Genomic DNA, 70,826 nt, shown 5'->3' on the forward strand with positions numbered 1-70,826 from the left:
TCTTTACCAGAAATAGCTGTAATTAGCCATAGGTCCCACTGCCATGCTCCCTTCAACTTTCCTGCTCTGTTTATTTTTAAACTGGTCTTCTCCCAAACCTCTTCTTATTTTACACTTTTATTTAGTTTACTTTTTAATCATTATATGAATTATTATTAATTTATTGCATTTTATTAATGCAAATCTTTAATATATATTAATATATTCCATTATTTATATTTACTGCTTATTTATCTTTTTTAATAGATATTTTGAGGCCATTTCACAAAAGAAAAAGACTGCCACGGATATTAATTGAAAATCCCATTGTTGAAAGTAGTGTTGATGCTATTTTCCTTTAGGGCTGATTTCTCAGTACAAGCAAGAAAACAGGAGGAAGAACTAGAGCCAGCTAGCTCCCTGCTGAGCATATGGTCCAGTGTCAGCCAGCAGGCGTTAGACTCTCTTCTCAAGGTCCATCTAAGGGTACTGTCCTGAAAAGAGGCAACAAGCTGGCTGGAAACTCTCTCTACACGTCTCTTCATCTGAGACTTCACACAGCATCAAGGCCACTAACCCCTATAGACAGACAAATTCTAGCTCACCCACTCACTGTAACATCTCTCTCAACTTCAGCATCTCTTATCCTTCCTCCCAAGCTATTAGTGTGGAAATTTCACTTGGGTTGGACACACAGGGAAAGATATGAAAATGGGGTCCCCTAGGCCAAGTGCCATCCTGCCTGGTCTAGACCCCTTCAGAGATGGAGGATGGAAATAAAATCAAACCACTGCTGAGATTTGGTAGTACATGCTGAGTTAGTCCATGAATGTTCATGGACATGTCCTTATGCTTTAATCTTATTTGTAGCATCAAAATATGTGTACAGCTATGTATTCACAGATTACAGATCTGCTGTAGTTCTTTTTATCCTGAGAGGAGTAAGGATGCTGTGAGGCCTTTGACCCTGTGGAGGTACATTCATCTCCTCATGTTTTTTTCATACCAGAGATTACAGCTCTTCAGGAGGGGTCAGACTGGCATTCTTTTGTTTTTTTAGAAACCAAAGTCTTAGTGTTATAGAAGAAATCCAGCAGACCTAGGAGAAAAATTGGCATGGGCTTAATTTTTCTAGTTTAAACTATGAAATTAAGTAACAAAAAAAGAGGAAAAGCCACCCTTAATCCTTTTTTCTTTTTCACTCGTTTAAATCTGCCCCTTCACAATGAAAAAATCCTGCTGATTAAAAGCACCTGTATTTCATAGAAAACCTCATTCTAATGTTGTTCACTGGAGGGTGGACCAATCCTTGCTCCTGGGCGCTGCTCTGGGAAAACTAAAATCCAGGAATAAGCTCTTATGGAAAACCTAAGTGGGATTATGTGTTTTATTTCAATGTTGTGAAACCAAGGAGGAAACACTCCGATGAGAAGCACTGTAAAAGGTGGGCAGAGGAGAGGAAACAGCAAGAAGAAGAGCCGAGGCTGGTGTTTGATTCTGCTAGAACGACCTAGGAGAGAACTGTGGATTACACTTCAAGCATGTGAAATAGCTGTTAAAGGTGCTGGTGAATTTTCAATAAGGAAAGTAAGTGGTACTCTCATGTCAAGTTTGTAGGTTTAGGTGGTTGAGGGAGTTCAGTCCTTGATTGTTTTCACTGTGAAACACTGTCAGAAGATAAAACTGTCTTTTTGGTTACAGCTGTGAAATTTCTATTTGAGAGTGATACTAGCCACAGACAGGGACCTGATTCTTATGGCTGCTTAAATTGGCACAGTCATTGAAATAAATGGAGCGATGATGTAGCTAAGACCTGACCCTTTGCATGCATATAGCACTTTACACCCAGGGATCAAAACATATCGAGTGAACATGTGTTTCTCAGGCCTCGCAGACTGATCAGATGCAAGGCAAATCCACCCTTTTACTTAATTTATTCAAAACAATTCCCGGCCGTCATGAGTCTTTCCCGTCTCCAGGTAATCCTGGTTGTGACAAACACAGTGAGTGTATTTGCGCTCTCATTTTAGGCTCTATATTTAGCTATGTGGAACCAGGAAAGCTTTCTGTGATTAAGCTATGTTGACTGATACCGAAAGTAATTACAGCCACAATGTGCAGACCATGAGGTGGGTCACCGGGACTAGGTATCACTATGTCTAAAAAGGGTCTGTGAGTGAGAGTGAATTATGAAGCTGAATGTGAATCAACAATACTGTTCCTTTGGGAACGAAAAAAAAGAAAAGAAAAAAGAGTAATATGATAATGAGGTGTTTAAATGGGAAGACTTTTTGTGAGACACATGGGGTCATCTTTTCTCTGTTTGATGTCTACTTTTCACGAACAATATGGATTAGTTAGAGTTCAAAAAAGGAAGTATGAAAACAGAGGTCGAGAAAACACGGCCTGCCAGGAAGGATTGAATGGGGGCAAAACTATCTTCAGGCAAGTAAAAGCTGCTGCAGAGGGGTAGAGAAAAGCCTCGTCCTCCGCAGCATCTTGTTCACCCTGATCATGGAGAACAAAGACACAAGTTCAATTTTAGGTAAAAAAAAATTGTAAAAATTTATTCATGAAACTGGGATAAATTGTCCCAAGCAAGGGTGGAATCTCTGTCACTGACATTCTCCAAAGGCAGGTTAGAGTTTAATGAGACTTTAATGTTACTTTGGATGGAGGAATGGACTGAATGACTTTCCAAGGTCCCACACAGAAACAAACCCACTAGGACCCAACCAATATGTTCAAACAGTAGGTTGGATCTTTTTCAAAGCGGTTGGCTTTGTAGAGAAGCCACACAACGCACAAGATCAAGCTTCTGGGAGAGACCTGATGGCCATGGATTGAGCAAGGGTGAATTTAGGCAGATGAAGCTAGTGGCCACTTTTTCGTGCTTCTTGATTACCTTCCACAACCCAAACTTCACCCCACTGGGCTTTACTTTTTCTGAAGGCCCCTGCCTAGACCCTCCATGTGCACTGTGTGAGTCTGAAACAGTGCTCATCCTCTCTTCCTTTTCATGGAAAGCAGTTCTCCAACAACACCCTTCTTTACTCTCCAACTGCAGACAGGTCAGCACCCATGGAAAGTTGAGCTAGGAAGGAAGCACTGAGGGATGCAGCAGAACAATCAAGAAAGATATTCCACAAAGTGATGTTCTGGGACAAGATCAGGTCTCTTAGGTGTTCTTGTCTCACGGTAGTGTGTAGTAACATATCTGCCTTATCCTCCACTGTCGTTGTCCTCCTAAATCAAGTCTAAATTCATATTTGGACAAGAGAAAAAAAGCGAATAAGGATAGACCTTTGCACCTACTTTTTTTCACTTGGGCTGTCTGCCAGACTTGATCAGAGAGTAAAATAAATCCCCCAGGTTCCATTCACAGCAACTTGCTGAGTCACATTGCTCATTTGTGGGTTCCCAGCATGAACTCACCAAGTAGCAATGTCCACCTGCACGTTTGCCCCCGCAGTGCATGATCCTTTGTTATGTACTATCCTTTGTTATATGCTATCCTTCGCTTAAAGGTTTCAGTCAAGCAGGGTGGGAGAGGCAGCAAGAGTGAGTAATTTGGACCACGACTGCCCAGGGTAATGCAACGCAGAGCACAGGTCCCCAAGGAAGGCCAGGCTGGGCTGGGAGTGTGCCTAATTTGTCTGACGAAGTGCCACTCTTTTCTGGCCACGCTGAGCTTGGTCCTGGATTCAGTGCAATTGCTTGTAGCTCCAAAGAGGGCGGTTTGTAAAATGCTTTGTCCTACATATTTGTAAATGTCCTCCAGATAGAGGCATGCTAATAAATGCTTTCCCAGTTGGCTCAAAAGCATCATCTCTGCCGAAAAAGGATTAGACTCCTTGCAATATTTGTCTGTTACATCCGTTTTAAGCTTCTCTGATCTGGGCCTTCTGAAGCATGCAGTCTCTTCTGCAGAAACTCTCCCCCAGCTGCTTCGGAGGAATCCATCGGTCTCCCTCTGCCCCTGTGCCTGCTGCAGCTGCCTGCACCTCTGCGTCGAGGGAGAAGGTAAACAGAAAGCAAGGCGTTCACACCATGTGTAACAAACGGCTCTTGGTACCGAGCAAGAAAAATTATCTCACCGAAACAGATAAAGGGAACAGAGTAGATTTGCATGGCGCAGGCCAGACCTCTCCTGACTCCCGTCCATGACGTAGGTGGCACCTCCATCTAAAAGTCCTTTCTGCCCTGGCCACATGCCTCAGACCTGATTTGTGGAGTGGTTTGTGCGTGCCTACGATCTGCCCAGAGAGCAACCCACGGCCATGTCTGTGACGATATGCCAGTCCATGGGCTTCGTGGTGTCAGCTTTAGGAATAGGAGGCATCATAGCATCAACGTGCATGGACCAGTGGAGCACCCAAGATCTGTACAATAACCCAGTGACGGCTGTTTTTAACTACCAGGGCCTGTGGCGCACATGCGTCCGAGAGAGCTCCGGCTTCACCGAGTGCCGCGGTTACTTCACCATCCTTGGGCTGCCAGGTAGGGCTTGCTCACTGTCGGATGCAGCGAGGGCAGAGGGGTGGGAGGACAGTCCGCTGAATGCCCAGGCCCACCATCTCCCGATCGCTGGCCAGAAGAAACCATGCGTGAGCGGTGGCAATGGGTGATTTTTGGTGCTGAGCTGGGGACCTGAGTTCTGACCAAGGGGACTTGTTGCTCAGGAGCGGTCACTCAGCCTGTCTGAAGGACAAGCTCCTTGAAGGTGTCTCAGCCTGACCCCCCTCATGTGGCAAAGCCCTTCTGCTGGGATTCAGTAAAACTCATTACAGCTGCTTAGGCATTCAGTGTCTGAGCTATTGTCTAGGCCCTCCTTACACCCAGGGGAGAGTGACTGCTCCCTAAGATGATTCATCCACCTGGCTGTAGCAGAACAGCGGTCTTGGGTATGCGCTGTCAACCCAGCTGCATGAGTGTACGTGGCTTTTCGGCAGAAACCACTAGTATTCTTGGCATCAGAGAGGATCCTTTTCAAAGAGGATATGTCACAGTTCAGTTCACTGTATTTCTGTATGGGCTAACAACACCAGACTGGATTTCTCCCTAATTCTCCTTTGGTTCCAGTTTCTTTCCCAAAGAAATCATTCCAGTCCTGGTTGTGCCCAGAGTATCTAGACAAACAATTAGTTTATAACAGGATTATCTGGACTCCTTTCTTGCCTTAATACACTGAGAAAAAGAGCTCATAGACTATCGTATCCATCTATTCTCTATGTTTTGACACAGCAAGAATGGAGGGAAGAAGCCAATTTTATCAGCAAATCATTGCATAACTTCTGAAAAATAGCATTTCCAGAACACACAGAAATAAGCATTGTGCACAAAAATTGCTTCTCTCATAAGTAGTTTATCTCTGTGCAAATCAGACCAGTATAACCCAAAGCAGGTGTGGCCTGAGACACCAGTACAGGGACTGTTTTGTACCCTGGGCAGTATTATCATGTCACTCATCTTTATATGATCGTTCCCATCCGGCCTCTGGTGTTCGCTCTGCTGCAGTCTCCCTGGGCAGGTGCCCTGCAGGGTTTGTCCCCGAGCATCTTCCACTCATTTGCTGGAGCTGTGGCTTTGAATGTTCCCGGTTTGTTCGCACAAAGCCCCGGGACCAGGCATGCACTTCCCCTGTCTCCTAGAAGGACATGGGCCTGATCCTGCCTGACGACCCGTTTGTGCCATCCTTAGCAAAAGCTGTGAGTTGTAACAGGTACAAGTGGATGCAGGACACCATCTGAAGAGGAATAGGATTTTGCGTTCACACACAGCTACGGCAATTAGCAAAACTGACCAATTTCACAGAGGGAAAATGCATAAGATGGTGGGTAGGATAGATTAGCAAAACTTGACTCTAGCAGGCTAATTGCTTAGTGATAAAGAGATTAAAGTTGCCATATGAGTAAAGAATGGAGGTGTAAAAGGTAAACCTCCCCGCTGCCACATACACTCTCCCATCATGTATTGAAGAGCTTCCCGAGTTTTTGAGCTCTGAAAGCTTAAAATTAAGGAAAATTTAACTGTACAGAAGGAGCAATTGTAGCTTTTCAACTGCTCACCTCTGGAAACTACTTCAGCCTTTGAAGAAACCAGGAGAACGCTTGAGGGGTTTGTTTGCTTGTTTGTTTCAAAATATCTCTGTCACTGATTTCGGCATTATAGTGAAAAGACAGGGCATTTTTTGCAGTTGCCAGTCCCCCTGACTACCCACCCCCAGAATGGTGTCTGTATGGTGAGTTTTAATTTCCAAGAATGAGAATACACAGCAGTTGTGTGTGGAAGGATCTCACTCATTTATCAGACCTGCTGAAGGAGGTAGGTCTGTCCCGCCTAGGCATGGAAAAGCTGCACGTTGAAATCCAGCACGTTCTGCGGCTTCCTTCTAGCCAGAGACAGAAACAGGCATCCTAAACTGGATGTCAGGATTTCTAATAACCTTGTCATCTTAGAGGGTCAAAAGATTTAATGGGTGAATTACCCCGTGTGATTTGCTGGGCTTAACGGGGTCGCCAACAAAAAGGGATTAAAAAGCCCAAAGAATAAAGAACAACTCTTTAAAATAATGGTGGATGGGATCCTGGACCCCCTGAAGTTGCTGTCAAAATCACAGTAGTGTTGGAGGGTCAGTGCCTTCCCCACTGGTGTGTCTGTATATGAATATTTACATGCTTTTGTCCTGACCGGCTCAACACTGTGGCCAGTGAGATCAGCACTGCCCTATAAAGTGAGGTGGATTTTCTTTTCTTTTTAATGAACAGGACTTGTTTTTTTTAAGTCACTCTGTTGCTACCCCCCCCCCCCCCCCCTTTTTTCCCTCCTGTTATATATTGTCTGACACTTCCAGTCTCTGGAGAAACTGGTACAAAAATAAGCTCCCCACTGCTGTGCTGTATAGATTGGCTCAGTCTCCTGAATTCTTCTGCTCCTACAGGCATTTCTTCCCCCTGCCCCCCTTAGTGAAGGGCAATTGTATCCCAACCAAAAGGGAAAAAAAGGTGCTAAAAATTAAATTATTAATTTGAAAAGACATTATTTAAGCAGATCATCCCAGTGTTTATTTTAACTGTGCTGCACCTTGATCTCCATTAAAACCCCCTTGCTAACCACACCATAGTTAATGGTTTGTCAGCGTTTCCATTATAAACTCCTATTTATTATTCTGACAATGGCAATTTATATTGGGAACAAAAGTGCCAGAGTGAATAAAAATAATAGGACTCTAGCAAAGCATCTAGGTGACCTGAGTACATCAATGAAGTTTTGGGTTCGGGGTTTGTTTGTTTTTTTGCAGTCCCTCGTTCCCATAGCGAAGATTAAACTTTCCTTGCCTATCATCTATCTTCAAGTTAATTGGGAATTTTAATTTCAGATAGATTGAGGAAAAATCAAGATAATAGATGAAAATGAGAAATAACACAGGTAGTTTATGGCTCTCACCTTAGCTGTTCAGCTATAAACAGTCAGTTGGTGGTGAAATATGTCACTTGAGAACTAAGCCCGCTTGTTCTGATTTTGCTTTCTCTTATTAATTTTTGTTGCTTGCTTTGGTGTGTAGGCAGACCTCACTGTGATTGTCTGGAGGACACGATCTGAATTTGAACATCCAAATAATAAAGAAATAGCAGTAGCTAAGCACTGACAAAGCTGATAGTTTTATTTATTACTGAAGTTGCAAGACACTTTTTGCTAAAAGGAACATTTTTCAGTTGCTTATAACTTTGCTAAACTACAATAACATGGGCAGTAATTTTCCTGTCGTCTGTCTTGGTCTCTTCTTTTTTCAGACCTCTTCAGCTAGACCAGTTCATCCACTTTTGAAAGGTCATTTTGTTCACAAACCAAAACCTCTTACAACCCTTTCAGGGAGGCTGAGACATCTCCCAGTTCTAGGGCAAAAGGCTGGGGACTTAAAATATTAGAATATTTTAGCTATCATAACAGCAAACTTCTGAAAATCTGAGAGCGCCACGTTAAACTTCCATAACCGGTAACTCTCGGTGACCATGCAAGCTTTCATGCTTTAAGAGTTCAGTGGGGCTTGTGATAAACCCTATTTACACTATGGCAGGTGCTTTGCAATCAGTCTTGGAAGGGTGGAAGAGGTATCGTGTCTCAGTGACATGGCGGTGTGTGTAAAAGGGGTGTTGGGAGGTACGTGTTGCTAAAGGGGTCAGTGTTAAATAGGCCATGGAAATGCAGTCGTGAATATCCAGACTTTTGCAGAGGACAACTGTTTTCACTTATGCTGGTGTAAGGTAGCGGAGCTGAGTACATCTTCTCAGAGGAGAATTCATGTCTTGGAAGCATCAATGTAGAATTCCCTGGATTTTCTTTCTCCTCTATCAATGATATTCTGATGAAGTTTTTTCTTTGATGCAACATGCACATTTTGTGGCATAGCCCAAGTAAAACTCTCGGTGTGGGGATTTTGGAGATGGGTCAGCCCACTGGCCAAGGAAACGCATCATCTCTACTGGAACTGTTTTTTGCTAGAATATGTAAGGACAGAGACTACTAATTGCCATGTCGTGATCCTCARCTGGCCATGGTGGCGGCAAAGTTTCTTCAAAGCTCTATTTGCTTGCTGCTTAAAATCCTTTAACCCAGTCAGTTCAGCTCCTAATTTTGAAATGTCTGCAGGCAACTGCTGTAACCTGCTTAAAATCTTTCAAGACCAGCCTTGTGCATAGGCAGGTTTAGGCAGCCCAGGCAGGCTGGGGACCTGACACAACCTACCAAGGGAGGCTGGGAGGCCACGCGGGGTTTGCACTTACAGCAGGAGCTGAAGGAGATGTGGGAACAGGGCAAGAGACCCTTAGAGGGGCTTTTTGGCGTGCTAATTCCCAGTGGCCACAGAAAGCCGGCGCTCGGGATGCAGAGAGGTGGCAGAGAGCCCAGAGGGGGATGTTGGGAAGTTAGATGTGTCACTGAGTTCCTTGCCACTGTCTCACACATTTACACTATGAAAGGACTAGAGACATGAAAAAATAATCCTAAAGGACCTGGGCCAAGGACCAGAAGAGGAGCAAGGCAGAGGAATAGCAACAGGCTGTGGAGATATGGGGCTGGGCTACAGCTCAAGGGTATGTGGGGAAGGAAGCAGCTCTACACATCCCACCTCTGCTGAGGGAAGCCCCTCTGGACCACCAGACAACTAGCTAATGCCAAATTTGAAAGGGGACTTAAAATCAGCAAAATCTTCTGGACCTATTATGTGAATCTGAGCTGGCATACCTTTGGGCCCAGCACGCAATACCTGTACTCTATTTATGAGCCCCCTACAAAGGGCCACCTTCGGTCTATAAAACCGCAACCCCTAAAGTAACGCTCTCTGGAGGTGTATAGGGCAGAGTAGGGCTGAGCTGGGATCAGGTGCTGCCATGATCCCCCTTTCCTGCAGAGTTTCAGAAAGCCCAGCCAGCCCTGTGGATACTATGGACCAGTGGCTCTCCACACTTTCCTGGAGGCTGTGGTCATCATAGCTATGGCAGGACAGAAGGAGAGGAGGGTGGGTGTGCTTTGTTTCAGCCTGGACAAGCTGGAAATGACTCGCAGGGTGTGAGCTATATTTGCAATTTTGAAAGTAAATATGAGCTGTAGGTGATTTTTATGGGAGAGGCGGTGATAACATTCAGGAGTTGCAATGGGCCCCATGAACAGTTTTGAGATAATATAGAGTTGACGCCTGGGTAGATAAAGCAGGTATGAGCTGAAATAAAGGTTGCAGAGGAGAGCAGTCACAAAATACCCTTCCTTTCCCCAATCTGGGCAAATCCCCTACAGATGTTGCCACACTCAGAGTGGAACCAGCCCTGTTCTCTGCTCCTTAATGGGAAAGCTTGGCCTTTGGAAGAGATGTCTTCTCATCATGTCCCTTCCTCAGACATTGCTCACCATTATCATGTGGCCTGGCGAGCCCTCTGCCCCAAGCATCTGCCCGCCCTCCTGGAGACAGAGCTTCAGGTACATACTTGGAGAGAGGTCTACTAGTTTCTAACCACTCCAAGCCATAGACATCTCCAAGGGTTGCTGAAGATGAGTATCAGACAGTCCAAACTGCCTTTGGCAAAGATGCTTAGATATGCTATATAGCTATCTTACCATCCAAATATTTTTTCAAGTTGTGCTCTGAGTCTGTGGCTTAGATAAATCTCCCGGGTGATCTTACGTTATTGGACTGGATGCTGGGGAGATAGGGTGACGAGTTTTTGCAACAGGAAATGTTTTTTCCTTATCATGAATGACTCAGAAACAACCATTTACAGTAAGCACATTGCATTTTGGCTTAAAATAAGAATGTTTCAGAAAGGCAGAGAAAATGGGGCGGGGGAGATTTGGGATGGAAGCAGGTTTGTTGGTTTTCTCCAGAACTTTGCTACAAACAACCAAGGATGGTGTCTGTGGAAGCTTTGAGTCCCCAGTATTTACAAGCATGATGCTAATCAGAGCATAGGAAATGGCAAGCAGCATTATGCTGGGCTAGCTGGATCACAGAATCACAGAATCACAGAATCACTGAGGTTGGAAGGGACCTCTGGAGATCATCTAGTCCAACCCTCCTGCTCAAGCAGGGTCACCTAGAGCACRTTGCACAGGATYGCATCCAGGYGBRTTTTGAATATCTCCAGAGAAGGAGACTCCACCACCTCTCGGGGCAACCTGTTCCAGTGCTCTGTCACCCTCACAGTGAAAAAGTTTTTCCTCATGTTAAGATGGAAGTGTCTGTGTTTCAGTTTGTGCCCATTGCCTCGCGTCCTGTCGCTGGGCACCACTGAAAAGAGTCTGGTCCCATCCTCTCGACACCCTCCCTTCAGATACTTGTACACGTTGATAAGATCCCCTCTCAGCCTTCTCTTCTCCAAGCTAAACAGGCCCAGCTCTCTCAGCCTTTCCTCATAAGAGAGATGCTCCAGTCCCCTAATCATCTTTGTGGCCCTTCGCTGGACTTGCTCCAGTAGTGCCACATCCCTCTTGTACTGGGGAGCCCAGAATTGGACGCAGTACTCCAGATGTGATAGCACCTTTGGCAATATGCTTAGGGATGAGCAAATACAAACTCCTCCAAAATGCAATAATCCTTCAAAGACAGCAGTGCCTGGAGTGCTGAACGCTTTTGGGTGTTCGTTTGCTGCTTAGCTAAAGATCTGTGGCATGACCCTCGTTACTGAAGTTGCTTGCTCAGCTCCACTTTCTAAGGAAGCAAGTAAGAACAGCCATGTGGTGGGGGTGAAAGAGGATAAATTAACCACCTTGGGCTGGTTAATCATGTTCAGAGGGATGGTTAAATTTACCCCCCAAAATCAAAGACAGATTGGTTCATCTGTGCTTTCTCACAAACCTGGAGACTGTTGGTGGTATTTTTTGATTCCTCTACTGTGCTCTGGGATTTTGATGCCCCTCAATAAGAGGGGCAGTAGGAAGCGGTAAGCTCCATCAGCAGGAGGAAACTATATCCCTGAGGAAAGCAAGGCAGTGCTGCCCAGATGGCAGACCACTGGCTCAGGACATGATTAGAGGCAGGAGTGTTTCACACCCATACCTTGTGTTGCTGGACATGACATATTTACATTGCTGGGAAGTGTGGGAAGCTGGATGAATCTTTCATTCAAAATACTATTCATTGTCCATTTTTGAGCCATTATGCTTGTTTTGGGAAGTCACTGCTGATAGGGACCAGCGTGTGTGCGGAGGCAGGGAAGAGAGACTGCAGAAAGGTCAACAGACTGAGCCTGCGAAGAGCTGTGGCCTGAGAAGGGAAGAAACACGTCGCTTTGCAAAGGGAAAAAGAGGAGGAAGTTTAAAGACAAGGAAGGAAAGTACCAGGGAAGGAAATAGGACACAGCAGTCGGACAGAGTGGGGAGGAGGCTTGCTGGGGGGCCAGGTTGATGAGCAGGGTGAGAAAGGGGGATGTGCAGAGGATGGCACCCAGTCAGATATGCAGATTTTTCGTAACTCAGACAAAATATGTCGTCTGGGGGGTTGTCCTCCTTCCAACAGGCCTGCATCAGGGAGCTTGGGAGTGTGAAAGCCGGCAGATCCTGGTGAAATGATGGTGGGGGGAAGAGAAGGAGAGGCAGATCTCCCTGTTGACTTGAAGAGCTGCTCCAGCTACACACAGCTGATCTCAGCAGAAAGGTTCAGAGAAAGGAGAGGTTATTCCCCTCCTGGCAAAGCAAACACTTGGGCATGGTGCACAGGAAGGCCACCTCAGCAGGGAACTGGGGCCAGGGCCTGTACTTCAGGGACTTCTTGCATGAGTTACTGCCAGATCATGGGTCTCAGGGAGAAAGCACCACTCTCCAGAAACATGCTGCTTCCCTGGGCCAAGACAATCAGTCACCTCAACCTTCCTTTCCTTTCCTACTTCCTCTCAGTCCAGTTATTATAATGGTTTGGTTTGGTTTGGTTTGGTTTGGTTTGGTCACACCTGAGGCAATGCAGTTGTGGAGCAGGTTTTCATGCAATTTTTGAACTGTTTGATTTAGGGGAAAAATAGTAGACATTTAAAAAGTGCCCTTACCCTTGAGGGATAAGGATTTTTTTGGAAAAAAATGGAAAAAATGTTCGTTCTTTTTGTTCCCCTGCCCCCTTTTTTTCTCAGGGGTTATTCTTCACTGTAACCAGTCCCTGGGCCCATTTTTCTGTGCAGCCCTCCGAGCAGTGGTATACAGATGCTGCGGGGTGAGACTAGCCCTGGAAGCAGGGGTTACCTCCTGGAGGAATACCCCTGGGACAAGGTTTGAAGAGGTCTAGCCTGGAAACAGAGCAATGTGGTCTCTTGCCACTAGAGGGCAAGAAGAAGAAAAGCCCTGAGGCATGGCTGAAGAAGGAGAGGAGTCCTTCAGAGCTGTTGGGGAGTTTTGTGGCTTGAGTGCAAGCAGCCTTTCTGAATTGGAGGCTCTCCTTCCTCCTGGTACCAGAGTCCCCATCTGCTACAGGCTGTTGGGCAGTAAAGTATGGGATGGAGACTTGTCCATACTACCTATTTTAGGACTTGCTGTTCTCCAGGCTTCTCAGTCCTCCCCAGCCCTGCTTTTTCAAAATGAGTCATCTGAGACATAGTGCATTTATAAGCATGCCCTCTCCCTAGCCTAGCATGTGCTTTAACAGAGCAGCTGCTATCACCTCTTGTTTTTGAGGGCTCACTTCTATGCTTTTGTCCACACTATTATTTTTGCTGGCAACTTCTGACCTTTAGGTATGTTGGAGCCAGTCCTTCCCCTGGTGTAAACTTGCAAAAGTCAGTGGAATTGGGTCAATCTGATAAAATTGCTGGATGCAAAGACATTTTGTGCCTGACCCAGGAAGGTTTCTGTGGCTGTGATTTGTGGCCCTGCGCTACACACCTGAATTGTCTTGACTGCTACAGCAGGAGATTCCAGAGCCCAGCATGAAGGGATTTCTGTTCGCTGCCCACCCGCTCACTGCACAGCCTGAAAAGCAGAAGTTGCCAAGTGTTGGGGCTTGGACCAGTGAAGCAAGCTGCTCTCATGTTATAAATTTGGGCCTTGATGGGGGCCGGTTTTCTCCAGCTTTGCCCTTCCATATATCTGAGCTTTGTCAAGCCCAGAATATATTATGCTGCAGTGCTGTAGGACCCAGTAAGTCTTAAAGAGATGTCCTGGGTGGTCATTCTCCAGAGAACAGACACAACAGTCAATACATAATAACCCTGCTGTAACTCATCCATCCACAGAAATCAGCCTCACCTCCCTTCCTGGTAGCTTTCACACTGCTTCATAACAAGGTGATCGTATTGACTGTGTCTGTGGCACAGAAAGGTATCAGGATTGGATAAAGCAGGAATTTGTTTCTAGGTCAGGGTTGAAGTAAATCAGTTGGAACAGCGTATTAGATTAGAATTGATGAGCGTGAAGTATGGAAGGTCCTTGTAACTCACTGTGCTGCATTGGCAGAGCAGCATGGCAAATTTATATTGCTCCCATGAGCCCGGCACTTCTCCACTGTGGAAGGAGATAATTAATTTCCTAATTCTTACAGCCCCCATCCCGTTTCACAGACCACCACCACCACCCCCAGACACTGTAAGCAAACACCTGTAAAAAGGCATTTTCTGACCTGTCTCTGCKTCTTCCCTTCCCTGCTCCCCCCTGCTGTGCACCCCACACACGTCTGTGGGTGCCTCTCCTTGTGTCGCTGTGTGGGTTTCACTGGGGCTGCGTGATGGGTGACGGGGATGCGAGTGGGAGGAGACCAGGCCATCCCACATAGCTGTGTGGGTGAGTAGGTAGAGGAGCAATTCCTTATCAGGAGGAGTCGCCACAGGGTCTAACTTGGACCTTCAACCTGATGTCTTCTGGCTATTGCTTTATCTCAGGTTGCGAGAGGTTTGCTGGGTCATTTTGGGACTCTTGGACCGGAGCCTGGGGGTGTGCGTCAAGGCAGCCTTGGCTGTGCTTTCCTGGCGATGCTGGGAGCAGGGACAAGAGGAAGGGAGGAATGGTCCCTGCTTGTTCCCCTGGGTGCTGTGAGGACTGAGCTGGTGACCCCACGATGCGAGCACTGGGGAGGTCCTCCCTGTCCTGGGGCTAGAAGTGTCCCCTGTCTTGGCCTCATGGCAGATTTGCTCCCACTTTGTGGAAGTGGCCGGAAAAGAGCCAGGGCCAAGGAAGCGGTGAGCTGGGTTAGTGCATGGTGCCCTGGGGAAAGGAAGATGCTGTGGCAAAAAGTTATGGCTGTGAGACTGGTGATGAGTTCACCTGTGAACAAAATCCTTCCCTCTCCTTCCACTCAGGAGCATTCGTAGCATGCCAAGCATGCAGGACAAGCCTAGCAGATATCTAAGGATTTGGATAGGGGGGAAGGCGCATGTTCCAAGTGGGTTGCCCAACACTTGACCAAGCATGGCTGTTTAGCTGGGGAAGGACAAGCTCTTCTAAAGGACAAAGGCTCATATCTCTGGCCCTGCCAGCACGAACCTACCCAGCGAGAGTGAAACTGGACTATCTTGCAAAAACACTTTGAGCAAACAAACTACTCAATGGAAACGATCTGATAAGAGCCACTGCACTTCTGGTGGCTCAGTCAAGAGGACTTCAGCGTTCCCATTAGGTCTACGGCTTCATCAGGGCTGTCACCTCCTCTCTTTGGGGGAGACACCATGTCCACAACAGTCTGTCAGGTGATGGGGTTCATCGTGTCATCGCTAGGCGTTGCGGGGTGCATCGTGTCCACGGCCATGGATATGTGGAGCACGCAGGACTTGTATGACAACCCAGTCACAGCCGTCTTCCAATATCAGGGACTGTGGAGGAGCTGCGTGAAGCAGAGCTCTGGCTTTACAGAGTGCCGGCCTTATTTCACCATTCTTGGGCTGCCAGGTAGGGGCGAAAGATGCCTCGGGTCTAACCCGGGAGCTCTCCTGTAACTCTGTACAGCTTTCATCAAAAAGCAGGAGCAGATATCTTAAAGCACTTTGCAAGGAATAAAATTTCTAGGGTACTCAGTTTAGGAGCACAAAAATATGTGCATATTTGTTACCAAAATAATACCTTTACGCGGTAGAGATTATGACTTAGAGCATGTGTATGTGATCTCTGGATGAGTGTCATGGGTTCAGCTCCATTGCTGGCATAAATCAGCACAGCTCCATTGATGCTGGATGACTGAGGATGTTTAAAACAGCCTGTAAATTCTGTCCCTTTGAATATAAACACAAGGAAAACAGCTGCATGTAATTATTATGTTGTTATTAGAATAATGGCTTCTACAGAAACCAACTGAACTATTATATTCCCCAAAGAGAAAAATATCTTCTTAATTTTTGCACTGAATAAATCTGCTTTTGAACAGTGTGTGAAGGAAGGGCTAGAAGGGTAAGGAATTTTCCTTCACTTTATGTTACCTGGGGAGTTTTTGTGGTTGCAGTAGTAGGTTGCAGAAGAGTTTTGTTTTCTGGTTTGCTTGCTGTTTGCTGCAGCAGCACTGTGTAAAGCAGCACCCAAACTTTAAAAAATACCCACTGCATGTGAGTATTACCGGGGGTCCTAGGATGCTCTCGAGCTTGCGGGACCCCAGGGGCAAGGGCAACGCCCAGCCTGACTCGCCATGTCTCCCTCCAGTCCCTCGCACCTGCACGCTGCCAACGAGCAAGAACCATGGCTTAGAGAGCGTTTTTCACTCTTTGTGCACAGGTGCAACCAGGTACAAGCAACTGCTAGTGAACATAGGCCTTTTGCACCTATTGATCGGTGCAGAGGGGAGCATGGACGCGGGCTTTCAGCTCCTGTGCCCTCACAGATGCTCACCTTGCTTCATTCCTGCAAGGCATGAGGGAGTGCTTTGTGGAAGACAAACATGTTGGCTGAGGTTTATGTTTTTGGGGAAAAGATTGTGACCATCCTGAGGGGTGCAATGGAATAAATGTCTTTGTGTGTACCCAGCTTCAGGATTGCTAGGCAACTTCTTGCTCATTTTGAAGAATAAAAACAATGTTAGAAGTCACCTCTCCTACAATCCCTTTTATTTTAAAGAAAAAAATATATATTCATTAAAATATATGCTTATATATACATGTTGATGAATATATATATATCCTTATAATGCTGTGTGTAGATGATTGTATTTTGAAGGATCAATGAAGCAATGGTAACCATCATTTTGATGCTAATTTATCACTATTAAGGTTCTACTCTTTATGTTATTTTTAAGTAATATAGTAATACAAAAATGTGCAAGACATTCACAGACATTTTCTATTGTGTCATAGAGATGTTCTACCAGATTTATTTTACTTATGTGTCCATTTAGTTGATGAGTACCTTGAAAGACAAAGAGGGAATGCCCCAGCTTGAATTTGGTTAATTAAAAAAAAAAATTGTTTTTTTTTCCCTAAACTTTCTAAGTTCCATTAATCATAACTGGACATAAAGTTACATTTCCACCTTTGAATTTTGTATTAGTAACAGAAACATGGGTGATGATAGTTTAGATGAATTTATATTGCTTTATTTCACTCACCTCTCACTACTCACAGCAACACTGACAGAAAAGACAGCTCTGCAGTTTCATTTAGGCCTCAAAAACATAGTGAGGCAAACTATGGTTTCAGATCACTGAAGTTTATTTTGATGAATATGATTAGACAGATACAGTTTTCTGTGCCCATCATCCCTTATGTGTATGGAAGTCAGGTGTGCAAAATGAGAAGCCATATGAGTGCAGATATCGAGCGCAGACACACTTCATATCTCATGCAAAATACGCATGCAAAGATGTGCAGGCAGTTTCTGTGCTTGACTTTAATGATAGGGCTGTATACTACTTGGTGCTCCTAATGCAAATTTTTTCCTTAGTAAAACTTCTCCTATTCTGTTGGTCTGAGACCTTCTACTCCTTCCTTCTGGGGGAGACCACTGGCCTTTGAAAAGTAGCTCCATTCAGAGGGCTTTGACGGCTGCCAAAATTCACTTCAAAACTGCAGTGCTCCTTTTCCAAACTGCTCTCACCTTCCATCCCATGAGCCAGGTGAAGGAGAACAGGGAGCACCTCCCTCTACTCAAAGTCTCTTTGCAGAGATGGTGCATAAGTTAGCCTCGAAGCACCGATGTCCCACGATGTGCCAATGGTTACTTTGCGTTGTGCCTCGTGCCCTGCTGCGTCCCTCTCCTCTTCCTCTGGCTGCAGAGGGCAGAGCCCTCCTTTTCCATGGAGAACTGCCACGCTTTGGCTTTGGCACTCCAGGCACTGGGAACATCTCAGTTGGGCAGCCTACGATATCTCTGCGAAGTCTTAAGTTAGGGTCACTCCTTCTTGAACAAGACCATCATTATGATGGCACCTAGGAACCCTAGGAAGCATCCCAGGATTGTCTTGGGGACAGATCCCGATGGCTACAAGTACCTTCCATCTCAATCCTTAGTGTCTTACACTGCCCTGGAGTATTTGTCCCTCCTGCCCTCCCTGAAACCAAAGCAGATGGGAAGAAACTTAAGTAACTGTAACAGCAAATGAGAATTGTGATTTTCTTCTCTTTGCAGCTTCCTGCTTTGCATCAGGTGCAGCACAAACACCCTTTGAGGGCTGATAAGGCATATACGTCAGCTTCTTTTTCTCCGATGAAAAATAACTAATGAGCTTGCACCTGGGGGTTGATGAATGGGAGATTGAAAATCCCAGTCTCGTTAGCACTTGTTATCAGCTGATAAGGGCAAATTGAGTCATAAGAGTAGCAGCTCTGGTGGGAGAAGCCTCTGCCAGAGGGGAGAAGGTGGTGTAGTCCCAGGCTATGGGACAGCAGACTGTTGGCTTCCTGTGCGTCATGGTGAGCAGCAGTGAGTCCCCACACTGGTGTGGTTCTTGCGGTCACTCTGTGGAGCGAGGACAGCCCATGCTGAGTGCTGGGTCCCCAGCACCTGCTCTTGCCCTCCTGAGGAAGGAGGGTTAATAAACATTTCCCTTCTCCTTCCCCATGTGATGCCAGGGCAACAGCCCTCGAAATACTTCTGACCGCTCCGTTCCCAGGGCTGTGCCAGCGCTGCCGCCTTCCTGTCTCTGCCTGGGCCATGTGCATAGGCAGGGATAAGAAGTGTCTGGAGGCAATGTTAAATTGCAGGCAAGATGGGACATGTGCCATCTTATTAGAAAACCACCTCGGTATTCAAATGCCTGACCTGTTCACTTCACTTCTCCTTTACACTTGAAAGGTGCAAGTTTCCCTTTACTCTTCCCCCTACTTTTCTACTCCAGCTAAGAGGGCTCCAGAGGGTTATTGCTGCGTTAGGGCTGATTGACAGCACCGCTCAGCTCCCATGGGCACTATCTGCCAGCATCGCAACCCAGCTCCAGCCAGGCATTCCCATCTTGCTGGCAGGCTGCTAAATAAATCCGGGGCTGGGATATTTGCATGTTATATTAATGCACATGTACAGATGTATACAAGACTAATATTACAAATAGCCGTGCAAAGGATATGCAAAGGGAGTTCATTGCTGAAGCTTTGTTGATGCTCTTTAGCATACGTGCAATGTTCGGCAAGGTGATTTTCTCTTCCCCTATGCTATGTATTTTATTAGAAAGGAGGAACATACAGAACTCCACTTTGAGTCACACAGCTGTTAGAAATAATATGTTTAGCTGGGTGGCACTTTCTGCTTTCACTGCCCATTGAGAGAGAGAGGGAAAAAAAAAAGCTTCCCCAGTCATTTCATTTATAAAATAACTGATGCTTTTTTAAACCAATCAGCCCCGCAACAACATAGCGATAGTGTAAGGCTTATATCTTTGAGTAGTGAGGACACATCACACAGAATTTGCCTTCCACTGGAAGTTCAGGTGTTTCTAGAAATCAGTTTAGGAGCAGCAGAATGATGGAGTCTGGCTTCCTACGTATTTCTGTCACTTGGCTGAATTTTTATATGTTTCCCTCTGAAATGTATTTCTTTTCCACCTGAGACTTTCTTCTCATAGAGAAATCTAATGCTGATATGCAAGCTGCCACCTTTGACTGCAGAACCCAGCCAAGTAGACAGGTTAGTATTAGTAACAAGCTTTCCAGTGTTTAATCCAGAGTTTGAAATGTTTCAGGCTCTCTGTCTTTCTCTCTCTGAAGTTTGGTTGAAATCAGCCTAGGAACTGGAAGTTACGGGTAGAGCAGAGATGCACACGAACACAAAGACAGATGAAATGAGCAAATCCTTAAAAACAAAGCTAAGGAAAGAAAGTTGATATTCCACACTGAAATGTAGAGAGAAAGCTTCAATATGTCCAGCAATAAGTACACAGCCTGGGATACTTGGGATGTTTTAATTAAGAATCTGAAACACTTACAATGTTAAATATCCCCTGTCACACAGAGAATGAATCTGAATATCAGTTTCTTAAGTTAGCTTAGACTTTTACCTTAACTGACAGCCAATGCAAAGAGTTCCAGCTTTTGCACGTTACAAAAGTCACGACTGTTTCACTCCCATGAAACATTTTTCAACACAAAAGCGATCAGCTGAACTGTTTCATTTTGAGCAGTACCAGAGAAGGACCCATGAACCTGATTCACACTTACACCAGCTCCTTTCCATGGATTTTGGCTGAGTAAATCGTGGCTGGTGCCAATGAGCATTTCCAAAAAATTACGTCTGAGCCCTGAAAGGAGGCAGCTCTTTGGGGCGTTGAGACAAACAGCTGGACTTGCGCAGGTGCCCCAGATAACGCTGAGCGTAGGCCTGTTTTACATGGGGTAGGCTCTGCTTTCAGCAAACCAAGTACAAAGTATTTTCAGGGGTAGGAGGTAAAAATATTTTTCTTTTTAGGGAGAAATATATCTTTAACAATCTGGAAAAAATCCAAGGAAGGATCATTGCTTTTGAAAAAACATCCTGAGGGGAAGTCCTCTAACAGCTGCAACTGTATTTCAGCCTTCCAGGCCCTGGTGAAAATCGGTTTAGTGGCTAAGCATCGCTCTTGTCGCTTTGTTTTGCAGCAATGTTCCAGGCAGTGAGGGCCCTCATGATTGTGGGTATTGTTCTGGGTATCCTTGGCCTCCTTGTGTGCATTTTTGCTCTGAAATGCATCCGTATCGGCAGTATGGAGGATTCTGCAAAAGCCAACATGACTCTGACCTCCGGCATCATGTTCATCGTTGCTGGTAAGTGAATGGTGTCCTGTCTCTCATGTGCAACTGAACTGAGGAATTGAAGATTGGGCAAATCTTCACGTACTTCCTGTCATAGGTAGCAGATGCTCTGGAGCAACTCAAAGCAATGCTGCTTGGATAAAGTTATTGGCCTTTACCTTAAAGTCTGGGCTCCTGAGATCAAGTGATTCTACAAGAATTTCTACCTCTGTTTAGTAAAAGTAAACCAGAAGTTTGTAGTCTTCATTTCTGACAGGTGAAAATACAGAAGCCTGAAAAAATAGACTGCAGATAAAAAAGAAATTAGAACATTTTCTCTGTGTGTTATTATTAAGAATCATAGTATTATTTATTTATGCAAACTAGCTGTCTTTATAAAGAGTTTCAGGATTTATATATAAACATTTTATTAAGACTCTCAGGGTTTTGGTAGCCTAGTTTGTAATTTTTTAATACTTTGGGTTATCAGGGAGGGTACATGAATGCCCAGTATTTCTCAGCTACCTCTAAATTGCAAACGCTTAAGAACATCACTTACAGATTTTCCCACAATTTATTTTAGATAAATAATCATATCCTCATGTAGGCAAGGAGAATGTCCCTATTTAAAATCCTTACGGTTGAGCAGCACTTACTGGTGTTGGGATATCAGACATACAGCACACAATTCAAAGATGTACAAGCTAGACAGAGGGAAACACCTTATGCAACGAAGCTTTAATTTTGCACTTAAAATCTATCATTTTACCAATTTTAATCAGTGAAGAATTTGGCCAACAAGAATATTTGAAAGTCCCACCCACGCATTCCCAGAAGGTGGCTGAAAAGATAGATGACACTTGGGATCGGACATCCCTTGGCCAGCTTCACCTACTTCCAAATGAGGTCCTTAGTCTCAGCTAGGTGAGGAGTTAGGTACCTACATGACATGACCTTTAGCTGTGTTTTGCACCTCCTTCCACACTTTTGGCAGACACACAGCTGACTTCAAATGCTCACAGGGATGTTTGGTTTCCTTCCTTTCAGCCCTAGCAGACCCATAGCACTTCACAGCACTGTTCTGCACTTCACAGAGTGACCCTGCTGCACCCTGTCATATCCGTTCCTCTATGCAGCAATGACCTCCATTTGCACGATCACACGTCTAAATTGAGCAGCAGTGAAATACCAAACAATAATGTCATTTCTGCCAGGCTTGTCATTGCAAGGCATCAGAGTGATCATCTGTACAGATGGATGGTAGAAGTTCCTGTCTCCCAGATCTAGTCTTTCAGCTGCCAGCAGACCCAGGCAGACTTTACTACTTCATTTAGCTTTCAGGTTGTGAACCGGAGATATCTCCTCTTCCCTGTGTTGAGAAGTGTATATTCACACTCAGAGAAAATCATTTCTGGATATGGAATCTTTTTTTCACATTTTTCACTGTGAAACAAATCTGGAGAACTCAACTATTAGATTTTTTCAGCAACTGAAAGACTCTACTTGCTAAATTCATTTTCTGTGACAAAATACATCACTAGAAAGACTTTGGCTGGTCTGACTCAGGATTTTATAGTTTAACATTTTATTCTTGCTACAGGGAAATAAATGTATGGAAATCTAGGCAGAAATGTGAATACGCTGTGGGTTCCCATTTTTCCTGAACGTGCCATGTCAGAACACAAAGCAGTGTCTCACCCACCTTTTTCAGAGCTGTAACGTGCTTCCCCAAGGTCCAAGGTGGTTGTTTGTGGGTCTCAGACTGCCCTTCTGTCTGATCGCAGGTCTGTGTGCCATCACTGGAGTGTCTGTGTTTGCCAACATGCTGGTCACAAACTTCTGGATGTCCACTGCCAACATGTACCAGGGAATGCAGAACATCCAGACAAGGTGGGTTATTCCTCCGGCTTATGGTGATCCACAGTGTGAGATTTCCCTTAGGGCCAGGGCAGGCTGCAGGCAAGGCTAGTGAAGGAAAAACAGACTTTGGGTGCAGATTAGTTTGGACCTAGGACTTGGGAGATTTATGGAGTCATTTCCTTATCTGCGCTGTAGATAAAAACAATTTTTCCAATAAAATTGACTGGGATGTCTCTGTTCACACAGCTAAAGCAAGGAAATAGAGAACAGGCCTCCATCTAAGACAAGTCTGTACGTGGGCCTGTGCTCACAGGAACTTCTGCAGGGCCAGAGGGAGAATGGGGGAAGAAAAATGCAGCAGAGAGGGCAACATGGTGGAGCTAGAAGCCCTTTAAAGTGCCAAGAGTGCCAATTTTCAAAGCATTTCAGAAGAAACTTCCTGGAACCTTATCACAGCACTAACCAGGCACATCTCTCTGTTTTGCAGGTACACTTTTGGCTCAGCCTTGTTTGTTGGCTGGGTAGCAGGTGGTCTGGCCCTCATCGGAGGCATTATGATGTGCCTTGCTTGCCGAGGACTTGTTCCGGAAGAATCCCAGTAAGTCTGTCCATGCTAGACACCAAAAGGTATTATGTGAAGCCCTGGGCATCGGGAGTATAGACAGCACACAGCCAGAACATCATAGCACCAATCCATGCATAATGCCCAGGTTGCAAAACTTATCATGATGTCTGTATGCCCAGAACGATACGTCTGCTCTGTATTGTGGGTCACCAGTGAGTGTTTCTCTTTCCTGACTGCGTGACCCGCATAACAAATTGAGAGAGCAGGAGAGAGAAACCCTAAAATCTAGTGAATGATTCTAAAATTTGCAGTGTGTTTGCTGGCTAAGTCAAGCCCATTAATTGCAGCTTTGATTGCAAATTGTGTAGCACATCATCAGCAGGTGCAGGTTGCAGCAACAGAACTATGACTTACATCAGCTAGGGCTTTGTACACCATCATGTTTGATTATTGCAAGTGGGTGCTTCACTCAACCCAGGATTTATTCATGGTAAAAAAAGTGGAAGTTTATGAACAACATTGAAAGAGACTGTTGCAGCCTGTCCATGGACAGTTGGCTTTGAGCTTGTTCAGCGGCTCCAAGTGCTAACACAGTATAAAGCTGCTTCAAGTCTAACATGAAACAGGAACACAGGGGCCAATGCTTTGGGCTGTTACAGAGCCTCCGGTAGCTGATGCCATCTTTTATTTCTCTTTCAGTTACAAGGCAGTGTCCTACAACGCGTCGGGACGGAACATCTCCTACAGAACTGGGCCGTACAAGGTTGGGTCTGGTTACGAACCTGAGGTGAAGACTAGAAAAGGTGCAGGGTATGAAGAAGCTGCTCGAAGCGAGGACGGAAGACGCTCATACCCTTCAAAACATGACTATGTTTAGTAGTCTTTATGGGCTAGAGATGCGCTATCTTTTACAGAACGTTTTTCAGTACAGAAACGAAAAGTATATGCAAAGCAGCCTGTAAATAGGATTGTGTTTTCTGTTGCGTTTCCCCTACTCTGAAGTAATATTCTAACTGGTTATGAGCACTGGTTTTATTTGTCTGCTCACTGATATGCCCAGCGTGAGGAAGTCTATAACAAAAGTCGTGTCTTTTTGTGCTCTTACAGTAGAATAGTTTGCTCATATTTCAAATACCAACTTCAACAGCCAGCACCAGGATTCTGCCTTGTGCCATTTTCTAATTCTTCTAATAGGTTTGAATTACCATTCAGTAACAGCCGAGATGGAGTTAGTAGTTATATGGAAATCCATCGCGGTCACTTAGATGTCTGTGACTGAAAACCAGAGAGTGAGATAGTGTAATAAAAGAAGTTAAACCAAAATTATTGTGCTGCCTTGTTAAAATGGGCAAGTGCTTCTGCAGCACAATAGACAAATACTGAAGACCAGTGTATAAAAGCAATACTACCCCCATGCCTCTTCCCCTTTGAGCAGGCTTTCAAGCAATTGTGTAATTTCATCCTCTACTTTCTCAGAGTTTAGAGAGGTGAACAGTCTCTCGTGACCTCAGTGTTCTTCGTTCATCAGAAAAAGCAATGCTTTGCTGAAATGATAGTGTATCTTTGCTCTTGTTTTGCCACCTGATCTTATCGCAGCAGGTTGAAAAGCAAAAGTAATCATCTAGTAGTCTCCTGTATTATTTTGTTGTGTATTTTAAGTAAATCCAGGTGTCTCCTTTTGAGCGTGGCCAACGCATACAGATCCTGTAGTCATGGCATTTTCCTCCTCAGTCACTATCTCTACGCAGATACATCTTTGCTTTGCTGGTTGTTCTATAATGCTCATCTGCTGTGATATTTAATCTGATTTATGCTACTTAGACATTTGTTATAACCCATGATACCAAAGTGTATTTATTTCTTCTGATCTCATCAGGGAATATATATAATCCATTATTATTCCTATGCTTGATATTTGCTGTAATAGCTGAAAACCTCTGTGTGCTACTGGTGTTCCTGCAGATGTCATCTTTAATGAAGCCAGAGGAATTTCTCATTTAGAATTAATTAGAGTTACATCTGGAGCAGAAATCCCAGGGAGCATTAGTTTTCTTGTGTTAATTCTTCCCCAAATTATGCGAATATTAACTGCTTAACAGGACAGTGCCTCTTATAGCCAATCCACCTGAGAGGACATGTATTCGAAGGTGTCAAGGGCAGGAGAGGAGAAGCAAGAGCTTACATGGGAGGGAAGTGCTGTGCACTGCGTTAGCTGGTCCTCTCACCTAGTTTCAGAGCGCATCCTAGTGAAGCTCTTGAAAATGCCTGTTAGCAGAGCGGGGGGTACCGAGGAATAAGATAAAGAAAGAAAAAACTGTTCCAAAACCTCCAAAGTAACCATTTTGATAGATGTCTGCAAAGCATTTTTGCTCTTCTTGTAAGAATTGTAAGTTCTCTGCAGGAGTTCACTGGCAAACTTGCTTTGGAGAAACGCTGATTTTCCTTTGGGTGAATTCACATTCTGGAGAGATCAGAAGTTAGAGCTGAACATTTCCCCAGAGTTTCATTTTTGCTGGGTCCCCAAGTCTAGAGAACATCCCCTGTGGCTTGTATGAATAGCAGGGGTAGGCCATCCTGCTGAACACCAGTGCTCCCAGTCAGCACCAAACTGTACTCACCAGCTCTCCATTGCCASCAGTTCTCCACCAGCAGGTGGAGATGCATCTCCAACATGGGTCCAGGAGATGAGGAGACTGTATCTCTGGGGAGGTCAGTGATAGGATGAAGGAGAGCATAGCAAGGGATAGCAGAGGTGGCAGGGGGGCAGTGCTGGGGCCTGTGGGTCAGAGAAGACAACCACCATGCGGAGAGCTGTGAAGAGCTTCCTTTCCCACGAAGAAGGGCTGGTCCCACCTTGGTCAGGCCCCTGCTGCCACCTGGGGTAAATCACTACCGCTATTGATGTCAGTGTCGATTCCTCCATTCAGGAGGACTTGACCATTTTTTAAAGGAGAGCAGCTTGGTTGTGCAGCTCTAAATGTTCTTTTTTTTAAAAAAAAGAAAAAAAACTTTTCAATGAATTTTTCCCCATTTCTCAGTAAAGACGTAGCTTTTCTGCCCTTTTTGTATACTGGATTTACTTTATTTTGGTTTTATTGTTTGTTTGTTTGTTTTTTGTATTTGAATATTAAAAAAGAAAAAGTCTTTAAGACCCAAAATCACTGTTTTCACTTGTTCTCTCCTCATCATGAAAAGAAGCTACCAATTTGCCTGCATAGCTACATTTACTCCAATTTTGGATTCTGCAGTTTCTCAGGAGTATTATGGACAAGCGTGGGTGGCTGACGGGAGGAAACAAATGATGGGATTTTTTCTTCTTTCCTTTATAAGCTGTATATGAAAAACAACACGATTTATAACGTTGGGTTTTCCAGAATTTCTTTTCTCCTTCTTTGTTTTCCACTTTGCAAAGTCAGTTTTCTTTAGAGAGGGTGCTATGAATGCTATAAGAATACTGACCATGATCATCTTTATATTAGAAAGATCTGTGTATAGATCTTGGAGCACATATCGCAATTTGCCATCTCAGCTTCCGGAAGCTTAATAATTTAATGACTGGAATGGATCCCAGTAGGTGCCAATTTAAAATCCAGAATAATTCTTCAAGAAATCTAAAAGGTCTTAATGCAGCCCATCACCTGGACAGTAAAACATGTTGGTACCTTCTATTAAAAAGCAGTAAGTCATCTATTAACAGACAGCTCTTTTGCTGTGTAAGCACATGGAGAATCTGCAATGCAAACCACGAGAGGTTTCTGCTGCTAGGGGAGCTGCAGATGGCTGCTAGTTCTCCTCACGGGTTGAATTTTCCAGCTGCAAAATCAAGGGATTGCCACCCAACGTGCTGGGAAACACAAGGTATAACCTCCAAATAATTAGTTCGATCCTTTGGTCTGTCGATTACTGGTAAGGGCCACCCTTGTTTAACTACTAGAAACAATCAAGCTCTCACTTTTTCCACTGTTAGTAATATTCTGAGACAGCAATATTACCAGAAGAGTAGTTAAATAAGCATCAGGAGACCCCTAYTCACTGAGGCAATGAATTCATAGGTCCTTACTTGGAAAACATTAAGCTTCTATTTAAACATATGCAAGCAAACATTTTCCCTGAATTCACTGGGCTTGCTGAGGAGTAAAGTTAAGCAAGCATGTGGGTCTTTTCAGGTTTGGGGCCACTCTAGTCGGTTCAACATCTGCTTGACTTTCAAGGTAGTTATTAAATACTTCTAAAAGCTTCATTGTTCTTAGGAGAGCAAAAAAAATTGCTGGTATGCTCTCACTCCTGCCAGCTTCCACTGGAAAGGGGCTGAAAAGCATGGGAATGTTTAATTTAGATAGGAAAGATGTAAGTGGCAGTTATGTAAAGGTACACAGGATGACAAATAATATAGAAAGCTAGAAAAATTTGAAATACAGGTTTCTGACTGCATTAGAACAAAAAGGGACGCGCACAAAATCACAAGGGAACATCTTTGAAAGTTTTATTTTATTTTTATGCAACACAAATACTCTGACAAACTCATGGATCCGGCTATCTCTCAGTTTCACTTAGGTGTGAGCGAGCATAGAGATAACAAGATTGTAGGCAGGAACATTATGGAGAACGGCAGAGAGCTGAAACAGAGCCGTATCCAGGAATTTCTGTCCTTGGTAGATTTCTAATCTTCCAACACCAGTTTTCATTTCCTTACCACGGTCAAAAACTTGCAGTATCAAAAATTTTAATGCAGCAAACTTTACTGAAAAAAATCAAATTCTGAAGCAGAAAATCATTTATTTATGAGTCTGTTTGTTGTGTAACAACACCCAATATTACAGTTACTCCCCTCTTTTTTCCGAGCTGGCCAAGCAGACCTTATCTCCTGGTGTGCACCACCCCAAGCAGCAAGCATCACGCATCATGGGAAGCGCAGTCCTGCAGAGGAGAACAACCACGTGGGGAGAACGAACATCCACAGCCCCAGAGCTGCATTTCCCAGCCCTGCTGCAAAAAGTACATGTTATTTCCCTGTCTCTGGACGCAGATCGAAATATCTACTTTTGAGCTGAACTGATCTGTTTCCTTAAAGACCTGCAGCTGAAAACACACGCTTAGGGAAAGATCCTGGTCTTTAGCAAGGACAAAGTTCCCATTTTTCAAGCTTTCCTCTGAATCTCTGCTGGCTAAAAACCTGCGGGTACCCTAAAAATGTTCCTAATTATTTCTTGGGGTCGGGAAAAAAGTAAGATCCAAAAGCCTCCGCAAAACACCYGATCTTCTCTCAGCAGCAGCTCACGGTGCCCAAGTCCTGCAGCGCTGTGCTTGCTGACAGCTCGCCTGGGGCCACGTGTGAACAACACCAACCCCAGAGCGCAGCCACGGTAGGGCGCATCGAGACCGGGCACAGGCAGGGTGGAGGGTTTTCCAGAGGACTCTAACAGAGGTAAATACGGGTGAGTAAAAACAAACAGGAGCGGAGGCTGCGGCCAAGTGAAGCCATTTGCAAAGGTGAAAAGCTGCCCTGGAGATCAGGGTTATTTTAAGCTATACGCTGGGCTCAGCTGCTGATTTGTACCATGACGAAGGGGCCCATCACCCAGAGGATGCCGTGGGGTTACAGTCCTCACTGCATCCAGAGCCCTGTACTTAGTGCTAAGCACCCGCCACACGAGGACGAGAAACACTGGGACATATACACTGCCTGGGGAGCACCCAGATGCCGCCCACTCAAAACAYGGCCTCAGTACCCCATGCCGTGCCTGGCTGCCCAGCCAGGGCTGCAGGGAGGCACCACCTTGCCCTGGGGTGGGAATTTAGGCTCTGAAATCTGGTACTGATGCAAAACAGAGCTGCTCAAAGGAGCGATGTACAGCTTTCGCCTGGCTGCCCAGCAGCAAGCGCACTCGCGGAGGGTGCRGTGCCCCTTCGAGGCACTGCAGAACAAAGCTCTCACCATCCCACTTTGCTGTCTAGTTCCACTTTGGGAGAGGTRGTTAAATATTTGCTGAGCCAAACTGGGGAGGGAGCATGAGCAGGAGGTGCCAGCTTGCTGGTTCGAGCATTTGTACAGCAATAAGTAGCTCCTAGTCCCAGACTTTACTCAACCAAATACTTCCACAGGCACAGACTGGAGCCCAGCTCTTCCAGATCCCTTGGCCCCTGATAATAAATCAGACTTTTCCTCCTGAGGTTCTCGTTAGTGAAGGAAGGAAGACCTTCTGCCAATTACTTTGCCTCTATAGGCATTGAACTGGAGGGCAAAAGACCYATTTGGTAGCTCTTGAAGAGCCAAGAGAGAGGACTCAGGGAAATCTTGGTTGGACGTCCATGTGAGCATGCGTGTGTGCAATCTGAAAGGGTTTTGTTTCCATAAATTTGATCATTCAGTGAAAATATATATACTGTTTCAGGGCAGCTAATTAAATATAGTCTTGTCTAATAAAACACAGTGAAAAGCCCGAGTGTATTATCTCCCGTTAGAGCTCTATATAGGTTCTTTCTGAGCTTCTGGAACATTTATAACTACGTGGGAGCATGGCAGATTTGCATGGACTTTGACCAAGGGAAGCAAAGACCCATATCTGAAGCTACAAATTGGACTATGAGATAAGAACTCTCCTGAAATCTATATGCAATTAAAAGCCCAATCTTCCTTCCTATAGTGACAAGGTTATTGCTTTTATATAGCTGAACAGAGATGAATGAGTCTACGGATTAATAGCACTAAGATTTATGACACTGTGCTTGCCCCAAATATTATTGGAGAATAGCTTTCTGGGTGAGATATTCCAGCTGAATAAATTTGATAGGATTTTTCTTTTCCTTTATTTTTCAGCTGTGTATTATTTGGGAGAGTTGTGTTCCATTCAAAGATAGTTAGTGCTGTGGTTTGATTAYCTGCTAATTGTCCCACGTGTATTCATGCTTTACAAAACTACTATCAATAGATCCAGTCTTACAAAGACAAATGTCACTGAGAAAAAACAAAATGCAAAATACWTTCTTTTGAACTGCATTAGACTCCAATGACATTGCAGTCCTGGCAAAGGCTTGGCCCACCARTCTCAGTGGAGCTGTGCTGTTTTGCTCCCCATGGGAAATGGGCCATTACTATGKCCCATGTATGTCCCAAATGGTATGACCATATGTTACATTATCTGTAATCTGGAAGCTGACTGAGSAGAGGTCAGCTAGATCAGCATTAGTAAAACCTTAGGTTTCTCTTGGACCCTTTCATTTGTCACGGTAGTGCAAAGATCCAGTTTTCAGACAGGAACCCAATTCTTGTGATTTCTCTTTCTTAAATTGGCCAGTTGCTTATGTTTCTGACTCTGAATTTGTTYCCCTATTCCCCAAGGCTCCAGAGAGGATGAAGCAAGAGGAGACACTTTTAATGGGAGACACTACATTTCATGAAAAGTTTTTCATAGCATAGAAGAAATCTGGCCAGGCTTGTAGAGCCTTTATCAATCAGGCTCACACTGCCCCTAAGTGAAGAAGTATCACATGCTAAGCTATGTCCAAAGCCAAATAAATCATAGCTCCACCACAGCTGGGATGGAGTAGTGGAAGGGGGTAGGGTCCTAGCTCCTAGTGCCAATATGGCAAGTAAGCAGCAGGATTTTGAAGACCTGCTTGCAGACAACTAGCAGAGCCGTGACTTCATTGAATTGAAAACAAGGTCAAAAATTTAGTAGGTGAAAAATCAAGCCTTTTTAGTTTGCAGGAACATAAGGGAGCAGTTTGGTAATGAGAGGGATGAGATTGCATGACCACAGGAGCTGCAGGTCAGGGCAGAGGGGTGAGGATTATGCTGCTTGCATTGGAGGAAACATAGAACTGAGGCATGCGGCATGCCGAGGTAAAGGCATAGGTACTGACAGCTCATATCCAGGCCCTGGTCCACCAGATCACGCAGTGATGCTAGAGTTGTAACTTCCATCATTTAATGAAACTACAGTTTTTAGTCCTTCAGGAAAAGTCTCTGGGCATTAAGGAACATGGAGGAGTGTGTCCAAGCACCAATGCCTTGGAGGGCTTCAGGTCCTCTTTGACAATCCAAGTAGGCATCTGGGTTTTGAGCATGGCTTAGAACCTCCACCCTCATGTGGCCGGGTGTACCCTGGTGCTGAGCCCCCAAATCTACTCTTATCCGTGGATCCAACCTTGCTCTCACCACCCTCACTACGACCATCTAGCAAGCAACAGGGCTGATGGTGCACAGTAACTCCATGGCAGTGGGCAGGGTTTGACCTACAGCTAGCAGAAATAGTTGAGGAGCAGGTGCAAAGGCATGAGAGAGTGGGGAGGCAGTTTCAGGCCCTGCAGGATAATGACAGACCCAGCAGTGTAAGGGCAGGACACGTGCATCGCTGCTTAGTGGCATCTGTGATTCACCCAGGCCATCCCTGCTCGTGACAGCCCTGTCTTCTTGCATCCCCATTCCTTTTGCTGTTAACAAAGTCATGTTGTCTTATGTTGTTGCAGCATCTCGTCTTTACAGAGAGAGGCAAATTCATTTTGGACTCAGCTTTTGTTCGACTGTTGTTCTCCCCTGGGAGAAGCTGAATTTGTTTTCTTAATGCTGTTACAAATAAATCTTTGTGCAAAGGAATTATCAGGACACCTGTCTGTCTATTTAAACTCCACTCCAAGTGAGAGCCCCCGCTCTTACACTTCCGACTTTCTCTTCTGCTGCGCACTTTCGATTGGCTTTGTTTTGTTTGGCTTTGTTTTTAATTCCCTCRGATGCAATAATCCATCTGCTAGGGGAGCTTCCCTTCTGTTCTCCGCTGCTTCGTCATTGTGTAGCATGTCAAGAGCGCTCAGCGATGCTAAAGGGCACTAGGCTAGTGACAGGCACCCTGTGATGTAGCCCAGTTTTGCATCATCGAGAAAAGATAAAAAACAGACAGTACCCTAAGAAAGGGGTACAAAAGGGGTTTCTTTTCYGGAGAAGGAGTCCATAAAACAACAGAAAAAAAAAATTTGACTAAAATCTTGCTTTCCGACAGAGGCAAGGCAAAAGCCCTTTGCCTTTGCAAAGCAAAAGCCCTGCTTCCCTGCTGATGGAGCTGGTAGACATGGAGGCTCTTCTCCCCCACCTCTTTTCCTCTCTGACATGATGTCTGGAGACAGGGCCYGTCACCTGTGATAGCCCAAGGGGCCTTACTGAATCTTTATGGCTCTCCTGTGCCCACAGTGCATTTTCTGAGGTGTAGCTAGCTGCAGCTTGTAGCAGATGGGGAGCAAGTTCCCCAGTTCGCTGGCTCAAGATGTCCAGTCCGAAACAAAAATGACTTGTCTGTACATCTATTTATATGTTCATCAGAGTTAATCACTTTCTTCTCATATAAAATTAAATTCAGTCGAAGCTTAGCAATAGAAAATAGCCTGTGGCAATCTCTGATATGCAGTAACCCTCCTCTAAATCTCCTAAAACCCACCAGACACTGGTGTTCATCTTTAGCACAAAGACTCCGACCAGTTATAGCTTTTGGGGAGAAAAACAGCGAAACCCTCTGGCTATCAGACCGGCTATTTCTGCCTAGCACACTGGCGTGAGGTGGGCACGCTTTTAAAGAGGCACCATGCGTTGTTTGCGGAGCTGGGTATCACTTCCCAAGGTCCTGTATCATCATTTGGTCTGCTCTGAAGGACACTGCAACCTGTAGACATGCTCAATTAGCATAGCCTGAGCTCCCCCCGAGGGCTCATGGATTAACAGCAGCTGGTGGAGGACGCATGCAGCCGAGGGGTGCGGGCTGCAAGATGCAGCTGAGGCTTGTGGTTACCCTCGTGCTGCCTCCCATGACACCAGCGATGAGTCYGGAGGCAAAAATCAGCAATCGGGGCAACAACAGAGTTCACCCAGGCCCTGAACCCTGCAGGGCATTTATTTCACCTTTCTCTTAGCACAAGGCTGACAGGCATTTTTGGAGTTTCCCAGACTCAGGAGAAGTTTCTCATCACCTTTCTGGTACTTTTCGCTCATGTCTGGACTCTCCGTTGAGTGCATGAAGCTGACTGCAGCAGCTGGTTTCCCTGTCACCCCTACACATGGAAGAGGYGAGTGCTCGCTCCTACCCAGCGCCTGTACTACATATATCAGTACAAGGCTCATTTCTTTCTCCCAGATACCAATTCCAGCACCCTGAAGGGGGTGAACTACATTTAAAAAAAGACATTGGCGACACAATCCTGTTTCAGTTAATTTATTGAAATCAGTATTCATTATGATCAACACTAACCAAAAAGAACAATATCCATTAAATAAACCATAAAGTAACATGTGTGGCTATAGCACTGTAAACTTAATGAATAATACAAAACAGTCATAGTTCTTATTTAAAATCAAAGGACTAAAGTGGAAAGATTCCCTTTCAAAGTTTCAAGGTATGCAGCRTACAGAGCCAAATTATATATACAGAGCACAAATGTGAATGCATACATATACAGGGATGTGTGCATATACAATATATATATGTTTATGCATGTTTGCAGTCACCTATCTGGAAAGCCCTTTTGCTATTTGATGAAATGAAATGAATTCACTTCGCTGTTCTGCTCAGCTCTGGCTGGCCTTTCTGCTCCATAGAATTAAATTCCCCACAAACATGAAATGGTAGAAATTTTAACCAGCAGTAGAGTGGGTTGGAAAACAGAAGAGTAGTTGTGAAGTGTCAGTGCAATTTTTCCTGTTGTATTTTTCAAACCTACAAAATTTTGTCCTCTGTAAGGATCAAGATTGTCTCATGCACAGCTACAAACATAAAAAATACAGAGAGGTTTAGGAAAATGCACTTCATTTATATGGATAAGTGTTATAAGCAGAGCCTGACTGATGCGATGTCTATAATCAAATAGGCAAATAATCAGTATTTGGATTGGACTCTGTTTGATGGACTGCTTAAAAAATAAAATAGGCACACTCAAGGGTCAGGTTGTGAAAAGCATGGAGAATAGGGGCAGTGAGAGCTGCTTGCGCTCTCCAAGCTTGTGGCACCCTAGGACGGGCTCTGGGCTGTGTTATAACTCATGCAGACACATGCACGAAGGGAAGGTAGAAATCGCTGCCCTTCTGGCCACAAAGCATTTGTTCCCCTCGGTTTGAACAACAGCACCTGGCCAGGGAGGATGCAAACCTTATGTGCGGCTTGAGGAAGCCCCAGCGCCGGGAAAGAGGAGCTGCCGCAGCCCGGGCAGCAGCCCGTGGAGGCAGCTGAGCGGCGGCTGCCTGTTCCCGGTCTCGTGGCACCATCAAGCGGCTGCTGGCGGCTGCTTGTTCCCAGGGAGGACTGTCGTTTCTCCGTCTGTCACCTCGCGGCGTGGCTGCCCGGGCCCAGGGAGACGGGGCAGCCCTGCCCCGGGGGGGATCACCAGCACCGGGTCGCCGCGCTGCCCGAGCTCCAGGCGCTGGTGCCGGGCGAGCCTGCCGGATCGCCGCCGAGCCTCGCCGGCGGCTGCCGACGGCCTGCTGGCAGCTCGCGGGGTGCCACGAGGTCCTCCAGGGAGGAGGTGTCCAGGTCGCTGCTGTCACCCGCAACCTGGACGGGAGCGCGGGGGAGACGCGGTGAGGGGAGCGGCGGCGCCCGACCACGCGCGGCATTTGCACCCGGAGCCCCGTACGAGCAGCTCAAAAGCGATCAGAATTTCTGCTGCGTTTTTCGCTGTTTTCTGCAGGTCAGAGGCCACGTGGGGCTGGCAGGCTTTGGGCGCAGGGGCCCGAGGAAGGCCGCCGGAAAGGGTGAGTTGCTTGATTGCTTTTCTGGGGCTATTTCCTAATTTATCGCTGGATGCATCTGGGTGACATCCAGATGCACCAAGCTTAGCACTCTTTGCTCTGATTTTTACATAATTTTTACACTGGTCAGACCCATTCTCTGTTTTTCTCCGAATTGCAAATCGTACCATAAATGTCACACTTTTTTTTTTTTTTTAAACTTCCCTAGATGAAGGCCCAGAATTTCATTCTCACTGCAATGAAAAAAACTTGTTTTTGTGCTGGGCCTTTCTTGGGCAAAGTCCTTTTTTTTTTTTTCCTCTCCCTAAAAAGCAATTTGATTCCAACACTGCCAGTACTTTAATTACATCAACTCTCCCCCATAAATTGAGGTTACATTTAAGTCCCAGCTTAGTAATTTAATAATTTTGCCATTGCATCACTCCAATTATCTCTGGATTTGTTCCAGAGACCTTTTCTCAATTTGATTCTCTAGCATTTATTGTTGTTCTCCCAATTGCATGAATACTGATTTTTCCAAAGAGGGTGACTGGACAAATGTTAGGGGAAGGACACGTCTGTAACTGGAGAAAGGGGCCAAAGGCCAAGTCTCCATCACTGTAAACTGCCTGAACTCCTTGCTGCATAGACTGTGTCCTATGACACTGTGCTAAGAAGGGGGCAAAACATGCTTTTTTTCTGAAACTGTGTTAAAAAAAATCACTGTGTGTAAATCCAAATCTTCAAGGCTCATTGGGAAATGGGATGGCCATGAAGACATGCATTTTACTACAGCGTTCCTCAGGCTTTCGCCCTCTCTCTCTTTGCTGTTTGGGGCAGTACCTGGAGTTTCTTGGCAGGCTGGCTAGCTTTGGGYGACCCAGAGCTCCTCTCGGGGAAGAGTTTCACACCCCCAGCCGGTTTCCGTGCTGTCGTGTCCAGGCGTCTCTCCAAGACCTTCACCATCGCAGACACGGTTGTCCCTGCACGGAGCAGAGCAGGTTAAAATGGGAGCCCTGGAGCCAGGCAATCACACAGCGAGTCCTGCCCAGCACAGCTCGACTGCTCCCCWCCATCGCTGGTGGGAAGGGATGTTACCGCAGGCCTCCAGGCAGGGCCAGGAGCTGCCAAAGGATAAAGCTACCAGTGCCCGTTCACCTGTCCTAGCAAGGGGACAGAGGATTAAGACTTCTCCCTCTTCAGCCCCAGCAATAAAGTGACATGGTGGCACCAATGGAGCCACCCAGGCCTGTCCCTGCGGTGTTGTCCTGAGGTTAAAACACAGCCACCCATCATGGGCCCAGGTGTGCAGGACCCAGAGCGAGGAGCACACTGTGACCACCTGCCCGCAGCCACCACGCTGACTGCAGCCATGGCTGGAGGTGCCATTCGAATTAATGGGCGGTTATTCGGCTTGACCTACAGCGGTCGCTACAACAGCCGGCAATACCTGGGCCAGCCGTTTCCTCTGGCGAATCCAGGGCAGACCAGTCAGATTTGGTGTCATCGTTGGGCATCATTTTCGAGAGCACCTGCTCTTGCTGCATGCTCGTGGGAGGTCTCAGCTTCGTGGGGGACAGGCTGGCTTGCTGCCATCCCAGCGACGCTTTTGAGCGGGGACGTGGGCTGCAGTGGGGTGCACAGAGAAAGACGGGTCAGTCAGGGCCGTATCCCACACAGCTGGGGCTGGAGGGCTCAGACAACTGAAGGCAGGCAGGACACCCAGCTCTTGGACATTGCACGCAGCAGGAGACAAGTCCTCATGGCCAGATCCACAGCACTGGGGGAAAACTGGGCCTGTTGCCTCTAGTATCCCCCTCTACCTGCTTCTGCAGCGGCTACATGGAAGTCCTGCAACAGTCTGGGGGCTGTAATGATCTGTCCTCGAGCAGGGCATTGCATGGAGATGCACCCTGCTTCCCGCTGCCACGGACCAGTCAGTCACACCTGCCTATTGCAAGCCCTTTCCTTCCGGCCTCTCCAACAGGTACTCAAGCCCAAGCTCACATACCTGCCTTGTGTTTGGATCTTGCTTGGGTTGACTTTAAACCCTAGATCTGGCTTCCTCTTTCCTCCTGGAACAAACAAGTAATTCTTTTTCCTCATCCGTTCTCGGCCATGTATGTTGTCTGCACAGTTTCTGCAAGCTTTTCTTTTGCATCCTTACTACTCTTGCTCCAAAAACCCAAGAGAGTTTCCTCATCCCCTCAAAGACATGATGGGAAGGGAAGAAAGGGCCTAACACAAGCGTTAAATGCCCCATGTTTGTCTCCAGCACCACAGGGTAGGATACAGAACCTAAGGTCTGACTTTACTGGGTGGCTTGAGTCAGCCCAAAGGGGCATGGAAAGTCCTTTTCCAAACAAACCCTTCTGGGGTGTCACATCACCCATCAGTCAGCAGTTCCCGAGGATGTTTGTGTTTGTACAGCACCTAGCGGAGCTGGGGCCAGGCTTGTGACCAAGGTTCCTGGGCTCTGACCACCTGCATGTAGACCGAAAGGAGGCAACGGGACTTACCTCTGCTGTGGGATGGGTCCCTGGCGAGGACTGGTGGGGTTGCTGGCCTTGAGGGTCTGGGTGGTCCCCGGGTGTGTCCCCGGAGGGCTGTGGGTGGTGCGGACTCTGCTCCGAGGAGCCGGCCGGGGGGCTGCTGAGGCTCCAGGCTGTAATGCAGCTACCTTCACCGTGGGCTGCGACGATTGCAGTGACCGATGAAGTGGCCAGGGCCTCTTTGGGCTTTGAACTGGAAAGCAGTATTAAGAGCAAAGAAAATCGCTACCTACTGCCAGGCGGTCTTGTGCATGCAGCTCCTGGGGGAGCCGTGCTGCCCGCTCGGCCTGGGGAAGCAACACTGGGTAGAAAAAGGGGGAAAAAGGGATTTGCAGAACACCACTGAAGGGGATCCCCAGGCTCAGGATGTCCTGGGGGCCCTGCAGGCAGAGATGCACCATCCCGTGCCCTCGCAGCCCGACAGGCTGTGACTCTGCCCAGAGACGTGCAGACAGACAAACTCCCTGCCCGGGCTATTCAACCAGCCGCAGTGGGAAGGGAGGAATGGCAGATTAGGCAGGCCTTTCCCACCACTCAACCTGTATTTTACTCTGCTGGTAATCCTTGTGAAGCATCCCGTTCATGTGCGACCAGTTGGACTCTGCGGCTTTTTGTAGCCCTGTTTCCCAGCGGCAAAATGACTCTCATTAAGCGTGAGCTTCTGGGCAGAAGGCCAGGGATCTTTTTGGGGTCTTCTTTGGGATAGCTGATATTTTYTGAGCATGAAAGGCCAGCCCAGGCAGGGTCAGTAATGGAAAGAGCAGTTGCAAAGACTTATATCACCCTAAATGCCCTTTCCTGCCCTTTCTCCGTCTCGCTGCCCCACTCGGTGAGTGAATGGCATCCTATGGCCATGGGTAGGTGGGGACCTGCAGCCCCACTCTACACTTCTAGAGAGGACAGGAGGTCACCTGGGATGACAGAAAGCTGTTGAGGGAAGGTACCGTTGGGCTTCTCGCGTTGCCTGACTTTCCACTTGACTGCTCGGATTAACTTGTCCCTCAAGCGGAGGAACTCCGGAAATCTSTCAGCCTTCTGCTGCTGCTGAATCCTGACCAGAGTTTGGAGGTTCTCATAGGTCTGAGTCGAGATCCCCTTGGCAACCTAAAGCAGAGGGTAGCTGAGGGGCTTGACATTGTTCTCCCGCAGCGCTATACAGCGAAACATGCCCTCACCAGCACTTTTCCTGTTGTGCGAGCTTCCTGCAAACTCCAAGCCCACTGAACCCCACTTGAGTCGAGAAGGGTTGCAACAGGCCCGATGCCCGCCCTGTCCTTAGTACGGATGCTCTTACCCCATGCAAGCAGGCCACTAAGAGGCTTTAGTCCCCTGCTTACAAAGCCCTCATCTGCTTTGGTAAATGACCACTGAGCAGTAAATCCAGCTATTTCAGGCAATTTCTAGCCTACAGAATAAGTGCAAGCATGTTCACTTGGGAGGTATTTATAGCTCCAGCAGGTTTTGCAACCATGAATGTCCTGGGGTAACAGAGATGTGAAATGATGAGAAGCGAAGGGGGGTTGTATGCCTCTGGACCCGTTTTAAGACACCTCAGATGCTCCTGACTCTCACAAATGCCCACCTCAACCTTCCCTAATAACAYGCCGGGGAAAGCGGGGGGAAAGCCAGGGCCACAGCCTGTGTAAAATGAACCTAGGAGTGCTCAGTTGCACTCTGGTCTCCTGTCAGAGGCTTTCACTCCTTAAAAGCACCTCCAGGAAACAATCACACGAGGAGTCATTAATTCACTCCTTTCTCTTTGTGCCTTCAGGACCTGCAAATCCCAGCGGACAAAACACAACTGCTGCCTTGCTCAGGAACATTGTTCAAAGGAGCAAGGGGTAGACACGTAGGTCTCCAGCAGAGGTGCGGCCATGCACGCTCGCTGCTTTTGCACCAGCTCTGCGAGGTGCTAGGTGGTAGTGTTGCATCGCTAGGAGCTCAGGGAGACTTGCAGGACACACTATTTAATAGACTTGGCATGAAAAGGGCTTGGACAGTAAAAGTCCCCTTGAAATCCCCATGATACAGACTGCTGCGCCCTTACAGACCCTCCTTTTACAAGGCATTTTCCTGGAAGACAGCAAGGCCTGGTTTATTTAGTATATGAATGGCTGCTTGTGAGGACGACTTGCTAGAGAGAGAGTTATAACAGCTTGAGCAGGGGGCAAGGTGGTGATACAGTCACACTCCCTGAACAGAGACAGGAGCACCACGTTTTATTGCCCGTGCTGCTGAGCGGTTCTGGCTCCATCTTGCCATTTGCCTGCTTGGGGTGTAACTGCTCCAGACAGGGATTGTTTTACTGCCTATTGGTGCTTTAGTTGCTCAAAAAAAAGAAAAAGTTCAGAGCAGTCTTTATCTCCATGCACCGGCTCGGGACTGGCGTTGAAGGGTTACACTGCAAAGGCAGACTTACCCTCTTCACGCCCATGCTCTCCAGCTTTTCCGCCAGCGTCTCCTCCAGGATGGGGCGAAACTGCTCCAGGAGGTGGGGGTTTCTCCGCAGAGCTTTCAGGAGCCTCTGCTTCCCAYGCAGGGCATTCTCTGTATCTGGAGTAAAACGAGGCCTGGGAGGTGAGTGCTGGCACCAGCGCAGCGATGCGCCCCAGCCCGCCAGGGAGGAGGCTGATGGGTCCCTTCACCCCTTTGAGGACAGGGATCCCACCAGTACCCACCTTCTTCTGACGACTCTTCTGMAAACGCCACTTTGGGTGCTTCCCGRGTCACTGCGCAGACAGAAAGGAGCCGTGGGGGTTGAGAGAGGAGCCGAGGCCCCGGTGTGGGAGCAGGCTCAGGTCTCTAGCTTGTTCCTCACGTAAGCAAAGAGCAGACACATCTGTATCTTGGGGATCCAGCACTGGCTCGGACCTGGTTACAAGCCCTTGGAGAGCATCCCTGAGGGAAACCCAGTGGTGCTCGCAAGCAGCCCTCTGCCACCCCTTCGGTCGGGAGTGAACGCTATACCTGTTGGGTATTTGCTGTAAGTGTCTCTGTTTCAAGGCCTTTTTTTTTTTTTTTCTGAAAAGTAGCTGGACAGCAGCAGCAAACATCCGGGTTTGCTGCTGTGCTGCAGACATCAGGGAGMTGAGCAGTCCCTGTTTTCTTACCCTGGCTCTTGATCAGAGAAAACCCAGATAAATGAAGAAACCACAGAGTATCTTGACTCCCTATTTTCATGCAAATAACTACTGGCATCATTTTGGAGGAGRAGGCAAGGGAAGGAAGAGGTCATTCATTTGTTGTGAGCTCCTGATTGAAATCTAACTCCTTTGGGGTATGTCTACAATGCAAAAGGCACCCAAGAGAGTTAGTTTTCCACCAGCGAGCCAATTCTGCGGTCTGTGCTGTTGCAGCTGATATTAAAGGGTCTGGAAGATATCTGCTCCAGTGTCATGTGAACGGACATACAGTCAGCTACCTGCAGCGGACAGGGCATGTTTTCCTCAATTACTTGCTTGAACCAGCAAAGATATTGTAGAGGGACGGAAAGAAGACAGTGAGCTCTGAATGGCTATTGGCAACTATGGAAAATTTATCCAGACCCAGACTGATTCACCCTAAAATACATAGTCATTACCTTCAGGTTTGCTTGCAGACAGCAGCTTGATCTGTAAAGAAATAGGCTGGGCATCATTCAAAGATCAGTTCTTTGTCTATAATTTGGGGTAACTTTTCCTCTTTCAGGGGAATATTACTATTAAAATCACCACAAAACGAGCAAAAAATAATTCTATGGCAAGCCAAAGCGCCTGGATGAAAGGTATTTTTTGCTAAGAGCACAATATAGCTCGTTCCTAGACAGACTGCCTACTACTGGTGAGAAAGACCAACTTCAGCTCTGTCCYCCTGGTCAAGCTGAGTCAAAGACGAGCCCATCAACACCCATGGCATGGGGGTGTATGTGAGAGCAGGGGCCTAAACTGGGCAAATACACCCGCTAAATGCTTTTTCCTGCAACCAGACTGTACCTCTAAGGGGTGAGCCTAGGTTCTTCCTTTTCCATAATGCGAATACTAGCACCGTGGATGCCATCCTGTTACACCCTCGTGTTAGTCACAGGTCGGGAAAAGAGTAAAAGATGCTCCAAATCACAGCACGAAGTGTTGCAGTGGTGATCTAGCCCCTTGGGGGCACAGTTCGTGTTGGCCAATATTCAAGTAATGCTTTGTGCTTAATGAGTGGGAAAAAGACCCCAGCGTAGCAAAGCATTAGACAATGAGCTTGAAATTAGGCATAGGCTTAACTAAGCAAGAATTTTAAGCCTGCTTAGAGTTAAAGAAACGAGTTCTGCTTAAGTACTCTGATGAATCAAGGCCTGCATTTTTTTTTTATTTCACTTGCCGTATTTTAGCCTGAGCACTTCCAAGCTGTAAAGAAAGCCGCATAAGCATTCTTTATCTGGCACGAGACTGAGACAACGAAAGGGAGGCACAAGGGTGGCAAAAAGGAGGGTCAAGAAATGGGAAGAGGGATAATAAGGTGTACAATTCAGGCACTGTCTGGGGGTCCCTGCTGGGCAGCCCGGCACTTGATCACTGCCGCCTAAATCAGGAAAATACATCCAACCTGTTTTTTCTGACCATACCACACACGTTGAACCTGCTTTTAGGGTCAGGCGGACTGGGTGCCTTCCCCAGCTAAGAGGAGACTGCCCGGACGGATGGATCGAGCATSCTGGTATCACCATGTCGGTGCCCATTCCAAGCCCGGYAGTATCCACAACTACCCACCATTTCCTAACACRATCTCTCCGTCTTTCGGTCACCTTTCATTTCTCTGAGTTATGTTCCCAGATGGATGCGAGCAGCTTACATGAAGGTAACACCCGGGTCCTACACGCAGAGGACACCGCACGCTGCAGCCAGGGGTGGAGCGAAGGTGCCATGTACCGTTTTCTCCTGCGACTTAATGACCTCAGTCTGGTCTCTAAGCTGGGCGCTGAGCTTGTCCATCTCCTGACGGAAGTGGTCTGTAGCTGCCCGCTGGTCCTGGGACAGGGTGGCACGGAGCTTCTCATTCTCACTCTTCAGCTGAGAGGGACAAAAAGGAAACGAGAAGAGTTTAACATGCTAAAATTGGGTTCAGAATCATCTCTTCTCTTTACCAACTGGGGAAACTCTTTAGATTTTTGTTCATTATTGAATTGCTAAAGCAACCTGAGGCCTGCTGGCAGACTCCTAGTGGTCTCTTTTCCCTCTGGATCACAACTTAGTGTAAGTCTGAGCAGAGCCTGACCCACAACTGCTGTTACTGGGGGGCAGCCAGCTGCCCCAGGGACATTTCCTCCCAAGGGCAGCTCTGACCTTGCAGAAAATGTACAGCCAACCTTGTGTCGGCAAGCTTGTGTCTTCCCATCAGCTGCAATTGGACACAGGTCCTCTTTCTCTGAGGAGACCTACTATCTCTGGGGTCTGAAGCTAAGATGGAGAAAAAGCCTGAGGGAAGTGTCCAAGCCTTTTCTGAGTGAGGTGCCCAGGAGCTCACAAGGAAGACCGTGGCACTTACCTGGGCCTCCTGAGCCAGGTGCTCCCTCCGCAGGTCCTTCAGCTTCTGCTTCCACTCTTCCCTCTGCCAAATTAAACACAAAGCTGTTTCCCTCCTCAGTCCACAGGCTGTGGGCTTCTCACTAGTGGGGGCACCCAAATATGTTCATGCTTTGGGAAACCTAGCTTTCCTTCAGGTCCTGGAGGACCTTCTCGCACCGTAACAGCAGTGCTGAGGAGCCTCAGAGATGGCACAGGCTTTTCCCAACCCTCTCAGTGTTCAGAGGCACCAAATGTGTTGAAGCCCCTGCTGCTTCAGCCCTTATAGAGATAAGATAACTAATATGCAGGGAAGGAAATGTCTCTTTTTCCTCTGATACTTGAAATGCTTTTCCACACAGCAACCTTCTGTAGAGATGGATTTCCCTGCAGCAAGCAGGTTCACCTGGGACCAGGTCATGCCCTCTGCATCCTTCAGGTCCCATTTCTGGACTCAGACAGTCAGGTGCTGTGATTCAGCAGGARCTCATTGCTGGTCCCTAGCTGCTAGCTAAACCCAAGCCGAGACCTCTGCTGATGCACGTGCCAGCAGATGTGCACAGAGGTGCATGAACGTGGGTTCATCACCATCAAAATGCACCTGCACGACAGACATAATGAAGACACCCACAACACACTCCTCACCTGTACATCCATCCTCTCCCGCATGTCCTGTAGCTCTGCCCGGGTCACTGCSCACTGCTGCTTCTCCTCGCAGTCATCGTCCTGCAGGGTCCCCAGGTTGGACACTGCCACGCTTCTGGCCTGGAGCTCCTGCAGTTTCTGTAGGGGGGGAGAGGAAGGAGCTGTTGGTGCTGTGGAGGGGAAGCAGCATGAGTGCTGCTCCTCCTGCTGGTCCCACCTTGGACAGCCGCTGCCTCCTTCCCCAAATCCGGGGATGCACCAGGAGCATGGAAAGGAGGCTTTTTTAGGCTGCGAAACTGAGAAGCTGAAGTGAGAGCCTGTGCAGACCAGGCAGGGCAGCAAGCTCGCATGTCCCCCATGCTCTGCACCCTTCAACAAGGCATGTGTGAGGCCGAGTCACCTGCCCGGAGGAGAACTAAGCCTCTGCCTCTGCCGCAAGATCGCACCCCGGTGTGCTCGCTCACCCCTTCCATGGCACTGCTCCTGCTGGCGATGTCCTTGAATTCGTCAAGGAACAGCTGCCTCAAGCTGTCCAGCTCTTGGCGGAGCTTTGTCCTCTCCTCTTTCCACCTTTCAAAATCTCTCCTGCYCTCCTCCTCTCTCCAGCGAGCTCTCTCTGTTTCCTAAAGGGAATGGAAAATCAGAGCTGGACGTGTCCTGGCTGCAAAGCAGAAGCACCAAGTCTGGGACAGGGTTTGGGGCTTCTGCTCTGGCTTCAGTGATATGAGCACTGACAACCTCATTACACCAGTCACTGCTCAGAACTTAGGCCCTGCCAGCACACTAAGGAAAGGTTAAGGCAGTACAGTCTCCCGGGGCAGGCACACTCACATGTGTGCAACAGTGCTTCTTTCCACATAACATTTCCCACAGGAATTTTCTGGGCAATTTTTCCACAGAAATAAGCATGATTCCCACTATAAAACATTTTTTTCCCTGCATTTTTCATTTGTGCTTTAAAATTGCCCCGCGTTCTGTCTCTTCTGCCCCCTCCTCCCCTCTTCTTTTCCGAACAGCCAGCGACGCCCGTGCGCCCGTACGTGCTCCTGGCGCAGCTTCCCCATGTCTCTCTCTGCTTCCAGCCGCTGCTGCGTCTCCCTCAGTTTCACTTTCAGCTCCTGAATCTCATCCTCCATTTGCTCCTCCTGCTTCTTCCGCTGCCTCTCTGCAAAGCGCGGGGAAGCAGGGGCACGGTGAAAAGGGCGTGATTTGCAGGGTCCCACCGCCGTGATTTTGCTCTGAGGGGCGAGCGGGGGAGAGCAACGTCCCGCTTTGGCGCACAGCGACACAGCACCGGCCCCGGGCTGCGGTTTCAACCTGCCAGCCAGCAGCCGAGCCGCTGTCTGCCAAGTTCAAGCACCCAGGAAGGGCGAAGCTGTGACAAGCTTACGTGGCTTTCACACGGCGCTTCACACCCGCAGGCGTCAAAGCATTTTGTAAAGGAGCATCGACTCCTTGCTAGCGAGGGGGCAGAGGGAAGGCGAATCCCCCCCCTCCCGCTCAAGCAAGGGAGGCAGCTGCAGAGCTGGGAAAAAAAACCCTCCCAAGCTCCCCGCTGAGGCTTGGCCCACACGATCCCGCTGGCCCTTTGGGTGAAGATGATCCCTTAGGGAAAACAAGCGGCAGGGACGGGCTGCAAATGGGCGTGCAGTCCCTGTTTCTGCCTGCCCACGCTCGAGGGAGGAGGGAAGGGCGGCGAGCAGAAATCATTCACTGAACGTTCACGGAAATACAGAACCGGGAAAGGCACGGCGTGAGAAGCTGTCTTTAAGCCCCCACAGTCACTCTCTATTTTCCAGCATCCACATCCCTCCCATTAACGAAGTGAAGGGAGAAATTCTGCCCGTGCTCACCAGCCTCACTGGCTTCAGTGTGTCTGCGCTGAATGTGGGCTTGGAGGAAGGAGTAGTTCACGAAGGCTTTATCGCAGAGCTGGCACTGCGGAGGGAAAACAAGCCAGTGAGAGACCTGCATCCGCAAAGAGAAGCGCTTCCCTTGTCCCTGACCTAAGGGAAAGGAGATTATTCTGCTAGTTTAAAGCAAAAGGGGAGATCTTAAGAGACTTGCCTAATGCACTAGAGGTATATTAGATGAAGGCTGTTAGGAGTCTCCTGTGTGAAGCCAAAGGACCACCAAATCCAGGAGCTTCTGGAAATCTTTCATAGGGCTATAAGGTGTTTGAAGTCTCCCTGCCACAAGACATCTCCCACGACCCATGGATGTTGTAAGATTTCCCCCTGCACCCTCCTTCCCAGTGGTCTGGACTGCTCTGACTACCTGCAGTTGACTCAGCACCTCCCAAAAAAGGAAACTTCCCTCTGGGCTAACAAGGACTTTGCAATCTCCATGAAGCTGCCACAGAGCAAACCCAGAGCAGATGTGATGAACTGGGACAGGGAAAGCAGCAGAGCTGGCCGGTGTTTTCCTGGGCTCAAGGTGCCTTGCGAAAAGCCTCCTCCTTTGAGCAGGAGCTGGTGCTCAGCTGGTTGCAGGTTTTGGGGGAAGCAAACCCCGAGTTACCTGCAACGTTGCTGGGCAGGAGAGGTGGGGTCTTGCCGTGCATTGGCGTAGGCAGCCACCAGCATGCATTACTGACCTTTCCCAGTAACGGCTTTGGTACCAGACTGACTTTATGCTGGACTAGCTGTAGTTTTGTGGCCCTTACTGGACCATACACTCAGGCTGAGCCACGAAACCCCTCTCTGATCCTGGCAACCCTCTGAGAGTCCCAAGATGCCAGCAGGTTACGGATGCAGCGAAGAGCCTCAGGATGTGTTTTACAGTGGCTTTACAAGACCTGAGGGGGCCCACCATCGCCTTTCTGCCACGCACCTTGTGGTAGCTGTTAGCCCCAGCTTGCAAGAGGAGCTGTTGGGTGGCGATCAGCTTCTTGCGCCTCCTGCTCTCCTCCTTCACCCCCCTGAGCTCCTCCGCCTGCCTCGCCACCTCCTGCTTCGCACAGGCCAGCTCGTCGAGGGCAGCCTGGAGGCGCCCAGCCTGCAGGGCCAGCGCGGTGCTCAGGCTCTCCTGGCAGTGCAGCAGGTACTCGATGCTCAGCTGGGCCATCTTGAGCACCTTCAGCAGGACGGGGTCAACGGGCTGCTGGCAGGACGGGCACCGCTCCGAGTCCAGGTTGCAGAAGGTGACGCTGGCAATGTGCTCCTGGAGCGTGGCCATGTCCAGCTCCCGGGCCACGCGCTCCACGTCAATGGCGCTGAACCGCCGCCAGTCCACGCTGGCCCGCCGGGGCTGGAACTGGAAGGGGGGGATTCCCACCAGACCGGCCAACGCAGCCCTGTCGGGGGCAGAGAGCTGCGGGGTGCCACAGCCCGGCATTGCCGGGGTCCCAGGCGGATGCAGCAGGTGGTAAATGTCTGCAAAAAAGGGCTGGAAGGCAAAAAGGATGCGTTATGGCAAGCTGACCCCAGCTCTGCCAGAGCCCCCACCAGCCTGCACACATCTCTAGCATCAGAGAACTTGTCAGAGCACATCCTAGGCGAAAAAAAACAACAAAAAATCCTTCTCCCTTTCCTTCTTCTTTTTTCCTTCTTCTAACTTTTTCTTCAAATGAATAGAAACACCCATACTCCCCTTAAGTTAAGTATGTTCTTGTTTTGTCTGCAAATTAAAATACCTTTGAGCCATCCCTGCTGATATCCAGTCTTATAGCCTTATCTGCCTGCAGATATGTCTAAAGTTTGTACCGACCCCTGCATATTCAGCACCTATGGAAATTATTGAGGTTTCTAAATATGCAGTTAGTAGCATAATAAAGTGACTAATATCAAATCTGCTGGCCTGTGAGCCATGCCTGCATGTATATCCATGCAACAAAAAGAGACACAGAGCATCCATATAACTCCCTCCCTGCCAAAAAGGGATTTTTGAAGCCCCACATGTTTAAAATTTTGGCATGCGGTTGGTGCATAAATGGGTCAATAGTTTGCACATGCACATATACGTTCTTGCTGGGATGGAAACAGCTGTATTGTATAGTAGAGATCTCCCTGTGTTGAACTGCTATCTATTGCTTTTGCCAAATTCTGAAAAAAAAAACAAAAAATAAAAACCAAAAAAACCCCCCAAAAACTCGGCCAGTTTATTGGTGTATTATAACCAGAAGAATAACTAGAAGTCAATGAATGCTAACGATACTGCTTCTACTTTTGCTAATGGCAACTTTTCTAAAACTGTCACATTTCAACTGTTTAAAATAACCTGTTCTGAAGGAATTTGTAAACCCCTTCACTCAAAATCCTGAATGTGCATATTCCAGGGGAAAAGAATTATCCTGTTTTTGAACAACACATGCTAAACACTAGATACATTTTTAATACCACAACACTCTGCTACCCTTCATGTTACCTTGCTCTGATCTAAATCTAGATTATTTCCTCATTATTTGCTCATTTTCCTAGCTGTGTCCTAAACCATAATTATGTAACCGTATTTAAACTATATAGTTTTAAATCTCTGATTGTTCTCGGTATTGTTCTTAGGCTGCGTAAGGAGGAATTCTGCCAGGGAACGTGCAAACTGCGGACACTGTRAAATACAGTTCAAACGAGAGCAAGCGTCGTGCTTTTTTTGAGTCAGTTCAGTTCTGTGTTCGCAGCTGCCCCCCACATGCTAATCTTCCGGCCGCCGCACCTACCCGCTGCCTTTAAGCAGCTTTTTAGAAAATGCCTCGCTTTTTTTTTTWAAAAAATGCTCTTTGCTGGAAGGTTGCTTACCATGCTGTCGGGTGAGGACGGCGCTGCTGCGCAGCCCGAGCAGGGCTTTGAGGACGCGGAGCAGCGCGGAGCAGCGCGGCGCGTGCCCGGCGGCGCCGGGCGTTGCTGGCGGCGCCGGGCGTTGCTAGGTGCGCGCTGTGTCCCGCAGCAACGCGCTTCCCCCCCCGCCGCTGCACACGCCCTTCCCAGCGCTTTTCAACGCTCCGCCGAACTTGCTCTTCTTTCTTGCCCTTTCCTCTCCTCTTTCCTTGCCTAAATACAGCAGGACAGGAGAAAGCCTAGATTCGGGGCTGCTGCTAGCCTAAAAAAAAAGGGCCTGCCCTGCAGATCAGCTGTAGCTGTCCCCTTACTGCAGGGAGACGCGGCAYGAAAGCGCTGCAAGCCTTCGGGAGCGGCTGTGGATCAGGGGGACATTGACCTTAACCATGGGTTTGCTTTAGGCTTTGGTTCATTTTTTGTCTTTTCTGTTGCATACCTAAAAACACCCCATCAACAAGACCCTTCCTCAGTTTAAAAAAACATGTTCAGGATCAGAGCTTTGACCCAAAGTAATGACAGGTTCGCAACCCTGAGTTTCGAAATCCTGTTTACCCGGCTTGTATAGCCAGTAAATCTATCCAGAAAAGGTTATCGTTATTATTGCAGGTGATATACCATTTGCAGCACTGTAATGTCTAACAACCCAAGTCATTGCATCAGATAAAGTAAACTCTGTGTGTGTGTGTGTGTGCGTGTATGCATGTATGTACGTAGAGGCCCAAATATAGCCCTGGCTGCAAACTGTGTAAATCTGCAGGGTAACGGCACGCGGTCGTCCCGCTTTGGGCAGGAGGTTTCCCTCGCAGCGCCGGGACCCTGGAGCCCTGGCCGGCGGCCCAGGGTGAGCGCGGTCCGGGCAGCGGGCTGCTACGCTGTGCTCTGTTTACCCGCCACCGTGAAACGGAAACCTCCAGGGAAAGCCTCTATCCTGGGGTTATCAGCTCCCCGCTGCTGCAGCGGCCCGGGAAGGAAATGGGACCGTTCCCGTTTGGCAGAGGTAAATAGCCGCGGGCCTCCGAAGCTGTACAGATTGCATAATATCGAGTCGCGCTCTCGTAGGCAAACCTGGAGGAGCACCGTACATGTAAACACATGCGTACGTTCCTGATGGATAGGGACGGGATTCACGCAGAGCATAAATCCAGCGCATCAGGGCTGGGCTGAATTTGCGGTGGGAGGTTTTGTCGCGTGAATTAACTGCTCCTAGAAGGAGGGTTATCCCGCAGGGTGGCCCACGGAAGGGAGATCCCGCATCCCACCTCTCTGCTGCTGTCTGGAGTCAAGTGCTTGCCCAGGATCCAAGAATTGCTAGGGGAATATATAATTTTATAAACTGGGGCAAGGCAGAGGATTTTGGCCTAGGAATGGCTGGATGGAGATTTTTCTAGAAAAGACAAAGTCTGAGGCGGACACGTGGCACAGAAATTATTCGGTGCCCAGCACTGCAGCTGGGCCAAGCTCCGCACGGTCAGAGACGGTCTGAAAGTGGAAATGAGAATGAGCAACAGCACCAATCGCCTTGGGCAGAGTTGCCAGCTGCCGGCTGACTTTGGTGCTCCTTCTGGCATAAATCCTTCCTGCCATGGGCAGGCAAAGCAGAGCAGGAACTCTTTGGAATTCCCTTTGGAATAAAGCAGGAGGCATAAGAGCTAAACCTTTGGGCAAGCCCTGGCTGAGGAACCAGCCCTGCTCTGGCTGCAGCTCCCTCCCTCCCAGCAATCATCCTGTTCTCTGCCAGAACACAAATGAAAGTCCCCTAACGATCTACCGCATACCCCCGGGGGCAGGCGCCGTTGCACAACCTCGTTAATATTAACAACGTCTTCATGCACCAGAGGCAGTGGCGTTTAACCCAGCCATCGTTGAAGCTTGGTCGCTTAGCAGCATGGCAGAGATTGTCCTGTTGCCTGGTGCGTTTTCCCCTCCGTTTTCTTCCAACTCTTTCAGGCGTGATGCCGCATATAAAACCTAAGCCAGTGCCACCAGGGCTTCAGTAGGACTTTGGTTGGCACGGTAGAACCATAACATCAGGCAACCTGGGAGCCCAGCTCCAAAGATTTATTTCTTCTCTTCAGTTCTTACTTGAATATGCTTAGGACAGATGCTCAGCTGGTATAAATCAGTAAAAGCATTTTGACTTCCATGGTGCAATGTTAACCTACTTCAGCTAGTGTGAAGGAGCTGTTGGCAAAAGGCTTCCCCATCACAGATGAAGGAAATTTGGCTACGACCTTCACTAGGAGTAAGATTTTGCCTGGCAGGTTATGAAGGCAGCAGCTTTGAGGGATGCGGAGTCTGCCACAAAGGTAGCAACCTGTACCAGGCAGCGTAGCCTAAAGTTCAAGGAGCTCAGATGCAACATTTCCACTCCGCTGTGCAAAAACGAGCTCCATCAAAATGCTGATAGAGCTGGTTTTCAGAGTGTGATGAGCTTTCATATTCCAGATTGGCAAACAGATTAGAGGACTGAAACAGTGCATGTCCTCATAATGAAAAAGCTGAAGAACAGCGCTTTTCCTGGGCTCTCTGGGAAGTTAACCTCAGCTCTCTCTTTGCAAGGGAAACTGGTTTCCCTGAGGGGGGCTGGCTGGCAAAAGGGTCACCCTACAACTCCAGTCCTGCGTTTAGCAGGAGGCCCTGGGGCACGGGGACTCGCCGCTCTGGTGTGGCAAAGCTGGCAATCATCACAGCGAGGAGGTGGAAGGGTCACGGGTGGGATGCCGGCTCCACAATGTTCCCGGCAGAAACCAGGCAGCGTGGGGAAGCCGGGACGTTTGCTCTACCAGATAACAGCCGTTGCATGGTCCTCCTCTTTGTAACCCACAGCCTCTGGCAGGGAAATCTCTTGCCTTTCCCTTTTCTTCCACCCTTCCCCACCTCCACCTTGGGGCCTCCCTCGCCTCTTTGAACTTTTCATGGGCTTCTTCACACCCTACAAAGAATAAAGGTGCCCCAGTTCACCCCAGTGCCAGCATCCTTCTGCTCCCTTGCTTATTTGGGAGTTTACAAACGTTGGGAAACACCTTACCGTGGAGCAGAGAGATGTTAGGAGACCTGGACTCTGCGTACAAACTGTTCGGGCAGCTTCTCTAGCTCCTCCGCACCCTGAATGAAAGCAGCCTGCACCTCGCTCCCTTTCTCAGCCTCTCTTCTTGCCAAAATCCGGCGTTCCCAACAGCAACATCGCTTTCAGCAGAGCTGTTGGGACTTGCTCTGAGCAGCAGCATCTGTCTCAGACGGATGCTGGGAAAACCTCCTCTCTTGAGAGCAGCGCTGAGATCGGCTGTGCTCGTCGCTGGTGTCATCGGCRTTTTGCTGCACGTCCCGACTGCGTACGCAGCCAAGGGAGAGCAGTCAGCCTGGGTAGGACCAGCCCGCTAGGCAGATGACCGAGGAGCTAATACGTAACCAAGCAGAGCCTCGGAAATGTTTCTCTGCTGAGCTAATGCGGAAAGAGACCTCGAACAGTTCAAGTCAAAACACTTCCCCCAGCACCGTCTCTCCCTTGCAGAGACACTGCCTTCATTCCCCCAACTATAAGAGCAGCAGAAAAAAGAAAACACTTACTTCTTCCCAGAGAGAGCAACTGCAGAGAGTCTACAAGGATAAGACCGATGAACATGGACGGTCAGAAGTGTCTCAAAGCAGCGAGAGGGGCTGTCCAGAGCCGTGTGCGAAACAGGGAGGGCTCTCCGGGCTGTAACCCTACACTCCTCCCCGCCATCTCCCCCTGCCCCGGGAAGTTCAAAGCCGTCCAGGAAAAGCCGCTCACGAGGCCAGATTCGGGTGGCACCTACTTCCCTGCTAACATAGCGCAGAGCAAAGCCGAACCTCCGTGGGCAGCACCCGCACTCCCGAAAGGGAACGGGCAAAATCCCCCGCGGTGCCACGCTGTTGCTCTGACAACCTGAAACACTTGGTCTGGCCCCGTTTGCCCTCACGCCGTTGCAGTTTGATTGACTTCAGCACGGTTACTCAGGCCGACGTGGGGCTGGAGGGAGAATTGCGCCCCGCGTCCCAGCGCGGCGTTAGGCGCTCATAAACCCGCTGTGTGCAGAAGGCTTCCTTTTTCCAGCTAATCTTGTTGTGATTTCTAGCTGCAGAAACAAGGCTGCAGATTGCAGCATGCTCATTAGCTGCTGTATTTACAAAAGATAGCATTGTACAGATGGCAAACATTTGATGACGGGCTACCAATCCGCCCCCACCTTTCTGCTCCCAACTCCAGGCTTATAAACAGCTGTTGAGACAGACTCAGAAGGGATTTGCAAGTTGGGCTTTTCAAGGGCTTGGGTGGATTTGCACCGCGATGCTGGAGCCTGCAGGAGCCCACGGGAATGCCAGCGCCTGGGCCACAGCAAACTCTCCGGGACTGGCACCTTCTGGGTGTGGGAGAGGAAAATGCCAGAAAGAGAGAAGGGGAACAGATGCAAAAAAGGAAACACAGGCAGGGAGTGGTGCATCGGAGAACCCAAAAGGGAGATAAGAAGGCAGCATAGGTGGCACAGACAGCTGAGGGTGACTGGGGCTGCTGTCAAGCTGCTGCACCATATTTTCAAAGGTATTAGAAATCCATTTATTTCAGAGGGAACCTTGGAGGGTCAGTCCTGTCATCTTCTTGGTGCCTCAGCACCTCCTCTTCAACTGAGGGTAAAAAGGGAAATGTGACTCTTCACTTCTGTACCAGGGAGGTCAGGTGATAACAGGAGACAGACAGAGCTGACTTTTGAGGATGGAGAAATGCAGCCCCTTCCTGGAAGGAGCTAAATTCAAAGTGCAGGAGGAAAAGCATTTTTAAAAATAGCAATCATTTTCCAGAGGAATGTAGGGGAAATGAATCTCAGAGGCTTGGTGATTTATTAACTGTATTATTTTTACTTACATTTATAAGATCCCTCTCAAAAATGTAGGGTATAAAGTAAAGTTTGTGTCAGAAAAAAAGAGCCTATCTTAATGAAAAGACAGTAGCAGTTTGAGCTATGTATGTCATCCATACACTGCTATACACTTGCATTACACTTGCATTACACTTGCATTGGAGTCCTCAGTTAAACCCAAGGCCTTTTGTGTTTGGGACTTTTTGTGAAATGCATAGGTGCCAATAGTGCAAAAGGGTGCTGAGATGCTTCTGAACTTCCTGCCAGAAGGCTATGCATCTCCCTGGAACTTTTTCCTTTAAAAAGCTCACCAGTAAGGCCTGTAAGTCCCTTTGATTCAGTAAGGCTTGGTTTGCAAACACCTGTAAGAAACCAGAACTGAATTTCTGAAACCACTCAGGCAAAGGAGTCCTTAGTATCACATCAGATGGATACCCACCACCGTTCTGCATATGCTCCTCAGCGTCGTAAGGCAACAAGGAGAGCRGTTATGAACGGTCTCTACCACAGGCTGCTGATACCAATGGTCACAATGTGTTTTAGCCCCAGGACAGGGGAGGGCTGGAAGGATCACCTCGCTCTCCCATGTCACGTCAAATGGAGTCTTTATGCTGCATGAAGTCTCTCCCTTCTGCTCTTTGAATCAAATCCCTGTATGTCGTGGGGCAGTATGTTTTGTACAGTTTTTCTGCCAGCGTATTGCTCCCTGCAACCACCACTTTCTGGTTACGGTTCATGAAGTTCCACAAGTGCAGCGCATAGGATTGGTTGAAGTTAGGGCTTTTGTCCCACACCTCATAGTACTTTCTCCAGGCTGGGTACGGGATAGGGTAGAAACGTTGGGGATTTAAGAAGGAGATGTTCTGGCAGCTGTGGTCCTCGAGGTCTACAAAATCAGTGAGATTGCAGATGGCTTTTAGCATCCTTGTCATTAAAAGGGGCCCCTGGTTGCCCCAAATTTTCCCATTGTACTTTAGAACAAAATTCTTCATGCAGTCCCAAATAAATCTGTGATAGGAAGGAAAGCCAAAGATCCCGTTGCTGGAGAACTGGGACTTCTGTGCCGCCAGGAAGCTTGCCTCTGGAATAGGCCTGATGGAGATGACGTCCGTGTCCATGTAGATCCCCCCGTATTTCCATATGAGCGCCAGCCTACTGGCATCAGAGCTGATGTGAACCCAGTTCTTCTCCTGCTCTGGGTTTACCTGCAAGAGTTGGAGACATGAAATGGTGAGCTGCTGACAGAGAACTAGCTGCCTCCTCCTGTCCTGTTAACTGCATTGTAAAACTGAACACCTATAAATGTCAGCAACAGCTTTTTCTTTTTACAGCTATTAAATTTTATTGGAATAAGATAATGGGGGAGCTCAGAACAATGACTTTATAAATATAAATGAATGTAGGAACATTTTATGGTTTTTTTGAGGAAACTCAAAATGTTAAATCAATAATGCTGTGAATCATGGGCTGCTATTTCAGTGTGACGCAACCCGTTTTACTCACTTGCTGCCTCATCACTCACAGCTCTTTGAAATAGGCTAAAGGGCTTTTGCTGGCTTTGTTACTGTTTGGTGTAAATTTTTCTTGGGAGTTGCAAGAGCTTGAAGAAAGTATGCCTTCACTGCTTGCCCTGCACTGAGATGAAGCAGAACAACCCTCCCAAACCATACTTGCAAGCAATTTGCAAAGAGCTTATATTCTGCGTGCTTGAAAGCGCCCACCCCTGGTTTTGCCCATTGCCTTTATGAAAACTGAAATCTCTCTCCCATCTAATCTAGCACAGGTTTTATCAGTGTGTGGCAGCATTAACTAGCACTCAGATGACTCGGACAGCACATTTTGTTAAACAAGCGTCTGTTGAATAAGATGATTAACCGATGTTTTAACAAAATACGTATGTAGTCTATTTATGTCACTGCTGTGTTTGCCAAAGATCTGATTCTCCAGATAGTGAAAAAATCATGATAATGTGTTCAGTAAAAAGATGGATGAAGGTACTGCAACATGTGGCAAAAATGGTTCTATTCTGAACAAAATAAAATGAAAGTGACTGCAATTTCATATAGTTGGGCAAACCCTCTGTGCCTGTTCTCCTCCATTCATTTTTAGCCTGCTTCAGAGCTATTTTTCCCCAATTATAACTCTCACCTGGTTGTACCATTGGAGCAGAGGGGTGTCCTCAAAGACAGTTTCCATCTGGAGGGGGAAAATGAAGACATTGTTCATAGACGATAAAAGCGAGAAGGCGGTGTAGTTGGAGTTTATGTCCAACACCGTTTTGTTATTAAGTCCTTTCATGAAGAGGATGACGGGCCTGTCAGGGTAAATCCTGGCAGCAGATTCCACAGAGCAGGAAACCAGAGGAGGGGGCTCCAGRCGTTCCGTGGTCTCCAGAAAGATGATGCTTTTGCCGAGGCTCAGAACCTGCTCAGGTGTCAGGAAGTGCTTGGACAGAGGAATACAGGAGAAGATGCAGCCAGACAGCAGGGATATCTCGTACAAAATGCCAGACACAAAGAAGAAGCAGAGGCATATCTGGATTTTCTTCATCATTCTTGCTTTCCTTTGGCCTTTGGAGTCGTGCTTCAGACATGTATGCTAAGGAGAGACAACAAAGAGCAAAAAGCTAACAACGTCAGTGTTACAGCTTATCAGGGCTGGGAAATGACAGGACGGGGTTTTGGACAGTGCAGTATGAAGGTGGAAGGTGCCTTTGCCTCCAAGCCAGTGCTGAGGCTCACACCTTTCCTCCCCAGGACAAGGCTGGTGAGGTGGTCAAGGCGCAGTGAGGTTCTGTCCCATGCAGGGTGCAGGTGCTCAGGTCCCTCTTGTCCCCACCTCCTTATCCCCAACCAAGAGGAATAAAGGAAGGGAATAAAGAAGGCATCTGATGTGCCTTGAAGAAGGGAGGCAGGCCTACATCTCATGGTGTAGCTACACAGTCACTGGGTTTGCAGAGACAAGAGGGTCAAGGGCAAGAGCGGGGAGAACAAGGCAAGGTTGTCTAGCCATGTTCAGGCAAGGACCACCATATCCTCTCCTGGTGCAGGCTGTTACAGCAAATGGCTCCCAAGTACCATGTCATTGGGTGCCTGTCGAGGAGCAGGAGGTGCCCAGGCCATTTCGCTGCCAAATCCCAACATGCCTATGGAATTAGGTGGCTCAGGAGCTGTGAGTGCTGATGAGGGGGAGGTAGCGATTGCTGTTTTGGCTGTCTCAGCCAAAAGGAGTGTCAGCCTGTGGGCACGTACGTCTGTTTTTCTCAGTCCACCCCCAGTCTGTTCACACCTCAGTCCTTGCCCTGAAGGCTGAGAGGAACTCGGATCCTGCAGCAATGGGGGTTGCAGAAGTACCAGAGAGAGGCAGCTATAAGGACAGAAAGTGGCTTGTATGTTTTTGCACAAGTGAAGAATGTAGGAGGTACCTGGATTGTACTTCTAACAAATGCACATTTCTAGCTCATTTTTTTGCCATCATGGTGGCAATTAGGTGGTCACAGAGGCTCCTTTGAAGCCCAGCTCCCTGATGAAGACATCCAAACTATTTGGAGCCCACAAAGGGACTTCTGAAGGCAGGAAGGACAGCTAGGAGACCGATGCACAGAGAAAATATGGTTCTGCTGCAGGCAGATGGTCCCAGATAGGTTTTGCTCAGTCCCAGATAGGGTTTGAGACCAATGGGACTCACCTGAAGGGGTGCAGCAAGGACAAGTTTTAGGCAAGACTCATCCAGCACCTCCATTGGCCTGGCCCAGTTCCTCRCTCCCGGGCTTGCCGTGACCCAAGGCATTTTGGCACCAGGGAGTCAGGGAGTTCCTGCAGGTGAGAGGCAGGATCGAGACTTATCTGCATTGTGCTCTTTGACAGACTTGTAATGTAAGGAAAATCCTTCTTGAAGTGTCACTTGGTTGCATTGGACCAGCCCACATTTGTTTGGTAGAGATTGGCGTGGTCTGGTGATCTAGGCTCCAAGAGAGGGGAGACGTTTTGAATGACAACCCAAAGTCCGAGTGACACCCTGAAAATGTTTAAAGCCTAGTTAACGAAAGGGAATGGAAGGAGCCACAGTTCTGTGTGCTCGGTTAATTAATGAGACACATTGCCATGTAACCCGGTCTGAATATAGATAAGCTCACAGCATAGCAAACGCCATGGACTTTCCCTGGAAGTGCTGAGCATGTGCTTGAAACTGTGGCAGCTTCTGATCCATTTTTAAGAGACTGATCTCGTCGAATTAAATATTAAAAGCAATGACTGTACCTATCAGTACAGCTTTCCGGGCTGCATAGAAAATTTGGCCGTTTTTCATTGCCACAGCATAGAGAGTTTCTCATTACGCCCCAGGCTCCTGCGATAGCATGGGAGAAAATGTCAGGGTGAAGTTTTTTTTTGCTTCTCTTGGTCTCCTGCTTTTTTCTCACTTTTCCAACACTCTGCAGAGGAGCCTCTGCCCTTGCTGTAAAAGCCAGCACCCTGTCRCCAGGGCCTCCCTTCGGATATCGAATTTGGATGGAAGACAGGGAACAGAGAACAAATAAAAAGGGTTTGGAAAGTACTTGTTCTTGAGCCTCCAGATAAAGCAGAACATGCTGCAGAGCATAGCGGCCCTAGCAGCCTTTAGGTGCGATAGAAATACCAGTTACTGAGCCTAACAGTGAGACTGAGCATGAGAGGGTACAGGAAACAGCAGAAGAAACAAAATTAAACTCAATTACATTGTTTGAAACATGAAATTTCCTTCCAGGTTCCTTTTCTATCTCTTTCTCAGACACATGCCTCTGACATATTTCCAGTTCTTTTAAGATTAAATAAAAATAAAAAGTTGCCTCCTTCTAATTCCCTCACCAATCTCAACTTGGCCAGATCTTCATATTTATTTTTCCCAGATCCCAACTCTGAACTAAACTGGGTCTGCCATTGCTCCTGTGTTGTTCCAGGGAAGCTCAGGGACTGGAGCGCCCTCCCTGTATTCCCTGCAATTTTAAAACCTTGATGCCACTCTCTTGGCTATATTTGCTTGAAACAGAAAATGAAAGGTTTGCTTTGATTAGAAATGGAAACATCAGAATATTCCCATTACTGGATTAATATTTCTTCTTTGATGGCCTAAAGATCTGATGTCTCAATTCTTTATGAGGAGCCTAGCAAAGCTGTGGTTGCAATAGCCGTTCAAATTTAAAATAGTCCAGAAGGCATTTTATTTGCAAATTGTGGAGAGAGAATAAGTAGACACTCCAACAGATATCAGCTCTATGTACGACATTGTGAAGAAAAATGCGAATCTTCATCGTCTTATTCTGGGAAATTGTTTTGCTTGGTTGGTTTTCCAAAACCACTATGTGGTGAGTTATGAATTCTCATCACATTTGACCTGGAGGCTGCTGTTATCAAAATGTTCACTTCCCTGCTCAAGTTAAAAGGACTGCAGAACTSCATGTTAAAAATAAATCCCAGGCATTGAATAGATTACCCTGCTGAGTGGGTTGCTTTTTTGGATGCTGCAGACAGCATGCTGGCTTGATGGCCCTCCTTGTAAAGATATTTMTTTTCTCTGGGCAATTTCAGTATTTCAAGCGCAGTATGAAAATGGGTGGGAGACTACAAGCAAGATTACTATGAATGCCGGTGCGTTACAGCACTGTTAGTGCTGTGTGATAATTCCTCTGAGTCGCCCACAAGACACGCGGTGAAGGAAGGTACGGTAGGATTTTTCAGCAAACGGCACTAGAGCGAGTCGATGAGGCTGCTCAGGTGCCTTGCCAAGGTGCAAACGGAGCCGGCAGATTGACCCGCGTTTCCCCGGCCCCCCGACCCACGGCGGCAGAGCCTGCGGAGCAGGGATTGCTGGGCAGARGAGGGAGCCGCACCTGGGGATCGCCTGCCTGCACGGCTCCTAAGGATACGGCCGGTCCCAGCGGAGGAATCTTCCCCAAGTCCAGCAAGACCACACTCAGCTATCACCTAATCCTCGTCTGCATGGATCCTGGGCATCCCTTGTTATCCAAAAGAGAGATTCCCCCGCTCTTGCCTATCCCCTGACACCGCAGCTTTCCTTTGAGAACAGAGACTTTGTGGAAAAAGCCTATGTGGAAAAATGATTCAGTGGGTTTTGCATTTGGGTTTACATTCATCAGACTTGGTGACCATCCTTATTTCTCCTGGCAGAGCAAAAGCCCAAGGCAGTCACCATTTATAATGCACAGGGCATCACTTGAACTCGCACAGGCTTACTTTCATGTCTTTACCGAAACTGCTCAAGTAAATTACAGCTACAATCAAGTTAGCACACGTGCGTGTACTTCAAAGCCAGCTTCATTCCAGATTTAACACCAGGCACATTTGGAAACCTTTATCAAATGGGAAACCTGTAGAATATAACATATTCATCGCATAGTGTAATTAATGCAGCTGTTTAAACCCACAGCAAAGAACACAAGCTAAGGGGCTTCCTATCACACTGGTTTTTGTTTGCTTTCCAGTTCTACAACCTGACATGTTYATAGATAAATCAAAACTCACCTCTTGGCTGGAAAAGCCAGGCAAAGCATGCAATCTCTTGGGAAGCAAAACCAAGCTGAACCACGCTGGAAAGTATCCACAGCCACCAGAGAGCCCTTTGCTAGTGCCTGAGAAGGTGCACTGCCTCTCCACTACCTTCTCACCTACCAGGGCTTGGAGCAGACTCATGGCTTGCTCTCCACCAGCTCAGGTGTTTGCATTCGTGGTGTGCTGAGATAACGCCGAGGAAACAGCTAGCGCTACATTTCCAAGGGTGCAGGAATGCAGAGGCACGCATGCCTCGACTGCAGCRAGGCCTTTTGGATAGGCAAACACAAGCCCTGCCACTTTGCAAGTGTAATGAGATACTGGTGGGACTGAGCCAAGTGGGCACCACAAGGCAGACTGTTTGCACCTTTTGGGGGTGCTATTTTTACTTGTGTCTGTCTGGACAGCAGGTGGTTTAGAGCATATTTAGCCTTTTTGCTTTGTATCTAGAACTGTGCTTATGGATGATACTTTGCACCGAMTCTTAGATCTCTTTGCCCTACAAAGAAAGACTTTGGCGGAGCAGCATGCAATGCTATCAATACTTCCAAGGAAGGCTTTGCAACAGGGCCTTACACACAAATACATCCCAGATAACACCACATGTCCTTAACGGGCTAACAAGCTCAGATACCTGCCCAGCTCCTGGTTATAGATCATTCAGGCAGGGAGGTTTGGTGACAGGGCAGAGCCCCTGCTTGTCCCCATAGCCTGTCCCCGCTGTGTGGAAGAGGACACCCTGGGTGGCACAGGAGCACGATCGAGCGCCCCAGGGCTGGGGTGAGCYGCGTCAGACTGCCAGGATCCCCCAAGGCTTTCCCAGCACTGGGATCTAGCAGGTTCAAGCTTGTCTCTGCCCGCACACTCAGAGTTTATTTAATCCAAGCGGCGTTTTACCATTAGCCTAAAAGCATTAGGTGTCTGTACGGCTGGGCTTAATGAGGATTAATTCACATTGGAAACATGAAGGATCAGCCAAACTGTGGTCACTTTTACTCTGAATGAAAAGGCTGTGGAGTCTGACATGTTTAACTCATTGCTGTTAAACAGACCCAGTTCTTTTGGATGCTGASTGTGTCTGCGTCGACAAGGTTTCAGGGGAGACCTCAGAAACCCTCCAGGAGGACAGCGGCAGCATATTGACTTGCAGTAAGTGCCCTGTGCTGGGATAGCCCTGTCGGAAGCAGAACGTGTAATGGAGATGTGGAGCTGCGGTGCCGTGGATAAATCTCTGCTGCATCGCACCTGCAATCCCGAATGCCCCTCATCTCCCCTCTGCTGTCCTGGACTTGCCCAGGGAAGCATCTGCTTGATAGTTGCTCCCGAGCGCTGCTTGCACCCTGTGCCTTCAGCTGAGCTGCGCTAGCATTGCAAGGTGCAAGGAGGCCAGAGCACCTGCTGGGAGAGCGCTGCAAAAGCCCYGCTTGCGGTCACCCACAGCATTTCAGGGTCAGCGCACAGCCCCGCTCCGGCTCTTTGCAGCTCCCCTCCAGTGCCTTTTCCTGTTCTCCTCCTGACTTGGGGATAGGCTGCACATCAGGGGCAGATCCACTAGCAAGGCTGGAAGGTTTGTGCAGCCAAGTGGCTGCCAACAGCCCTGCACATTGCACAAAAGGACTGGGGCAGAACCAGGCACCCTGTGACCCCAGAGCTTTCCCCCTGCAAGGACCGAAACGGGGGCAGTGAAGCATGTGCAGGTCAGGATGGCCCATTTGCCACCCAGAATATCCATCTCTATCCACCAACAGCAATTGCATCTTGCCCGGCTGATCCTCTCCGCGGTTGCTGGTGGTGCAAGGACATGCGGAGAGGAAGGCAGCAAAATGTCAGTCTGCCTGCCCTTAAAAATCAGCCACCTGATTTGCCAGGGTGTGCCCGTTTGCTCTGCTTCTTGCCAGCTCTCGGGCACCCCACCTTGCCCAGCCTCTGGGAGCAAAGTGTTGTGGGCCTGCCCCCATCTTTGTTTGCGCTCCCAGGTACATGTTTCCTGCTGCAGAAAGCTCACGGAGGATGTAAAACTGGTTAATGTTGCCGCAACAAGGCAAAGCAAACAGTCCCCATGGAAAGCTATCTAGATATTCTGGGCCTAATCAGCAGATAATGCCCTGTGCAAAAATGCAAGGAGGGCTCGAATTACAAAAAAATTCCTCCGGCAATGACGTCAGCAAGGAGCCCTGACAGACACACCTCAGCTCTCCTCGGTAAGGAATCAGCACTACCTAGATGGGCACATTTGCTTCACCAAACATTTTGCCAGGCCCATCTTTTCCAATTTAATCTGCAAGGAAATAGGACGATCTGTGTGCAGCCCCTAAAGCAGCGAGTTCCTCCGGAGATGAATACTATCCTTTCTCAGCGCACATATGTAGCGTCTGCCAAGCCTACAGAATACATTTATGTATTAATATGGGGGCATGCACAGAAACAGATGGTATCTGTTATTAAAAGTTTCATTCCGGCTTTTATCTTGCACAGCACCGGCCAAAYATGAAAGCGTCCCCCTACTGCACTGATTCACTAATCGCCCCGATGTGCCACTGAGCCCCCTGGCCCCGGAGTTAGAAGAGGAATTTCTTATGCACCCCACCGCTGCAAGAAGAGACRGCGTCAAATTATAGCCCGGAGCATTGCATATCGCCAGCCTGACGAGGGAAACAGTCATTTCAGATTCGGATAGGTCCGAGCACGAGAAGGCTTTTCTGCGAGTGCGTGCGCATCAGTCAGCAGCGTGCACACGACGGCAGCAYGCTGGGCAGGCACAGGTCCGTGTACAGCTGGATTTAGCAGGACGGAGGTGGCACAGCGGCCGGTGACTGCCTGCTCCAAGAGTCCGGCGCAGAGGATGGTGGGGCAGATGGAGCGGYCGGGACAACGGCCAACATGACCCCAATCAATTGCCACAGAAAAAATGAAATGCACTTGGGGCTCAGCCTGCAGGAKAAAGAGAGACAAACACACTGAATGAGGTGGCTGCATAGGATACATCCTACACTACCCATAATCTTGGATAGGGAGCATTTGGGAAAACATTTTAAGGCAAAAACACGGTTATTTGTCTTAGGGCATTCTTCTATCTACCCACTGCACCTCTCTGCAGGCTTTATAGGCAGAGTCCCAGGATTTGGTTGGGCTCTGATCTCCTAAATAGGGATCTTTGTACCTGAAATCTGCTTTTGGGGACTGGGCTCGTCCTGTCATTCAGCAAAATGCCAGACTAATGGAAGCAAACCTCTTTGCACCCCCTTCTCCACCCCCTGCTACAGCGTCTCGCTGTGCCTCTGCTCCTTTCTCCTGCTCCAGGGCTCAGTGGGGCAGAAACCACTGTGATGGGCTGGCATGCAACCCACCAACCCGGCACATGAGCCCGGGGTCGGAAAGCCTGTCGGAAAGGCGCTGGGATGATCGCRCGTGCCCGAAAGAGCAGGCACCCACGTGGCAGTGAGCCTGGTGCCTGCTGAGCCAGGGCTGCAGGCATGGAGCTGCTCTGGAGGATGGTGCACTGCTGAGTTAGTCGCACCGAGATCACTGCATGCTTCACACGCACGTGCACACACACACACACGCACAAAAAAATAATACAGAGAGCCACTGAAATCCTGGTCCTTCTCTGCACTGCCCTCTAGAGGAGCCCATTTCTTGCTTCCCAGAGCAATGGGAACCCATGGTCCCCCTCCCTCTTCAAGGTCTTGGCAGTTGAGCCAAGAGAGATAACATCACCTCCTGCCATGATGTCCTATAAACAGCCTGTAGCAGAGCAGGGCCCCAGACCCAGAGGTCCCAGCTCCCAGCAAGGTGGCCTAGTCCAAAAGTCATGCTTCCTCCTCACCTMTCCATGCAYCTAGCAAGTGMCAAGCAACATTTTAGCCATACTGCMTACCACCTGGCAGKCACAGGAGACCCACCACAGTCATCAGAGAAAGTTTTATGCCAGCTTYGTCCCATAGCCTACCTGCTCAGTTTGTCTCAAATGCAATGTTGGTCACTTCTAGCAGTTCATCCAGTGTCTTGGGCTACACACGTTCAGCATCTGATGCACAATTCATTTCACTCCTGAGCTTGGCAATCAGCTTTGATTTTGCTCCACAAAAGACTAAACATATTTGCTCTGGAGATCTCCTTCAAAAAGAGAGGTACATTGGTCTGCCCGYCTGAGGATGCGTCAGCAGTGGCTGAACACTGCTCTCTGCAAACCCAGCAGCCTTCGCTCTGGATTTGGCAGTAGTAGCATTGGGCTTAACATTTAGAAGGATGATTTTTTCACCTGTTCAGAACAGAGAAGCCAGGGCCTGAAGGCAAGTGCCCCACACAGGCATTGGCATTCCTGTTGCAGTTTAAAGCATTTCAGTACAGACTCTCAGCACTGCCAGGAACTGGTTATTAAATAGTATTAAATAATAGCTTGTTTCCTAACACTTACCAAGGTCATTCTACCTGCTAAGGTCTGTGCCTGTGACCTCCGCCAAGTATAGAGGCTAGATAAGTTCCTTAGTACCTTATCAGCCACTCACACTTCCCATATCTCTCTTTTTGAGCACAGACAATCATTTGAAATGAGGCAACATATGCTGTCATTTGCCTAAATGGCAACAAAGACCTCCTTCTAGAAAATTTTAGCCCTACTGACAGCCATTTCGGAACATTATGATGCTTAAAATCTGGAAATGGTGTTGTTATATTCACGTAATATTGCTAAAGGCTCTCAGAGGCAGAGAGCCCAGCTGTGCGGGCAGCTGTTCCTGGAGAGCCTCCCGCTCCACAGCCAGCAGGCCAAGTGGGGGGAGACACCAATGGGTGTTCGGTTGTCCTCGTACAGCTGAAGCCCTGGAGGGATCAGAGAGAGAGAGAGAGAGAGAGAGAGAGCACAATCCTTTTGAAACTGCTACACCATCCATGCTGTGTTTTGATCAAGTGGGAGACGTGACTTACACTCTTTAGCTGTATAACCGCCTGATATTTCTTTATAGGCTTCTCCAGCTCTTGGGTTTGATGTTTCATGCAGGGAAAAAAATGACAAGAGTGCATATTGTTTCTTGGTTATGTCACTCTGGTGCCCTTCGTTTGGGAGCTGYGGTTGGTTGTCCACGGCCAGTACAGCTGCAGGAAGTGAGAGCTCTTCTCCCTTGTGAACTGGTGAAACCCAGCTTTCCTTTTGTATCACCCTGACAACAGCATATGCTTTCAGAGGGCACTAGCCTGCAATGAGCTTTCTATTCCACGGAGTCCACAGTAGGACCGGGGCTTAAGGTTTCAAGGATCAACTGACGGTGGAAGGGACCTCTGGAAGTCTCTCATTAAACCCCCTGCTCAAAGCTGGGCCAATGTTAAAGTCAGAGCAGGTTACCTTGCCCTGCTGGGCTTTGACTAGTCCAAAGAATGAAGACACCCTGACCTCTMTGAGTGCCTGCACCACTGCTTAACCACCCCCAGGATGAATAACTTTTCCTTATACCTGACTGGAAATTGCATTGCCTTTCATCATGTTGTGCACTTCCGAGAAGAGTCCGTCTCTGTCTTCCCTATAAACTCCATTAAACAGTGGTAGATAGCCATTAGATCACCCCCTTCACCTTCTCTTTTCTGGACTGAACAAACTCAAGTCCCTCAGCCTCTCCTCACACATCACGTGCTCCATAATCATCCTGGTGGCCTTCCACAATACCCTCTCTGGTTTGCAAACATCTTTCTTTTATTTGGATGGTGGCAACACTGGATGCAGTATCCAGCTAGGACTCCACAAGTGCTGAGACAAGGAGAAGAAACACTTCCCCTGACTTGCTGGCAAGCTCTTGCTAATGCAGCCCCGTACAGGGTTATCCTTCATTGCCCCAAGGTGCCTCACTGCGAGTAAGGCCTCTGGAGGACCAGTGGGATTGTTCACTAACACAGAGAGGAATGCGCGTGGATTTGCTCTTATTCCCTTCAAACACTAATCCCATTAGGCATCCCACTTACTGTTGTTAATTGCCAGCATGTATAAACTTCGCTATTTGCTAAAAGTTTGAAGTTTTTTTTAGAATTGTGCCAATTTTGTAAAAAACACATTTGGTCCTTCTGAGCAACAGAGAAGTTATGAAATAATGCTTTCTTCGTCTACCAAAAATCAATAGCTATCGCTTTGGAAACATTAAACTGCTTATAGCTTATGAGCATATGGACAGAGAAGGAGTGAAGCTCATATTACTTTGTCTGTAAACAGAGAGACCCAGAGTTACACCTCCCAGAGGCGAGCTTGTTGGTCAATTCAGTGGAAGGCAGCGCAGCAGGGACTAAAATATGGAGGAAATAATATCAGAGAAAGGAATGCAGGGAGCTRAATTGTGCCAAGCTACAAGCTATTGTAAAGCAATGCATTTGTGCTTAAATGTTTCCATATTTATATTTCTAGTGTTTGTAATGTCCATACAGCTTTAGTGATAAAGCAAGCATAACAACTAAAAAGGCAGCCATCATATCTGCCATAATAGAAGCATTTACTTTTATATGCCTAATTTTACTTTGTTAAGCTTTCTGGAACTCACCAGCTCCTGATGATATCACACCCTGCAAATGCACGTGCATTATTATAGCCTTCCTCCACTTTAATTTAACCAGTCTGTATGTTATTAATTTATATATCATCAGTTCCCTAAAATCCTGATATGGTTTTAACTGCTTTTCTGTATTGGAAAGCCTTTTTTTTTTTTTTTTTAATTGTTTGTTGAAGACATGCTGTTGTCAGCACTGTATAGAATGGGACACTTTGGTTAGCGGTGCAACTAAAGGCCACTCAGCCTCACCTTGATCCCTGGAAAAGTGATGGAGCAGCTCGTACTCGATGCCATTTCCAAGCATGTGAAGGATAAGAAGGTGATGAGGAGTAGCCAGCATGGATCCACAAAGGGGAAATCATGGTTAGCCTTAACCTGATCACCTTCTATGATGGAATGGCAGGCTGGGTAGATGAGGGGAGAGCAGTGGCTGTTGTTTATCTCAACTTCAGGAAGACTTCTGACACTGTATSCCATAACATCATCATAGACAAGCTGAGGAAGTACAGGTTAGATAAGCAGACAGTGAAGTGGATTGAAAAGTGGCTGAATGGCAGAGCTCAGAGGGTTGTGATGAGTGGCACAAAGTCTAGCTGGAGGCCGGTACCTAGCGGTTTCCACCGGGGTCAATCCTTGGTCCAGTCCTGTTCAACTTATTCATCAATGACCTGGATGAAGGGACAGAGTGCACCCTCAGCAAGTTTGCTGACGATACAAAACTGGGAGGAGTGGCCGATGATACCCCAGAGGGCTGTGCTGCCATTCAGAGAGACCTGGACAGGCTGGAGAGGTGGGCGGAGAGGAACCTCATGAAGTTCAGCTAAGGCAAGTGCAGAGTCCTGCACCTAGGGAGGAATAACCCCATGCACCAGTACAGGTTGGGGGTTGACCTGCTGGAAAACAGCTCTGCCGAGAAGGACCTGGGAGTGCTGGTGGACATGGAGTTAACCATGAGCCAGCAATGTGCCCTTGTGGCCAAGAAGACCAATGGTATCCTGGGGTGCATGAGGAAGAGTGTTGCCAGCAGGTGGAGGGAGGTGATGCTTCCCCTCTCCTCAGCCCTGGTGAGGCCACATCTGGAGTACTGCGTCCAGTTCTGGGCTCCCCAGTACAAGAGGGATGTGGCACTACTGGAGCAAGTCCAGCGAAGGGCTACAAAGATGATTAGGGGACTGGAGCATCTCTCTTATGAGGAAAGGCTGAGAGAGCTTGGCCTGTTTAGCCTGGAGAAGAGAAGGCTGAGAGGAGATCTTATCAATGTGTACAAGTATCTGAAGGGAGGGTGTCGAGAGGATGGGACCAGATTCTTTTTAGTGGTGCTGAGCGACAGGATGAGAGGCAACGGGCACAAACTGAAACACAGGCAGTTCCATCTGAGCATRAGGAAAGACCTTCTTACTGTGTGGGTGACTGAGCGTTGGAACAGGTTGCCTGGAGACGTTGTGGAGTCTCATTCCTTGGAGATATTCTAAAATCGTCTGGACGGGGTCCTGGGCAACGTGCTCTAGGTGACCCTGCTTGAGCAGGTGGATCAGACTAGATGATCTCCAGAGGTCTCTTCCAACCTCAACTGTTCTGTGATTCTGTGCTTTCAAGTATGGCATTACATAGCACAGGGTTTTTATGAAGCTGTATCAGAAGGTAAACACCATTAGACCTTTTAGGCTTCACGTGGCAAAAAACACTTTCTAAAAATCTCCCTCCCATTAAAACCAGTTCCATTACCTCTGACCAGCACCAATGTAAACTACTAGTTTAACACACTACAAATTATATTTATTTTAGTCATTGCGGTTCAGGCTACGTCAATCCTGCAGTCCCTGCAAGGCAGAAATCCCTGAAAAACAGAGCCTGTCAGCTCCTCACATGCCATTAGTAGCCATGCAGGGTAGCTGAGAGCAAATCCCCCCAGGTCCTACCATTACTGCAGGCATTATTTTGCTGGATGCCTAGGTCTCTATACCCACACAGCTCCCCAGCTCTGCCCCTGAAGAGACACACTGGAGAACGGTAGAACTCCAGGCAAGAGATCACTGGGCCTCCAAGAAAACCTTGTCTCCTGCGTCACAAGCCAGCTCACATTCCCACGGCTTTTTGTAATAGTTTTACAAACATTCATAAATGCTCTGCCAGTGCAGTGGCCTGAGCAGGCTGGTCTGCCCAGAGCTGAACCCCAGCTCTGCCGTGCCCTCCGAGTGCTCTGCTCCGTAGGGGATGGAGTGGCTGAAGCCATCTCCTGAATAACATCAGCAAGAAAACGCTGCCTGAATACTGCGTGAGGAGACATGCCTGATCTTACTGCTGTCATTGCTAGAGGGTGGATCAAAAGGCACAGCAGGGACAGACTCTGCAATGTGCTCCTGGCATATAAACCACTTCCAACACAACTCAGTCATTGCCTGGGGCCTATGTTTGCTTCCAGTGGAGTCTCCTCTCCAAACTCCCAGGATGACCCAGGGACTAGGAGCTGAACAGTGATGAATGCACTTTTGGAATAACTGCATTTGAAATTTGCAGCAGAAGTCTATCAGAAAATCACACTTGATTTTATWACCATTTTGCAAAGAGCCAGCTACAACAGTTTTCTATATTCATACATTCATCAGACTTGTATTTCAAAAATAATAAATGTTGTTATTATTATTATTGGAATGAATTTCTCCATTATGTACTGAATGATTGTAAGTACTTGCTGCCTCCAGCACAGGAACCACCTAAAGAATAATGCAAGCAAATAATATTTTTGTAGTTGTTGCCACAGGGGKTTTTTTTAAGTGAAAAAGGTAATAACCAGAACAACAGCAACAATCATAACAGAAATAAAGTCATTATGAGGTTGTGTATAACACTACTAGTTTCTTCAGGTACATTTAGTTTTGGGTGTATGACTCACGCTTCTCTCTCAGAGTTTTCTTGATTGCTTGGAGCTCTGCCTCTAATAACAGCTTCACACTTTCTGCCTGCTTTATCCTATGTACAGAGGAAGGAAAACAAAACAAACCTYGGGAGAATGGCTTCCTGATCTGAAGATTGCAAAGGAGGACGACAAAGCTGTTTGCTTCAGATCTTGGAGCTCCACTTCAAAGCCCTTATCAATGCCTATCTGTCTATTCATTGCAAAGTCCTATTTGTGCCTTTTTGACCAGTTAGCTACAACATGTACTTTGGAGGTGGGGCTTTCCCTGCTCCTGAGCGAGTTCAGTACTGTAGCTTTTATTCTCACAAATAGGTCCATAAAATGCTGTGCACTGAYATAGAGCAGAGGAGAAGAGATGAACCAACTAACCATAAATTATGCACTTGCAAGCTAAATCTAGGTAGCTCGTGGATAGAGCAGATCAGCCATGAGAGATGGCTTTCCTCCAGTTAACTGAGGCCCTGGTCGCCATCTGGTAGTGATAAAAAATAAGGCAGAAAGGGGTGCAGAGCTGCTCAGGAAGCTGGGGAGGCACTTCGGCAACTCCATGGTGCCACGGCTACTGGCCGAGCCTGGCCCAGGTCTCCCCTGCCATCTCAGCAGGGTTTGGGGCAGAGGTAACTAACCCTTCTTCATCCCAGCCACTTCCTCCCCATTGYGACTGGTGAGTCCCAGCACTCTGTCCCTGCTAGCCACCATTCTGACCTCCCTTCTTCCTGGGAACTACACAGTGCCCCCATCCAAGAAGCTGCCACAGCGTTGTATACAGAAATTTAGAAAAATGAAAGATTTTCCAAGAGGGGATATCTATCTGTCAGTGTATTTTGATATGCATCCAGTGGGATGGATTAAAAAAGRTGGGATCCCACCATGCCAAAATGCAACATTTGGTTGAGAATCTGCCAAAGCCTAACTAGCTGACTGCTGGGATACCTGCATTCTCCAGGCTTTTTTAAGCATTCATGATGCCAAAGAGGATGCCTTTGGCTAACATCACTGTGAGCATCTTCAGCTCCCCAGCCTATGTGACCAAATATCCATCAATGGCTGGGTCAGCTGGAGAGGATATATATCACAAGTACTAGGTAAGATTTAAATTTATGGCCCTGGTATGATGACAAGTTGGCTCTACTGCCACACTACAGTACCCTCAGCATAATCCAGAATTCAGGATTTTTCCCCTCAATATTCTGGAATAATTCTGCAAGGAATATCTGCTGGAACCAGTCACTTCCATTTTACCTTAACTTCAGTCATGTCATATCATTATCTGATGGGAAAAATTAGAATTACATTTTGACAGCTAAAATTCGTGGGAACTTGCCCTCATTTCTCTCTTCCGGCTACCTGCACGCCCATGAGGTCAGAGGCAGTATGACACCTTTCCGTGAGCAGTACTCTGTGCTAGCATGTTTATAGGACCACTCCCAAGGGTAAGAATATTTTTTCCGATTACATGGGAGCTGCAGATGTGTCTCTGAGCCACGTTCAYGGCTCAGACCCTATCTGTCCTACATGCTGTATACACAGCCTGCACCACCCGCTTTTGTGTTCTGCCCCCAGCGTATGCGGACAGCATGAGCTATCTGTAGGAGTCCACTGGCCTGCTGTAACTCTGGCCAGTTATTCTTTTTCTCTAAAGCTWACGCTTTAGACTCAGAAGCCCTAGATTTGCTGAAGGTGAAGGCCAACAGGTGGTTCATGGATTAGAGTGAGGAGAGTGGCTTTGGRATGGAAAGAGGTTTCCTCACAAGAGAGAGGGACTTCACATGTTTCCCA

General features: G+C 47.7%; 3 protein-coding genes across 3 annotated transcripts; 1 reads left to right on the forward strand and 2 right to left on the reverse strand.

Annotated features, from left to right (window-relative positions):
• Positions 1-15,110: 15,110 nt before the first annotated feature.
• On the forward strand, positions 15,111-23,860 carry CLDN18 (claudin 18). Its single transcript, XM_026073714.1, has 5 exons — positions 15,111-15,330; positions 20,427-20,591; positions 22,343-22,448; positions 22,906-23,016; positions 23,683-23,860. The coding sequence occupies exons 1-5, from the start codon at positions 15,111-15,113 to the stop codon at positions 23,858-23,860; spliced, it is 780 nt and encodes a 259-aa protein (XP_025929499.1).
• Positions 23,861-36,248: 12,388 nt separating this feature from the next.
• DZIP1L (DAZ interacting zinc finger protein 1 like) lies at positions 36,249-46,745 on the reverse strand. The gene is made up of 11 exons (XM_026073708.1): positions 46,242-46,745; positions 45,263-45,347; positions 44,450-44,574; positions 43,874-44,032; positions 43,410-43,547; positions 42,132-42,272; positions 40,820-40,850; positions 39,918-39,968; positions 39,659-39,792; positions 38,158-38,343; positions 36,249-36,308 (listed from the first exon to the last, which is right to left on the reverse strand). Exons 1-11 carry the CDS (start codon positions 46,743-46,745, stop codon positions 36,249-36,251), a joined length of 1,614 nt encoding a protein of 537 aa, XP_025929493.1.
• Positions 46,746-53,229: 6,484 nt separating this feature from the next.
• On the reverse strand, positions 53,230-56,542 carry A4GNT (alpha-1,4-N-acetylglucosaminyltransferase; the record flags this gene model as incomplete). Its single annotated transcript, XM_026073710.1, is given in 4 exon segments — positions 53,230-53,378; positions 53,684-54,263; positions 55,207-55,656; positions 56,483-56,542. Coding segments are annotated over 4 exon segments (1,239 nt in total), but the record flags the coding sequence as incomplete, so codon positions are not given.
• Positions 56,543-70,826: the final 14,284 nt, after the last annotated feature.

Source organism: Apteryx rowi, unplaced genomic scaffold (assembly GCF_003343035.1).
Source record: "Apteryx rowi isolate R43461 unplaced genomic scaffold, aptRow1 scaffold_375, whole genome shotgun sequence".
NCBI lineage: Eukaryota > Metazoa > Chordata > Aves > Apterygiformes > Apterygidae > Apteryx > Apteryx rowi.

Excerpts from the sequence above, each read along its gene's own strand:
- CLDN18 (XM_026073714.1), top strand. The coding sequence starts at position 15,111 with ATGTCCACAACAGTCTGTCAGGTGATGGGGTTCATCGTGTCATCGCTA. Across the intron at positions 15,331-20,426 it reads CACCATTCTTGGGCTGCCAG|CAATGTTCCAGGCAGTGAGG; the intron begins GTAGGGGCGAAA and ends TTTGTTTTGCAG. Across the intron at positions 20,592-22,342 it reads CATCATGTTCATCGTTGCTG|GTCTGTGTGCCATCACTGGA; the intron begins GTAAGTGAATGG and ends GTCTGATCGCAG.